Source organism: Papaver somniferum, chromosome 4 (assembly GCF_003573695.1).
Source record: "Papaver somniferum cultivar HN1 chromosome 4, ASM357369v1, whole genome shotgun sequence".
Classification (NCBI taxonomy): Eukaryota; Viridiplantae; Streptophyta; class Magnoliopsida; order Ranunculales; family Papaveraceae; genus Papaver; species Papaver somniferum.
The window spans coordinates 19,783,505-19,855,593 of NC_039361.1; the positions used below are offsets into that span (position 1 = coordinate 19,783,505).

The 72,089-nt window shown below is 37.7% G+C and overlaps 4 protein-coding genes, 1 long non-coding RNA gene and 2 other non-coding genes across 13 annotated transcripts in view; 3 read left to right on the forward strand and 4 right to left on the reverse strand.

Annotated features, from left to right (window-relative positions):
* The first annotated feature begins 14,947 nt into the window (after positions 1 to 14,947).
* Positions 14,948 to 18,882, forward strand: LOC113274871 (cell division protein FtsY homolog, chloroplastic-like). Of its 2 annotated transcripts, XR_003323287.1 has the most exons (13): positions 14,948 to 15,360; positions 15,453 to 15,557; positions 15,672 to 15,748; positions 15,837 to 15,895; positions 16,078 to 16,115; positions 16,496 to 16,616; positions 16,727 to 16,795; positions 16,881 to 16,963; positions 17,215 to 17,283; positions 17,397 to 17,459; positions 17,578 to 17,708; positions 18,077 to 18,146; positions 18,585 to 18,882. XR_003323287.1 is itself a non-coding variant. In XM_026524285.1 (12 exons), exons 1-11 carry the CDS (start codon positions 15,013 to 15,015, stop codon positions 17,689 to 17,691), a joined length of 1,146 nt encoding a protein of 381 aa, XP_026380070.1. In that variant the 5' UTR covers positions 14,948 to 15,012; the 3' UTR covers positions 17,692 to 17,708; positions 18,077 to 18,466. The 2 variants fall into 2 exon arrangements, 1 of the variants encoding a protein (XP_026380070.1); XM_026524285.1 differs by lacking the exon at positions 18,585 to 18,882 and having other exon boundaries at positions 18,077 to 18,466.
* TRNAV-AAC lies at positions 18,595 to 18,668 on the reverse strand. Its single transcript has one exon. It is a non-coding gene; the product is annotated as a tRNA-Val (tRNA).
* Positions 18,883 to 20,466: 1,584 nt separating the features above from the next.
* Positions 20,467 to 20,540, reverse strand: TRNAV-AAC. Its single transcript has one exon. It is a non-coding gene; the product is annotated as a tRNA-Val (tRNA).
* Positions 20,541 to 35,451: 14,911 nt separating this feature from the next.
* Positions 35,452 to 37,252, forward strand: LOC113274505. The gene is made up of 4 exons (XR_003323030.1): positions 35,452 to 35,537; positions 36,762 to 36,834; positions 36,932 to 37,001; positions 37,202 to 37,252. It is a non-coding gene; the product is annotated as an uncharacterized LOC113274505 (long non-coding RNA).
* Positions 37,253 to 37,329: 77 nt separating this feature from the next.
* On the reverse strand, positions 37,330 to 45,672 carry LOC113272125 (F-box protein At3g07870-like). Its single transcript, XM_026522028.1, has 2 exons — positions 44,908 to 45,672; positions 37,330 to 37,386 (listed from the first exon to the last, which is right to left on the reverse strand). Exons 1-2 carry the CDS (start codon positions 45,670 to 45,672, stop codon positions 37,330 to 37,332), a joined length of 822 nt encoding a protein of 273 aa, XP_026377813.1.
* A 17,686-nt stretch (positions 45,673 to 63,358) lies between these two features.
* Positions 63,359 to 69,057, reverse strand: LOC113272126 (60S ribosomal protein L23A-like). Its single transcript, XM_026522029.1, has 3 exons — positions 69,015 to 69,057; positions 68,058 to 68,307; positions 63,359 to 63,455 (listed from the first exon to the last, which is right to left on the reverse strand). The coding sequence occupies exons 1-3, from the start codon at positions 69,055 to 69,057 to the stop codon at positions 63,359 to 63,361; spliced, it is 390 nt and encodes a 129-aa protein (XP_026377814.1).
* Positions 69,058 to 70,791: 1,734 nt separating this feature from the next.
* LOC113274872 overlaps positions 70,792 to 72,089 on the forward strand; it is a 4,940-nt gene continuing 3,642 nt past the window's right edge. For 5 of the 6 annotated variants that reach the window (XR_003323288.1, XR_003323293.1, XR_003323292.1 and 2 more), the window contains exons 1-2: positions 70,792 to 70,939; positions 71,380 to 71,521. The gene's annotated coding sequence lies outside the window, so the exon portion shown is untranslated. Of the gene's footprint in view, positions 70,940 to 71,256; positions 71,522 to 72,089 lie in introns of all 6 variants that reach the window. The other variant, XR_003323289.1, reaches the window with a different exon arrangement.

Consider the following 72,089-nt stretch of genomic DNA (forward strand, 5'->3'; position numbering starts at 1 on the left):
AGTTTGGGGGTGTTGATAGATGCATTTATGTGTCTAATATGTCTCCATTGTATGTATTGTTAGTGCTAAATTTTGTATTTATTGTGTTCTTTTATGTCTTTGTAGGAATTCTTAGAGAAATAAGCTCTTGCGGCGATATTGGCTCAAAAAGTGGTGTTTGACACCCGAGGATAGAGTACTAAAGGCACCCTCGAAATGCACCGGAAGCGTCCCAGAAATGTGCCGGAGGAATCCAGAAAAATTACTATTTCTACCCCAAAATTACTATTTCCACCCCCAGTTTGGATAGGGGGACACCATCTTCTTCATTTCAAAAACTGAATTTTGGCGGGAAAACGTGCATGAGAACTGGCAGAAGTTTGATCGAATTTTTTAACGTGTTATAGGGAGATTAAATGGCTGAGACTTGGCAGGAAGATGTGATTAATCCTAAGAAAGATATTTTGGGTGTCGGGTCCGATCGAATTTGGCTAGAATCGTCTAGGAAATTCACGAGTTGGGAACAGGGCAGTTCATGTCTGTCACGGGTTTGAGAGAATTTTTGGAGGAATTCGAACGTGTTCTGATGATGCATGGAGGACTCTAACACACTTTTGGACCGTGTAGAAGACAATTAAGGTGAGTTTCCATGAAATTAACAGCTGCAGATACGTAATCGAAATAAAAAAGTAAAAAAAATATATTATGAACTGTCCGAGTAATGGAAGATTTTTGGGAGTTATTGCAAAGGATTTCGTCTACCTGTTGAGTATAAAAAGACTTCTGGGGTAGAGTAGAAGGCGGTCGAGAGTTGGGAGGAGAGAAGGAACGCTGCAGAATCGAGAACCATGATTTCTCTCTGCTGCTGTTGCCGCCATTGATGAAGATGAAGAACACGAAGAACGGACTCGCAAAAGCAGTCGTTTATAAACAGTGTCTAAGACGCACACCCGTGGTCGTAGTTAGTCGTACAACAGCAGTTATCATTTATCGTTCTTCTTGTAACAGCTGAACAGCGCCTTTGCAACAGTTATTTATGTTGCGATTTTTCTGTTCAATTGTTTTACACCTTTTCATCATTTGTAAACCACTTTTTGAGCAATAAATAATTATTTTGAGAGCATTTTTACTATGATGAGCTAAAACCCAACACTGGGACGACGGAGGAGGCCAAACTGCATACTTGGGGTAATTTCATTAATTCTTTTTAAGACTTTTGCATTAATTTAAAATTGAAATATGATTTGAATTAATTGGTTGTTATTTAATTTGATGATGTATGCTTGGCTTAGGTGTTTTGATACATCATGCTTAGGACTTACAATCAATGTTTTGAAAATCTACTTTGGCAAAATAAGAGTCCATATAATTTATGTTTTGAGCGATTATTGTTGAGAATAAATCATTGAGCCCTATGTTATGAAAATTGGCCGAATCATTAGTCCTAGTACCTCTCGCCCATTGTGACAAATATTGTGTATATATTTTTATTTTTAAATCTTTACAAGTCCGAGCAACGAACTTTTACTACCACTTTCAAAGCTACAACAATATGCCGAAGGGTCCTTCTGGATCTAGGTACGCTGTGAACCACGACCCTTCTCGTCCACGTGAAGATTCAAGGAGTACGCAGTCTCCTCCTCGTGATGACTCTAGGAGTACGCGGGCTCCTCCTCCTCGTACTGAAATAGTGGATGCTCCGCCCCTTCGTTCAATGGCTCCTACTTCAGTGCCTCCGCAGAAATCTTTGCCTCCTCCTCCCGCGGTTTCTTTCAAAGGGAAGTACTCCAAGGGTACTATGTCGAGAGCTGATCCACCTACAAATCTTCATTCTAAAAGGAAAGCTTCGGAATTGGGTCCTACTTCTGATTCCGCGGACGAAGAAGAAACTGTACCCGTGATACGCAACATTTCAGTTGGTAAGAATAAGGTAACTTTCAAGCATATTGATCTTGAGATGTTCAAGGAAAAACATGAACTTCAAGCTTTTGAGGTTCGCTTCAATGCCCCTGACGATGATATCACCTACGAGCTCCTTGCTAATTATCAGTTTGACGAGTTTCATCTATTGACTACGGTTGGAGCCTTCGAGGCGGGTCTTATGTTGCCCTTATATAAGTCGGGTGACTCCTTTTATTATGACGTGTTGGCTAGTCGCGAAGTCTCTTCCACGAACACTCATAATCGTTCCGTGTCACAACTATCTGGGAATTATCTTCGTTCACTGAAGGAATGTTACCTGCGAAGCAAGGGAGAGACTATGATGACCTGCTATGTTCCAAATCCTGTTGAGAGAGAGTGGTACACTCCTCAGAATTTTAACAGTTCTTTTGGGGATTATGTCAACAGCAGAAACCGTAATCCGTGGAGTGTTAGTCTTCGTACTATTGCTGCTCCCCGTGGTGAAATTCGTCTTTTGAGTGAGGTGAGTGATGCCAAGCTGAAGTATGTTCCTGGTACTGAGGGATCTGCTAAACGGAAACTCTTTCCTGCTCGTGAAAGGATTAAGCGTGACCATGATTATGAATGACATGCTACTGTTATTGAGCTAGTTGGTCCTTGGACTTACGGATGGATTCCGGGTCCACGCGGTTGGCGTCCTTCTGAAAATAGCAAGCCTCGTGAAACTCCTCCTGCTCGTTATGGAGATTTCTGTCCTTGGCGTCCGAATTTTGCGGGCATGAATTTTCCTTATGCTCTTGATGCCGTTGATGGAGATGAGGAGGAGGGTTCTGGTGCTATCCATCCATCAAAGAGTGCTGCTGCTGCCAAGGTATAGTTTCTTCTTATATTCTCTATATTTTTGCCCCTTTTTCCTTGCTTGAAATAATTTTCATTTTTGAAGTGAGGGAAAAAATGAGCCTTTGTGGGATGTGTACTGGTTTGTAGGTGTCGAAGAAGAAGAAACTTGGAACCAAGCAATCTTCTACTGCGGTTATTGGTGAGGCTGAGGGTTATGAGGAGGTTACGAGCCCCGTAAACCAAGGGTATGGTGAGGATGAAGAAATGTCCAATGGAGAAGAGCGTACCGATACTTCTCACCCTGATGACGAAGGTGGTAATGGTGAAGAAGAAGTTTCCGCGGGTGGTGATGGTGAGGCTGAAGTTGCCGAGGGTGATGATGGTGAAGAAGAAGTTTTCGCGGGTGGTGATGGTGAAGAAGAAGTTGTCTCGGGTGGTGATGGTGAGGCTGAGGGTAATATTACCGTTGGTGGTACTGGCGGGAGTGGATCTGCCCCTGTTGGCGATGACATTGTTGGGGTGGATACTCTGCCCGTAATTTCCCCAGAATTTTCTTTCGGCAAAATATATTCTGCGGGGGAATCCTTTGATGTGACTGCTGCCATGGGTCTTGCCGTAGACTTCTCATTTCTTTCCCCAAATGATGATTGGGATGTGATTGGGGATCTTGGAAAAGAAGGTACCACTGATCAGCAAGCTGAGAACGCAGGTGGTCATGCTGAGGGTGGTAATGTCGAGACTTGCGCGGATGAGGAGATAACCGCCAAGGGGAAGTCTGCGGTTGAGTCTCCTTCCGAGGATTTCCATTACTCGCTAATGCCTGAAGGTGAAGATGCCATTTTGTCTTGGCTGAAGAAGAAGAACCTGATGTTCGTCCCTAACCCTGCCCCTGTGGTCTCTGGTGAGAAGAATTCCGACGCTTATACTCGTCGAATGATGCAATTGTCTTCTGAAGCCCGTGTTGCTGAGATGTGGGAGAAGAATCTTATAGCTTCAGAAGCTAACCTAGTGGTTGACCCTCCCTCCTCTGTTGCTGATATGATGGCCATAGTTGATGGGTACCAGTACGGTTTTCCCCAGCAGCGTGTTTTAGAGGTAAATCCTTGTATTCTTTTTATGATATCCGCGCATTGTGTTCTTCGTGATATCTGATCCCTTTGGTATAATAATGTTTGCTGTTTTTGACGTAGATGATGAGGAGCGAACATTGTAACCATGTTCTATACCAATTCTTCAAAGAAAATTCTTTAAAGTTTGAGGCCAAACTTCGTCATAGAGAAGAGGAACTGTCTGCGGCTGAAGTGGAAATAAATGAACTGAGGGGCCGTCTGAAGGAAAAAGAACAGCTGGGTAACGCTGAGGAGAGTCTTCGTTCAGAACTTGCTATAATCCGCAACGAATTGGAGCAGACTCGTAGAAGTGTCACGTCCTTCACAGGTTCGTATTTTACGGATTTTTCACTCCTTGTGATTCCCTATCTGTATTTTGGTGTTCTATCTGAGTCTCCCCACCCTATCTTCAGTGGGTGGAGTCCCCGATTTGATATGGCTTCGGAAAGAAAGGGAACGACAGAAATCCCGTATTGCAGAGTTGGTGGGTAAGTTGAAGAGCGAAGCCATAAAGTGGAATGCTCGTGCTGATGAGCACAACGCCTTAACAGCTGAGTGGCGTGAAAAACGAACACTGATGGTTGATATGCAAAATAAGTACAATCATGACCGTTGTTTGTTTAATGGTACGCTTATATGGACGCGTGACAACCTGCGTGATGCTCGAGAACATGCTTCAGACTTAGAGGCTAGAGTGCGCTTTTTGGAAGGAGAGTTACAACAGGCTCGTTCTTTCTTAGGCCCCGGGGTTAGGGATAGTATGATGCGTCTTTCCGAGGAAAGAAATAATGCTAGGGACGAGGTTGGTGCTCTTAGTAAAGCCCTAGAAGCGTCTCGAGAGGATATTGCTCGCCAAGTGGAGTCTGAAAGAGATCTTGAAGTGAATGTGTATCGACTCCATAAAAGGATGGGGGAGTGAATGACGAAGTCAACCATCTTCGTCACTTGGATTCAATGAAGCAGGTAGATTAGACGCGAGTCAATTTGCTCTTACGAACCTTCAAACGGATTATAAGAAACTATCCACGAATATGACTTTCTTGATGAGGCTCGGGACGCAGTTGTCAATGAGTATGAAGAGGCTTCGGCTAATGTCGAAGGTATAACCTCGTTTTATCGAGTGTGATTCTGTTATTTCTTCGTTTTAACCCCTTGGTATTTCTTGTTTTCAGCACTCGAGGGACAGCTTCACGCAGCAAATGATGAGCTTAAAAAACTCAATCTGCCTTAGTGCAGCAGGAAGGACAAGCCAACTATTTCAAAGGGTTGGCCGCGTCTCGTGAGGAAGCAGCGGAGATTGCCTCCAAAGAGGCGGAACGCCTATCTGCATTGCTGTCTCAGGCCAACCAGCGGACCGCTGTTATCACTTATAAGCTCGATGTCAGTTGGCTGAAGAGACCAACAAAGTCCTGATAAGATTGAACTTGGTCTTAAAGTCGAACATGGTCTTGTCAAGAATTATCCGCGCGTCCCCTTCCCGCGCCTTGCCTGGTTCTTCTGGGCCCTCTTCAGGTGGTAGCGTACCTTCATCTCGCAGAGACAACCCTGTTGATGGAGCTGTATCGTCCAAGTAGATTTCTTTTATTAGTCATAGAAAGTTGATCCTTGTTGATTATATAATTTCGGATCATTTTTTGATGTGTTTCCTGCTTTATCTTATTTGCTGAATCTTGTAATCAACTCTTTATGAAATGGATCATCCTTTTGGCATACCTGCGTTATCAATTCATCTTTTTATTTTAAGTATTGTGAAGTGTTAAACTAGAAATAACTTGTTTGTAAAAAGTTGAGAGTGTTTGTGCGACACCGAAGGTAAATACCTTCGTGATCGTCTTGAGACCTGTCACCCCGCTGGCGAATCCTGGGCCAGAGGATTCCCAAACGGTGGGGGCCGAGGCAGCGTTCTAGGATATGGAATGCTTATTTGAAAATATTTACATGCACCCATTCCGTCGACCCGCTGCCTTAAAATGGTTGGGTATCTCTTTCTGTTGGGTGCCTTCCCCCTGGTCTTACACTCATAGACACTGATAGGGGAGCCCTGAGAGATTGTAGATTAACTACTTTCCCCAATATTGTTAATTTATATGTAATGTACATGCGTTCATCCAGCGGGCCTTTTGACCATTTCGTTTCTTGAAGATTTCCCAAAAAGTTTGTTTGATTGATAGGTTGAGGCCTGCTACTCCTCGTCCAGAGATAGAAACATGTAAAGCGGTTACGCTGCCTTCTTCTTCTGGTATTCTTCACGCAGATGCAAAGCTGCGCTGCTCCTATGGGTAGTACGGTTTGAGCCATTTAGCATTCCAAGGGTGCCGGAGGACCTCGCCTTTCAGATTGCGAAGATAGTAGGAACCGTTTCCCGCAATGTCGTGTATTATAAAAGGTCCTCCCCATGTAGGTGCTAACTTTCCCCATTTCTTCTCTCGTTGATACTGCGGGATTGTTCTTAGCACATACTGCCCTTCTACAAAATTTCGAAGCTTAACCTTTTTGTTGTACTCTCTCGCTAGTCTCCGTTGATAATTTTCCATCTTTGCAATGCTGCTTCCCTCCTTCCTTCCAGGTCGTCCAGTCTCTCTAACATCATGTCTGTTGTGAGATTTTTCTCCCATGCTTCGGTCTTTGTGGTTGGCATGAGGATCTCTGTTGGGATGACTGCTTCAGCTCCATAAGTGAGGAGAAATGGGGACTCCCCAGTGGCAGATCTTCGTGTTGTCCTGTATGCCCATAATACATTGTGTAGCTGTTCACACCATCGCCCCTTGTGTTCGTCTAATTTCTTTTTGAGGATAAGGGCGAGGGTCTTGTTGGTAGCTTCGCTTGTCCGTTGCTTTGAGGGTATATGGGGGTGGACTTGTTTTTCCTTATTTTGAAAGTGTCGAAGAGCATGTCTATGTTTTTCCCCTGTAATTGTTTACCATTATCGGACACGATTTCCGCTGGTATGCCGAACCTGCAAATAATGTTTTGGAATATGAAAGTAAACACGTCCACGTCTCTGATCCTGGCTAAGGCTTTGGCTTCCACCCATTTACTGAAGTAGTCCGTGGCTACTATCAAAAATCGTCTTTTCCCTGATCCTTCGATGAAAGGCCCAACGATATCTATGCCCCATTTTGCAAATGGCCACGGACTATCCACAGAATTCAACGTTGTTGCTGGTGCATGTATCTTTTTGGCGAAACGCTGACATTCTTCACATCGTCGGGACATTCTTGCAGCATCTTGTATCATTGTGGGCCAGTAATATCCTTGCATTTTTGCTTTGTCGGCTAGTGATCTCATGCCGCTATGATTCCTGCGTCACCATAATGGATGTCGTTTAGAATTCGATGCCCCTCTTTCCTGGATAAGCAACGTAGTAACGGTCCGAGGAAAGATTTCTTGTACAGGATCCCATCCCGAAGATCATATCTTCCTACTTTGGAGAGTATTTTCCTGGTTTGTTTGTGATCCGCGGGTAAGGTTCCATCCTTGAGAAACGCATGGATCATCATTCTCCAATCATCTTCGTTGTTGAAATCTTCGTCTTGATTTGCTCTTGACAGGATATCTTCTTCGTCAAAATCGTCACGGATGTCTTCTCCCACCTGATCTTCGATATTTTCTTCCACTGTATCTTGATTTGTAGCAAAGGAAAATTGTGATGCAATCGAAGGCTCGTATACCCTTGTTATTTTGATAGCTTCGATACTCTTGTCCTTCAGCATGGATGATATATCTATGGGCATCCGCGTGCCTGAGATCCCTTCTGCATAAGTGCCGGAACTTGATGTTCGGAATTTGTGATGCCAATGTTTGGACCAAGGCCATGTAAGCTGAGAGGGTGTCGTCGTACACATTGTATTCGAGCCCTATTTTCCGTATGACAAGCTGCGAATCACTTGTCAGTCTTACATCAGTTACCCCCATCTCTATTATTAAGCGGAGGGCATGTACGACTGCCTCGTATTCGACGATGTTTTAGTATGCTCTTTGAATTCTAACCTGAGTGCCTGTACGATCCTTTCTCCAGTTGGGGTGGTGATGACAATGCCTATTCCTGCCCCTTCCTTATTTTTGGAACCATCAACGAAGACTTCCCATTGTCTTTGACTCGCGGGTTCGAGGACATCAACTGGATCCTTGCTTTCCTCGTCGGCTTCTGGTATTCCCCTAATCTCTTCATCGTTGTCCAGGGGGAGGTCTGCTAAGAAATCCGCCAAAACTTGGGATTTTTGGGAATGTTGAATTTCATGAATGATGTTGAATTGGTCCAGGTGGGTGTTCCACTTGGCTATTCTACCTACTTTTCCCGCGCTTTTGAGGACTGCTTCCAGTGGTGCTTTGCATGGGACGCGGATGAAGTGAGTTAGGAAATAGGTTCTCAGCTTTTGAGTAGCCCATACCAATGCCAGGATGAGTTGTTCGATCTTCGTGTAATTCCTTTCCGCAGAATTGAGGGTCTTACTGACATAATAGATAGGTGTTCTATCTTCGTATTGGTTTTGACCAACACTGCGCTAACTGCGTCTTCTGTCGCTGCTATGTACAATGCCAAAACCTCATCAGGATCAGGCTTCTGCAGGATTGGAATTGAAGCCAGGTGTTCCTTGATTCTTTGGAAGGCTTCTTCGCATTCTGCGGTCCATTCAAACTTACTCCCTTTTTTGAGAATATTGAAAAAATGTTTGCATTTGTCCGAGGATCGGGCAATAAATCTGCCCAAGGCTGCTAAGGACCCATTGAGCTTTTCTTTCTTCTTTTAAATTCTTCGGAGATGGCATTTCCACTATGGCCTGAATCTTCGCGGGGTCTACCTCAATACCCCTTTTTGTTACCAGATATCCGAGGAATTTCCCTGAGGTGACACCGAAAGTGCATTTTTGGATTTACTTTCATGTGATGTTTCCTCATTGCTTCGAAAATATCTCTCAGGTCCTGGTGGTGATCTTTGCGCAGCCTACTTTTGACGAGCATGTCATCAACGTAGACTTCTAGGGTACTACCAATCCATGGCCTGAAGATAGCATCGACCATTCTTTGGTACGTTGCCCCTGCGTTTCGAAGTCCAAAGGGCATTCTAGTGTAGCAATAAAGGCCATGCGGGGTGTAGAATGTTGTGTAGTTGATCTTCTTCTGCCAGGGCTACTTGGTTGTAACCAGAATATCCGTCCATGAATGACAGCTCTTCGTATCCTTCCACTGCTTCAACCAGTTGATCTATGCTCGGCAGGGGATAGCTGTCCTTTGGACATGCCTTGTTGAGGTTAGTAAAGTCGATGCATATCCTAACCCCTCCATTTTTCTTAGGAACGACGACCATGTTGGAGATCCATGTAGGGTATTTGACTTCCTTGATGAAGCCTGCTTCTAGTAGTTTCCGAAGTTCTTTTTCTACTGCCTTATGATACTCTGGTGCAACTTTTCTTATTTTTGCCTGAAAGGTGGCGTGCCTGGTTTGATGCGCAGCTCGTGTTGGATTATTTTCGGATCAATCCCCGGCATGTCTCCTAACTTCCAGGCGAATACATCCGCGTATTCTTTAAGTAATTTGGTTAAGGAATCTTCTCTTTTTTCGTCCATTATGGTCCCTACTTTGATCATCTTCGGGTTTTCTTCCGTTCCTATGTTGATTTCTTTTACGGGCTCCACTGGTGTGAACACCGGCTTCGGGTCCCCAAGGACTGGGACGTTCTTTAATTGCTATTTGGTATGTTTTGTCCTTCGTTGGCTGCTGAAGTACTTGCCTCTGTGTTAAGGACATTATCATCTTTTCAAGCCCTTCCTGTGGTTTCCTTGAGGAACAGGTCTATGGCCTTTTCTTTCGCAGCTTCTTTATTTTTGATCCTTTGGGTTTTTCGCTGCTCTTCCTGTTCGTTGTTGATACGATCCTGAGTGGTCTGGCACTCTTTTGCAGAGACCCGATCTCCCTTGATTTCCATCACTCCCTCGGGTGTAGGGAACCTGAGATATTGGTAGTAAGTTGCTGCCACTCCCTTGAGTTTATGTACCCACTTTCGTCCAATAATGGCGTTATAGGGGGATGGGGCGTCAACCACGCTGAATCGTGTTTCTACTTTCATGGGCCCGGCGTTCACCTGCAACACGATGTCTCCCAATGGCTTTGTGGGCGCTCCGTTGAACCCGTAGATGGTGTAATAAGAGGTCATTAGTGTTCATCATGGAGCTTCATCCGTTTGAAGGCGTCGTAGAATAGAACGTTCACTGAGCTTCCCCCGTCGATGAGGATCTTTTTGAGGTTACATCCGGCCACTGGTAGTGTGAGGACCAAGGGATCGTTATGGTCTTCCATATCTTCTTCGATATCTTCAGTATCGAAGATGATAGGTGCGTCCATCCACTCTTCGTGCTCGTCCACCTCTACGCCATCAATCTTATATAATTCGCAGTGGTCTTCGAATTGCTTCCGTAGCCTCTTTCCTATCTGCGCTGTAAGTGAGGGCCCTGCGGCTTCGGAACACGAGATGGTGTTGATTGTGCGGTTTCCCTCTGGAAGTTGGACTTGCTTGGTTCGTTTGGATCTGTCCTCGGTGACCTCCTTTCGTATGTATTGCTTGAGTTCGCCAGCATCAATCAATTTTTGGATCATTATTTTGAGGTTTTTGCATTTCTCGGTCTGGTGTCCATTGAAGCAATGATACTCACAGTAATCTTTAGACTTCTCGGTTCTTGGGGGCTGTTTTCCCTTAGACCACGGCCACTCCAAATTTTCCCTTCCTTTGATCTCTCGCAAGATCCGAGCGTAGCTAGCATTGAGCTTCGTGTAAACCTGATCTTCGAATTTTCGATCGTCTTTTCGTCGTTCATCTCTTCGTTCCTTCCTATCTTCGTGAGGCCGTTCCACTGAGCTATTTCTTTTGGCCCCGCTGGTTTGTTCTGCGGAATTGGTACGGTGAGACCTCTGCGTTTGTGCCCTCGGGTTCTCACGCTGGATTTCTTCAAGACGAGCGTACTTCTCAATAATTATTCGAAGATCTCCTTCTGTCTTAGGTACGCTTCCGTGGATCTCAACAAATAGTGGACTCATTCGGTCTAATCCCCACTTGTAGCAGTTGATACTTACTACGGGATCCACACTCCCTATGGCTTGGCAGATCTTGTGCCATCTGTTGGTGTATTCCCTCGTGTTCTCCTTGTAACCAATTGCCAGAGAAAAAAGTTTATCCATTCCGGTGTTGACAGCTTTGTTGTACATGTAGTCTCAAGAATTTCTCTGCGAGTTGATCGTAGGAGTTGATGGAATCAGGTGGCAGGTTGTCAAACCAAGACAAAGCCGATCCCTTCAGACTTGATGGGAAATATCTACAGAGGACGGCGTCGTTTTGACTCCATCGGGCTAAAATACGGTTATAATACCGGATATGTGCCGCGGGATCACTGGATCTGTCGTAGCATTCAAAAGTTGGGACAGGGCACTTTAACGGAATGGGGGTATTTGCTAGGCGATGAGTTAGGGGCGTGGAGTTAGCTTCTTTCATCACCTCTTCAAGCATTCCTCCGCCTTGTCTGGCTTTTAACTGCCTGATCTCATCCATCATCTCATCATGCAGCTCCTCCATTGCGCGGTAATATCCCACGTTCTCATGCTCAGTTGAGCGTTTCTTTCTTCGTCCTTCGCTGTCATAATAGTCTAACTCTTCGGTGGCATATTCCGGATCGGATGCACTGCTTCCCCTGGCGGCATTTGCTAGGATGATTCTTCGGTCTCGATTAGGGTCTGGTGCTTTAGAATTTGCTTCGTCCATTTGTTGGCTAGTCTTCTTGCTTTGGGCAATCCTATCTTTCAAGTCTTGGTTCTCCTGTCCAGAAGAGCTACGGCATCTGCGTAGACCTGCTGGCTCTTCTTCAATTCTTCGAGCTCTACCATCAGTCGGTGGGACTGGTTTGATTCCTTATTGGGAGTTCCGGCTTGTACCCCTATGACCATAGTTCCCCCTTCGTCTACTGTGTGTACTAAGGGTGGCTGAGGATCAGCTTCAATCGTTGGTATCTCCAAGTTTGGTCCCCTTGGTTGAGCTTCCACCCGTGGTACTAAAGCCACTGGTATGGTTTGATTCTGACCGTTGGTTGACGACATTCCTAAGATTGGTGGATGTGCGGGCTGATGTGTCATAGATTCTGCCACCCCCTCTTTTTGTTGATGGATTTGGCTTGAAACCAAAGTCTTGTTAGCTTCTGTATCCTGGAGGGACGCAACAGTCTTCGTGGCTGCTGCTTTGAGAGCCGCGGCTGCAATGGAGTTAGTGTTTATAGGTGAGGTGATCTCCGCAGCATCCTGCCTCTGAGTAGTTGTTTTAGCTTTCTCTCCTTTCTGCTTGCTTCGGGTCATGACCGAGGTAATCCTCGGTGTCTCCTTTGATGAGGCTTTGGTTTTTCCTGCCTCTAGTATCTTTTCCATTTTTAGTCTTTTTCTGCATAGGGGAATAAATAAAGAGAACCAAAAATATCCACGAGGATCGGGTTAGCGCCATTCGTACCCGCAAGAATATTGGAATAGAAGAAAATGAGCTGCCCGAGGGCCTTAATAAAAGAGAAATGTAAAGACTTCACCGGTCTAGTTTTTGCAATACAAATCCTCTAATAAACGATCATGAATCTTGTTTTCAGACTACTTTTGAAAAAGAACTCTTGAAAAGGCAGATCCGTCGCGAGGACTCATGAATCTGGATTATTAAGTCTTAGTTAAGGAAAACACCTCACGTGCAAATCTGTGTTAGATAGCCGCGGGTTTGTCTGCTTTGAAATGGTGTTTGAGAAAATGAAGACCATGAACCCAAAATAAAAAAGGTTTTGAAAGCACGCTGAACCCAGAATAAAAAAGGTTTTGAAAGCACGCTGAACCCAGAATAAAAAAAGTTTTGAAAGCACGCTGAACCCAGAATAGGGCACAACCATAATGCGCGTTTTAAGGTGAAATCACAGGATAAGATAAATCTTTCACCGGGACAAAGTCCCTGTTTCTAGCGCCAAATTGTGAACACATAAATCACGAAGCTATCCACGTGTTCACAAACAATATTCGAATACATCCTAATTCTAGAATTGTACGTCGTATGCGTAATGGGATGATTATATCGATTCATCGACTGAAGACTTCGGGCTTGTCATTGTCTAGTCGAATATTATCATAAATAATGTTCGTATAAAGAAATAAATCAAGAATCAAGTATAAATATAAAGCATATGAAGTTTAACGCTGAATGTAAGGTGCCGAAATGTAAATGAGACAGATTTACGTGGTTTGGCACTAAGGCCTACATCCACGGGGTTTGGTGTTTCACTATGTACTGAATGGGTACAAAGATAGTCGAATGACTTTAGAATATACATAGGTCTGCGGAAGTAGGGGATTACTTACTATTCCTATTTCTCTCTCCTATGTTCTCCTCTAATTGCTCTCCAAAATGGTCTGCCCCTCCTCTCTTAGTGGAGAGGGGTATTTATAGGGATGGAATGTGGGTCCCATATCTGAGTTGCCGTTGTAACCTTATCTTCTTGTGCTTTGTGCCTACTACGCAGAGGTCTTCGGCGTATGCCGCGGCCTGAGCTTGAATACGAAGGGTTATCCTCGCTTCTTCCACGAGCTGATTGACACGTGTATATCTCTTTGGTATTTAATGCGGGTAGATGGATGTCTGCTCGTGTCAGACAAGTGTCTCTTTGTCTGGTCACATCTGTGTCAGCCAAACTTCCTCTCGGTCGTTGATCTGGGATCCTCCTCGGGATTGGGTGCGTTAACACGCAAGGGGTATTATCTGGTGCTCCTCTGAGCCATCATACCTTTGTGGTCCTCTGTCCCTGACCGTCAGATCTGCTGACCGATGGCATCTTCTGATGAGATGCTTGCTATCATGTTTTGATGTCTCGCTTCGCATGCCTTCCACATGTCTCTTTCTGTACACGTGGTGGATGATGAAAGGTATACATACTATAACTATGGATCACTATCAAGCAAGTTTATATTTTTTTGGGTAAACACTTGTGCACAATTTTCATACAAGTGTTGTATTCTTGGAGATAATTTATGTCTCCAGCATGATTTCCAATAGATAGCTAGATTATTCATTGTAACCTTAAAGACTAATTTTTTAGTTAAAATGGCATTATAAGCATTTTTGATAATAAAGTTGGCACTGTTTGATGGCTCCTACATGATTTTGTCCTTACCTGTAAAAGAAATTCTAATATTTGTTATTTCTTTGACAGTATTATCATCAAATAATCAAGTTTTTATGATATCAACATTTCAAGGAATTCTAATATTCATTACTCATATCATATCGATCATTTAAGATTTCTTGTTTATCGATTAAAAAAAAGAATGGAAACTAACGAGCTTCAAGTTCAGGTCACCGACATCACCATTTTGGACTTTTAAGTGATAGCTTGTTAACATGTGTCATATTCATGGTTGATATCCTATGATGTTACGTCACAAAGTTCGAATTGTTATGTGAACGAATAAAGTATACACACAATTGAATCATAATGATATTTTTTGGATCACGGTTTAGATTTTGGATGATGAGACAATATCATGGTCAAGGTGAAAAATGTTATGCTATAAAAGTGAATTTGGATTCTAAATGCAGATCAGAACATGAAAAAAAGCTGAGCGACAATGTATATTCGGGCATGAAGTCCATTTTTGGTCAAGCAAATGACAGGTCACAAGAAGATTTTGAATGACATGGCATAGTCCAATTGAACCGATTTTAGCCTCATCCACATCTAATTAAGTATATGACGGATTTTTAATTTAGTATCAACATTCCATCCAGGCATTCCAATAAAACAAGTAAAAATAAAATAAAACTAAAATACAACATCAAGAAAAAGGAAAATGCCAATATTCATCAAGGTAGCTAAAGGCTGGTATCGGCACTAGTAGGGCTGATATCATCTTATAGAAGGTATCCCTGGCCGTTGGATCACTGAAATGATTACCAGCGTTTAGCAATCACGCCTAGATTCATACATTCCTCAATTTTCCAGACCAGACTATAGCAAGGCAGACCCTTGTCCAAGAACCCAGTGGCAGTTGTGGCACCTTCGCAATTTATATAAGATATTCAGGTAAAATTGGACGAATTTCAGAAGGATGAGAGAATTTTAACTGTCAATAGAAAAAACCAGTGGAAGAAATAGTGAGCAAAAGAAAGAAAAAAACACAGTCATGGCTTCTCACTCAAATCTATCCTCCTTTCTCTCCCCTCCTCCTTCATCATCTTCTTCTTCACCAAAGTCATACCTACACCCACTAAACCTCTCACAAACCCGGTTCCTACCAAATGGATACACAAGGACTAACTCCAATTCTCCTCCTCCCCGTTTCATTTGCTCAGCAGGTCAAACAGGGTTCTTTTCCAAACTAGGAAGGTTAATTAAAGAGAAAGCTAAAAGTGATGTTGAGAAAATCTTCTCTGGGTTTTCAAAAACTAGAGAAAATCTATCTGTAATTGATGAGCTTCTTATGATGTGGAATTTATCTGATACTGATAAAGTTTTAGATGAGCTTGAAGAGGTTTGTTTAGTTTTCTAAATTTGTTTGTTTAAGTTCTTGAATTGAAATTCTGGGTAATTAACTGAAATGGGTATTTTGAAATTGTAATGCAGGCTTTACTTGTTTCTGATTTTGGTCCTAAAATCACATTTAAGATTGTTGATAGTTTAAGGGAGGATATTTTAAGTGGGAAGCTCAAATCTGGTTCTGAGATTAAGGTAAGGTACAGATGTTGTTGTTTTTTGATTGTTTATTAGGAATTAGGATGATGGCGAGTTTGGAACTCGGGGCAAGGTGCTATTGGTTTTTTTGATTGAGTTGTTTGTTTATAGGAAGCTTTGAAGAAATTTGTGCTTGATTTGCTAACAAGCAAACAAGGGAATAAGTCAGAACTTCAACTTGGGTTCAGGTTGGTTACCTGCGCATTGTGGTTAATTTTTTTTAGATTTTGTGTTGGGTGCAATTCAATTTATAGTGCATATTTGGTTTTGAATTAGGAAACCTGCGGTAATTATGATCGTTGGTGTAAATGGAGGAGGGAAGACTACTTCATTAGGTGATACATTCAACGAAGTCGTCGTTTCATTTGTATTCTATTAATTACATTGACATCATTGGAAATATGAAATTGGATTTTGCTGTTTCGAGATAAATGTAGTGGTATTGTTATAATGTGTATGAAGCGCGAAGAATGAATATGTCTATCTTTTCTCAAGCTGTTTAACTGTACATTTGCAGGAAAGCTTGCATTTAGGTTAAAGAAAGAAGGGGTAAAGGTGAGACACTCGAATTTGGAAATCTTTCATATTTTCTTGTACTGTTCTATTATTGTAACATGGCTCTTTTCTAAGGGTTGTTCTCTAGTCTTTAGTGTGTCTTGGGGACCTATTTTATCGCTTAGTAAGCCCTTCACGTTTCTTTCTTAGCAAAAACCAAAAGCCAAATGAGAAGTTTATAAAACAATGTGTGGATAAGACAAGCCAAGTACTAAGGATGCGTCTCAAACCTTGCAGTTGTAGTGTACATCTTACGGGGTCTCTGCTGAATGCATTAAAATATATCACATATTTTTAATTTGACGTTGAATGCTGTATTTACAGCTTTTTCTCTCATAAGATTTAAACCTTTCTCAGTTTATGGTTTGAGGTTGTGCCAGATATTAATGGCAGCTGGTGATACATTTAGAGCAGCTGCTGGTGATCAATTGGAAATTTGGGCCGAGAGGACAGGCTCAGAAATAGTTATGCCTGAAAATGATAAAGCTAAAGCTTCAGCAGGTATACACCTAATCAGAGAGTAGATTATTCTCTCTTTTGATGAAGAAACAATTTAATACTTTTAATAACACATTTGTGAAGTAGGATACTGATGTAATCTCTTTGTGTAGTTCTTTCACAGGCTGTCAAAAGAGGAAAACAAGAGGGCTTTGATCTAGTTTTGTGCGACACATCTGGACGTACGTACAGAGATTTTGTTATTTTTTTACCTGATAATTTTCAGATCCATTTGGTTCCATTCTGATCCATAGTGTTGTTTGCCAGGACTGCACACTAACTTCGATCTGATGGAAGAGTTGATAACATGCAAGAAATCTCTCGGTAAAGTGGTTGCAGGTGCCCCAAATGTAATACTCTAGTATGCTGTTATGGTTCTTTTAAATTCCAGCTTTGAGCCTATTTGAACCTTTTAGTAGGCTTTTCACGGTCAAGAGTTTTAATAAGAATACTCTTAAACATAGAGAAATCTAACCAAATATAATAATGATTGCAGGGTTTACTGTAATAACATGTCAACATGAAGTTTGACATTCTTATATCTGACATATAAAGAAGATTGAATATTTACTGATCTATGACTATTATGCAAACTTTGCAGGAAATCTTGCTTGTTCTTGACGGAACAACTGGTCTAAATATGCTCCCACAAGCACGAGAGTTTAACGGAGTATCATTCATCTCTGAAAAACTATCAGCTGCTCTAGTCTTCGATATTTATACACTAGCTTCTTGATTGTGCAACTATAGTTGATTATTGTATACTTTATAAAAATACCACAGGTGGTTGGTATTACAGGTTTAATATTGACGAAACTTGACGGTTCTGCTAGAGGTGGCTGTGTGGTAAGCTTAAACTTTACATGGTTCTTTTCTGTGCTAGTTTTTCTTCTAGATTTCTGTATGGTTTCAAGTGTTCCAGCATGCAAAAGCTTGGTGTTGTAATTGGAGATACTGCTTGCAGGTCAGCGTCGTGGATGAACTTGGCATCCCAATAAAGTTTGTGGGTGTTGGTGAGGGAGTTGAAGACTTGCAACCGTTCGACGCCCAGGCCTTTGTTGATGCCATTTTCTCTTAAGATTTAACCGAATAATGGTCAGTATGCCAATAACCATTTGCCTATGTATTTGATGTGTATCAACATGCTCTTGTGGCCTAGTTACTAATTGTTTCAAATTGTTGGAATTTTCATATTATCTGGTTAACCATATTCAGTAACTTCATATGTGGTCATTTCAAACTCGCGAATTCATTTTTCAGTGTCACCCATTATATCAATTAGCATAAGCAGATATTATTGATTAAACTGATTTGATAAGTAGGATCACCAGTAAATCAAATTTCCTATAGGATGTTTTCCAACCAAAGATTCCTGGAATAAGCATCACCTCATATTTGTTTGGCCTTCTTTCAGAAACTGTCATTATGATTATGACTAAATCCTTGACTGCTTTGGTAAACAGGGGTCCAAAGAGGTCCCGGGGAAAGGAATTGGTCGAGCTGATGATACCCATTCGGTTCAGCGGAGAAACCAAAGAATGCCTGAACCCTAAATATGAAGGCAGTCTCCCAAAATTTTGTGGTACAATATGTGAACTGGACATGAGTTACAAGCAGTGGATGCAAAATCAAGTCACATGTTATCTAAAACTCAATCCGCCAAACATCTAATTTCGAAGATGGATGGTTTACGCAAGATAGGAACACGCACCCTGGGATCAATGAGTTTTAGTTTGTTTACTGAAAACATTCGTTCATGTATGAATACGGTACTTGAGAACACAAAATCCATACTCATCTATTTTGAATGCAAAATCAGTTAATTTTGTACAAGAAAGTGATACTGGATTGGATTGAGAAAGCAAAATCCATAATCATCTATTTCGATTGCAAAATGAGTGTTCTGTACAAGAAAGTGATGCTGGATTAGTCGGTGGTTTGTATCCGGAAAAAAAAAAGAGGTAGAAACAAAAAGATCTTTTGGCTTCGCCCAGGTTTGAACTGGAGACCTTCAGTGTGTTAGACTGACGTGATAACCAACTACACCACGAAACCGTTTGTGCCAGTAAATTGAAAGTATTGAATAACTTTACATTTAACTTAAACAAAATACTCATTTGCGGCAGTATATCGCTGCTACGAGACATCAAGTGAGCACATCATAGATTTATGCAATTGAAAAAAACCTAAACCTATTGATGATTGATTTATACAAGCTAGGTGGAATAACACAAATTAGCATCAATCAAGCTAGTGAATTGAAAATTAATATATAGCTTAAAATGCAGAACCTTAGTCTATCTCTTGGTTCTTCTTTTCAGAGCTACGCTTTAAAAGATTGAACAAGACAAAATATGATTTGAGGCATTAATATGCACTTAATTCCCAGTATGCTATAACTAGATGGGATTCCATGTCTGAGAAGCACAACATTTGTAGTTTTCTTCCAATATATGAAGGTCATGATTTGATTTTTCAAGTTTGGGTTTCCGATTTGAGTTACTGTGGAGTTGAGTATTCAACAAAATCATTGGCCTAAGCAAGAAGGAACAAACATTTTCACATGTCTTGGTAAACTATTTAGCAATCAGTTTAATTATGATGATCAGTGCAACCATTTGTGATAGAACTTCGGTATCTAGCTATTTATTAAGCCTTTTGGGTGCAGAAGTGGTAGGAGACAAGTTTGCACGGTCAAATGGAGTCGTTAGTCGAGTCTTTTACATAGTTTCATTGTAGGTCGGAGAATGATGATTTTGGTTTACCAGGGGGCAAGGGACCAATTTCTAGCCAATCTTGATTCACCACAAGGCAAATGTGAACATCCAACAAATCTCAGTGCCAGCAAAACATAACTCGTAGTTTCTCACGCATATGACTCAGAAGCCTAACTCCGGTACCACCTTCCCAGAAGAATCACAAACTGCACTCCACTCCATCACAATTCTCATATCACCATCAATCCTCTAACACATTAATTATTTCTTCACAACACACAAAGGAAAAATATGACAAGGGTACAAATGCAACTTTAATCTACATAGTGGTAGATAGTCGTCATCAATGTTACCAAGGAATGAGTCGCGGTTTTGAAAAAAAAAGCTTTGCCATGTGCTCAGTGTGCTATCACCTTCCTTATTTAGCTTAGTATGGGCTTGGTAGCATGCAACTAAATTGGTATAGATGCAAGTTGACAGGCATTGCAGCAGCACCTTCTTGGTATTTTCCTCAAACTAGCTATATTCTTCCACAAACTACATTGAACTTGCTTCTAAGTTCTGAATCTCCCTTGTTTTTCTTTCATCAGAACACAATGAAGTTTCTACAGGTGATGATTCTCTCCATGTCCTTACTTCTTCTACTTCCATTACTTGTTGCTGAATCCTCGTCTAGTTCTCCATCTGAAGTTGATCATCATTGCAGTTCATCTATTTCTCCATCTGGAGTAGATCATCATGGCAGTTCGTCTATTTCTCCATCTGGAATTGATCATCATGGCAGTTCGTCTATTTCTCCATCTGGAGTTGATCATCATGGCAGCCCGTCTATTTCTCCATCTGAAGATGATGATCCGATGAGTCTTCTTGAAAATTTACTAGCCTCACTAATTGCAGTTGTTGGTTGTTGTTGGGCCTTGGATACTGCTGAGGCTCTGCTTTGCTAATGTCTGGGTCTGTTGCGCTTTGCTGTTTGGCTTATTTCTGATTTTCTGGCACAGATATGAGTATCCTTGAGAAATGTCCAGTCGCAGTATCCTTTAGAACATTTACATATTGAAGATTTAGAGGATTTCAATTCATCAATTTATGTATTCTGAGATTGAGAGGTCGTTTTTAGTGGAAAAAAATATATATGGCTTCGACCAGGTTTGAACTGGAGACCTTCAGTGTGTTAGACTGACGTGATAGCCAACTACACCACGAAACCATTGGTGGCAACAGTTCTTCAGGCACATATATAAACATGGCCTCCAGGTTTTTACTCTGCCGCCAACGGAGAACCAGGAAAAATACACTGGAAATGCTGAAATGTCTAAAAAAAAAAATCTCATTAGGTATCATTCATATTTTTCTATCCCAACTTCAAAATCTAAATGACTATGACTGAGGAAGTTGTCAATGTGTGTATTTACCATGCAACAGCAAAGAAGAGAGTTGGCTCTATCATGTGCATTTCATTCGGGAGGATGTCTCCTTATACGGTCATTACTCTAGTCCATGGCTGAGCATTTGATTATAACTTAAGAAATCAACTTTCCAATATCAAAGGTATCACGATTGTTATGTAAAAAAAACACTGCCAAATTGGTAAAAGTACTGCTTCTAGGATGGTCATTGTTTACTGGTCTGCAGTCTTTGGGTTAAAATGATACTAGCATTTTAATCAGATTGGAAAAGCCAAATAAAAAACCAAAAGATACTTTGCTCATATATAGTCCAAAGACTCCAAACATTAGAAAACATTACATGACCAGGAAGATAAGGTCTTCGATATCGTCGAAGAATCTATCCATACAAAACCTAATCCAATAACAATTTCTCATTGAGAAAATCATTCAAGCAAAGAAATTTGAAGAAACAACAGTATAGAGAAAAAAAAATGGGTGTTCATTTTCGCAGTCGAACAATTCTGGTCATCTTTTCCATTGTTGTTTCAGTATTATGCAGTATTAACAAGGTGAGCAGCATTCCAAACACAAACACAACATCCATCCTGTGCAATTCCGGCGTATATACAAAAGGCGATCCTTTTGCTACAAGTCTAGCTTATGTTCTGTCTGATTTAGAAGCTATTACACCGGTAACTAAAGGTTACAACTACACAAACATTTCTCCTTTTCCTAACTCATTCGCCTATGGTCATGCTACCTGTAATTCTACACTTCCGAGTATCGACTGCACCACATGTCTTGGTATAGCTATACAATCAATGATTAATACTTGCAGTAATCGAATCGGTGCTCGTTCTGTACTTTATGATTGTTCAATTAGATATGAACAATATCCATTTGATGATTAATCAATCAATCAATCTAAGTTTTCCATTTCGTTATGTAATTGTAAGTGTCTTTGATTCCAACAATCACGGCAAAATTATCAAACAGAAATCAAATATTACTAATAATTATCATGTTGAGAAACATAATAGATACTGATTTTTCACAACTGAAAAACCCTAAAAAGGAAAATTGAAGCATGAAAAACCCTAGAATAAACCGAAACAACAAATTAAAACTGATAAAAGCAAGAAAATGGAACTAACTATTTGAGGTGACTAAGGTCAGATGCAACATCTTCTTTTTCTTCATCGGATGGTGATTTGTTATTGTCTTCTTCTTCATCATCAGGATCATGAGATGGATCAGATTTATCCATGGCTGCACGAGCTTTGTCAAGATACGGTTTGAAAGCAATCTCCATAGTAAGCCAACCAAAAGCTAGAGCACCAAATACTACTAGTGCTGATTTCAGTGAATTCACCGTTGATGATGATGATGATTTTCCCATTTTTCTTTCTTTGCTCCTGTTTTTCCCCTTTTCTGTTTTTCAAAAAAGTTCTGCTTCTCTGCGAGTCAGACAAAGAGTCACAAGACTGGCATGGCAAGTATAGAGAAGGAAAAAGGTCTAAAGTCTGGCACAAAATAGAATCAAGGCCCAGCAAATGGGACTTCAGAACCAAAAGCGTCAAAGCGGCCCTATTCACATCCTTATGTTTCATGCTTTTTTGCACTGTATGTGCTGATATTGCAGCGGCAAAACCTGAGCTCTGGACCTCTGATCATCATCGGCGGCTCAACGATAACCTTTTTATGCATTTTCAAATGGGATTTGTGGGGTTTTTTTTGCTTAATGATAACTGCAATACTGTAATGGTAGTCTACAAAACAGTGAGTTACTACAAATGGATATCTACATAAATCAGCTTATAGCAGTTTAACAACAAAAATGCAAATCACCACACAAAAAAAAGCCAAAAACATATCCAGATACTATGACATTTTCATCGGTCATATCAGATGTGACGACCAATTCTCTTTTCACTCCTCCTAGCCAGATTTTGCCTCCTTGCGTCGTCAGTAAGCATGACAAATATTGAGTGGAATTACCTCCATTTAAGCAGTGTCTGTTTCAGTTAATGGAGCTGCAATGCCAAATAAATCAACTTTATTAGGCATAAAAAGAAAAGATGCCCAAAAGAAGAATGAAAAGAATAAACTGGGACACTCTATGATCAGGTCCCAGAAGTAAAAAACAGAAGGAAAGGAACAATGACACTCCAACAATCAGTGCAGGTGTACAAACCTAACAATTGTAGAGAAAAATTTCATTGCTGATATATGTCCCTATTAAACTTGAAACCTCTTCGTGCACTTAGAAAACAACAAGTGTGTCTACTGTAAGTGGATCGCTAGACCCAAAATGAAGTTCCTAGGTACATATCATTGGGGTTTATTGCTAACACCTAAATAAAAATGTCAAGTACGATACCACAGAAAATCTAGAACTATTTAGGGTTGAAGACATCTTCTAATAATGACGTATCAACCAAGGATGTGAAAAGACATGGTTCAAATTAAAATGACGGATAACTTAATAAACCTCGACTAAGTATTCTCCTTTCTTAAAAACACCCAGCATAAACGACTGCCAACCACCAATTATTAGGGTTGCACAAAACCGAACAAGAACCATGGAATCGAACCGAAACCGAAGAATATAAACCGAACCGAGCCGAAACCATATCCCAATGGTTCATTGATGGTTGTCAGTTCCAGATAACCGACACTGTCGGTTTCAGTTTAGGTTTCGTCCAAAAACCGAACTGAAAACCTACTGGTTAACCGATTACTGCTGGCCGTAGGATTGAAGTAATATTAGCCGTGGATGTTAGTAGAAATTTTACCCTAATAGTAATAACTTACTTCACTCGTGTCTTTCCTAAGTTTCTCAAAACTGCATCTTCTCTTCTGCGGTTCTTCCGTGAAAGCAGAACTACCAGTCTACTACCACTACTCAAGCTTAGAACTACCACCACCATCATCTTCTCTTCTGCGGTTTTACTTATTCTAGTTTGATCAAGTAACAAACCTGACCACCCGAACCTAGAAGCTGGAGTAGAAGAGACCGAATAGGAGTTTGATTATAAAGGTAAAGGTATTGCGATTTGCGATTGTGTGTACCATTTTACCTCATTTTCTTCTTGAGTTGGATTTGAACTGATTTTGATATTATGACTTTATGAATTAAATTTGATATTAGGGTTTGTAAAATTGAAAAAATTTGAGGATTTCAAATTAGGGTCATTTAAGTTGATTTACACAGTGGATTTTGCTTAATTTTAAAAACTTTCACGAGTTAATTCAGACTGATTGGTATTCTATGTTTATTTTGTTGATCTTGTTTATTTTGTTGGGAATGTTGTTAACTTGTTATTTTAATTACTAAATAATCATTATGAGTTTTTTGTGCTGGGAATCTTGTTAATGTACAACACTTGTACATTTTTGTTGTTAGAATCTTGTTATTCCTTAAGGGCACCTGAGATAAATAGACTTTGAATTTTATATAGTGAAGATTTTTATAGACAGACTTGTACATTTTTATTCAATAATTTTGAATTTTCTTGTTATTCCTTAATGTACAACACTTGTACATTGTTGTTGTTAGAATCTTGTTATTCCTTAAGGGCACTTGAGATAGACAGACTTTGAATCGAGAAACTGACCAAAATAAAAGATTGTTTATAAATCATTTGGTTAACCAAAAACCATCTGGTTTTTAACCAAACCGAGTAGAAACCGAACCGAGAGAAGCCGAATAGGTTATATGGTCTCATTGGTTTTTAATATTGAAAAACAGAGTACTATGGTTTCGGTTTTGGTTCTTCCAAAAACTGATAAAAACCGAACCATGTGCAGCCCTACCAATTATAATATAACCCTAACGTCAATGTTTCGGTAACAAAAAAAAGGAAGAAATTTCAGGGTAACCCAATAAATTCGGTCCCAAAATGATGTCAGAACAATATAGATCGACGGCTTAGCAACACTAAGATTAGCCACCAGCTCCTTCTTTTCCTGCATGAAGTACAATCTTTTCCTACTTGCAAACAGAATCAAATAACTATTCAACAGATCTAATGTTAGGACTTGGGAGGGTGTGACGTATCTTGCTAGGATCGCGGGAAGACTAACATAAGACTTAGCAGCTGAACACCTTGTCACATCTCACACTATCCAAATATAATGTCTAGCTTTGGGATATCTATTAGACGGAAAGTTCATTCTTTTTTTCTTTTTTGGCAATTCCATGTTGTAGCTACTTTTCCTTTTTGGCAATTTCATTCTTGCGAAATAATCACATCAGTCTAATCTGCTCAAATCAGAATTGTATGAACATGGCCAACAAGAGAGGAACACAAGATCTTATATCATATAGAAAAGAATTAAGAGTCTTGAAAACAATTCTCCAGGCGCAAAAATCTCTCTCTGTCTCTAAACAGCATCACCCACTTTGTATAGCGTGACAAGGTTGTGCCTACTAGTGATAGCAATTTTCAAATTTTGTTACATTTATTGATTAGTTAAGAGAACTTTACAATTGTTTCCTATCCAAATCACTATTTACTTCGACTGATCAGATTTAGCAACTCTAAATCACACACTAAATCTTGAAACAACATCACTTATAATATATACGGAGAACGAAGAGCTAGATGCATTTCCTAGTAGGCTAGGAGCCAAGGACTACTGGGAAAGCTCCATGTTTCCCTCTATATTTCATGCATATACTTCTCAGACTAACAAAAGTAAATCATAAAATGAGCAGTAAAAATAAAAGTAAAAATCTGTAAGAGTAACTCATAGACTATACAATATCAGCACATATTGCAAATTGATTAGATTCAGAAAAGATTCCTTGTTACCTAATCGCAAAATGTTTAAAATTTAAATGAAGGTGATTATGATTACACTTACCTAGAGATCTCTTACTCCATTCTGCAGCTTCTTCAGTTTATCATTGTTTTCTCCTCCTCACTTGAGCTTGCTCTTTCACTGTGTTAGAGCATTGCTCGGTCGAACTCGCATGCGTTGCTATCTCAAGCATGTTTGATAATGTTAGTGATCAAAACTATAAGTCTTGATTTCTAGCCTATATAGCTCAAGGTCTCGGACTAGTATAGAAAGTGTAGTTGAGCTCAAGACTCCATGGCAATCATCATACAAGATGAATGACTACTCAAGGAACTGGTGGATCTTCATTGACTAAAAGGTATGTGGAGACTTGAACTTATCTGTCACTCAAAATTCTATCTAGTCTATCTCTTATTCTTGAGACAAAAGTTGTTTTGATATATAGACTTTCATTATACACATTTTCTATTTGCTATTAGTACAAACACCAATTCAGGCACGTCAACAAACTTCAACGAAGAGCAAATCATTTAGCAAGGAATCTTAAACTTGCTCAGAAGACCGCTGAGGTATGTAGGATGTTATCTTCGTCTAAGAAGTTAATTTCCAAGGATAAACCAACACCATTAGAGAAGATAGTATTGTCGGATCGTTTTGATAGACAGAGGTCTGTGGATTCCTCTCAAGAGGAAAATGGTGGACAAATTGTTTTTCACCGCAATGCAACTTGATTGTGTTGATTTGGAAATCTTGTCTCATGTGCCTGATCAAAAGAGACAATGATTTTGTACCTCTCAGGCTTTAGAAAAAGTTTTCTTCCTTATTTTCTTAGTTTTTGTTCTTCCTGTCTATCAACAAATGAGGGTTTTTATCGAAAATTCCGCTCTTTATAGGGTTGTGAGTTGTACGTGTGCGAACCTGTTTAAAGGTTTCAAAACCCTACATTCCTTTTTCCTTCCTCAAAACCTCTTTTTATCTCAAGACTACTTGTTGAGTTCAATTTGTGATTTCCTCTCACAAACCCATACGTTATGGATACTCCAAGCATGATGTCTTCCGATAGAAAAGATGTTAATATGATTGTTAAGACATCAATCATGAAGGAAAAAAGAAAAATCGCCGTTATCTCCTACCTTGAAAAGAAAAAGAAAAAATGTCTCTTTCGGAAGCCAAGAGACGTTCCTTCAAACTCTCAGAAGTTTTCGGTGTTCTTGAAGAGTTGAAGGAGATGCGAAAAGAGATTCAACAAATAAAGGCTTTTGTGTTTAAGACTGATGAGATTCAGAAGGCCCTGGTTCGACAACATCGGCCGAGAAGGTTTATTGATATAAACTCCTACCTTAATGAACCTTATATCCCAATGGATGTTGACGACAAGGAGTTCGGGGATGATAAAGAATTCTTCAAAGGTGTTATTTGCCTAGCAAATCTTCTATTTTCTTGTTTTTATTAGAAGAATAACTAGAGTTTGGAATAACCATTATTGTGATTACACATAGCTATGTCCAACGTTTTCATCTTCATGTTTTAGATTTATTGGTTTAAATTCTAAATTTGTTTGGAAGATGATTTTTGTAGTATTAATCATTATGGTTTTATATATTGCAATATTGTTATGGGATATGTGTATTTGCGTCCGTGAGCTATGACTATCACATACCTTGTCAAAAGTAAAGTCTTTCGTATGTCGATATGCATGTATTGATAAAAGAATGAATAGACTTTTGACAAATACAAAAGTTAAGCCTATTATGTCAATTATTGATGGAAGATAGGTTAAAATCTTTTGTTTTCAAGGATTATGTCTATTGAATATCGTTATGCGAATAATGATGGAAAATAGAATGAATCCTTGTGTTTTCCGCAGTAATTGATCTTCCCTGATCCATATTTTATGTATTACTGTGAGGCTCCGTAAAGTGTCTTATATTGAGCGTTGAACGACCAAGTTGATTAACTTTATGATTAGCTGTGTTGTTGTTCCGTAAGATACTTTATGTCGAGCATGTTCAACTAAATTAATCATCTTGTTTGGTTATTTAGTTGTTGCACCGTAAGTTTTCTTATGTCGAGCACGACCAATTAAAGTGATTACTTTTGTGATTAGTTTGATTGTGTATTTCGATTAGATTAATTGGACTCTGACGTTGTGCAATGATACTATGACACTCTATAACAATGATTGAGAACTATTGTTTTCTTGTTGTCATAGCTACGGATTTTCAACAACGATGATACTAAACTTACAACCTTTGGGATCATTGGATTACTTGGAAGTAACGCAGATTTCGAGTAATGTTGAAGATTAGGCATGTGGAATAGGAGCTACAAAAGTTAATTTATTTATTTTTTGTATTCCATATGTATTAATAGTTTTGTCACTAAAATTGACAAAGGGAGAGATTGTTAGAGCATTTCTCGGTCGAACTCGCATGCGTTGCTATCTAAAGCATGTTTCTCAATGTTAGTGATCAAAACTATAAGTCATGATTTCTAGCCTATATAGCTAAAGGTCTCGGACTAGGATAGAAAGTTTAGTTGAGCTCAAGACTCCATGGAAATCATCATACAAGACGAATGATTACTCAAGGAACTGGTGGATCTTCATCGACTAAAAGGTATGTGCAGACTTGAACTTATCTGTCACTCAAAAGTCTATCTACTCTATCTCCTATTCTTGAGACAAAAGTCGTTTTGATATATACACTTTCATTATACACATTCGCTATTTCGAGCCGAGTGTAACTCGCCTATCTATTTCTCGAAATATGTGTTGGTAAGCTTTCGCTTTAGCCAAATTCATCTTTACCTAGTGACGAATGTCATGTTATGTTTCAATCACTTTGGAAATTGATCTGACGAAAAATGGTCTGTGAATAACGAATATATAACGTCCTCTGAGAATGTTTCAATGATTGAAATGAGAGTTTAGATTACATAACCATTGGTAGGATATAAGCATTGTTGTGGAAACACATATATGTATAAGTCCTTATTCCTTGAACCAAAGTTTGCGAACTTTGTTAATCAAGAGAAACGGAATGTGGCGTGAGCCAAGTCCGCGAACTCAGCCCACGAACTGGCGGAAGTTCTCGACCCGAGAATTTCTGCTGGAGTTTGTGAACTCCTTCCGTGAGCTTAAGTCCGCGAACTTGAGCAGGTTATATCTAAAATCGGTTGTTCTTGAACTCATGTTTATATAAACTAAGGAATGCTTATATACAAACCGTGGATATAAAGTTCATGAACCGATTCGAGTGAATCAAACCGTTTTTTCTTCGATTGTGTCTTGTGTAGTTACATAAGATCTAAGCAATTGAACAACTCTATAACTAGTTCATTTGAGTCATTTGAACTAGTTATGGTGAAGAAGAATATGGTGGATATGAAATTGATCATATGGCTAATCATTTGGTTAACTATTGTTGAACCAACAAATGTTAATGTTTGGGAACGACTACATAAACCCAAAATTGGACATTTCATTTGTGTGTAACAAGCTAAGTTTTTGATCCAACGGTTGAGAAATATTAGCTTGAATCTAATCAGGTTTTCATCTAACAGTGAATATTGAATGCTTTGTTACCAAGCTAACATTGATTGCAAACCCTGATTTGAAAGACTATATAAAGGAGAACTCTAGCAACTGGGAAACCTAATCCCCACACCTTACGTGTGATACTAGTTGCATAGCTAGAGTCGATTCTCCTTTAACCTTTGGTTTCTTATTCTAAAACCAGGTTAACGACTTAAAGACTTCATTGGGATTGTGAAGCCAGACCGATACTACTTTTCTTGAAGTTGTGTGATCTGATCTTGCGTCTTCTATCGTTACAAGTACAATTGTAATAATTGGCTTGAGATTTATATCTCTGATAGGAAAGATAGAAAAGTAATCACAAAAACTTCGTCTCATCGTTTGTGATTCCACAATATCTTTTTTCATTGCGTTGATTAGGATTATTGTGAGGTGATTGATGGTGGGCCCGGGAAAGCGTATAAAATTGAGGCGAAATGAAACGGGCCTACAGTAATACCGCAAGTGCACGGTCGTCAGTTGTAGCTCGTGCAAGTACGGGTCGATCCACAGAGACTGGGTGTGTTTTGTAGTGTTTAGCTATTTTGGGCTTCTAAGTTGTTGTTGGTTAACTATGAAGCCTTTTGGGCTTTGGGCTTAGGGTACCTTTGGATTATAGGCTTGTTTGATAATGAAGTGAACTGAGCTTGGGCTCAGTTGGTCTTGAAGTGCACTAGGCTTGGCCTTTGAAGTGCACTGGGCTTTGAATGTCAATGGGCTTTGAGTACCCTTGACAGTGAACTGGGCCTTTGGTGGACTGAATTAGGCTTTTGCCTTAAACCTGAATTGGACTGGGCCTTTAATTGAGTTCAGGCTTTGATTGAATCAGGCTTTTACTTTAAAAGTGACCTGGGCCTTTGTAATGACTGAGAACTGGGCTTGGTAACCTAATGATGAGCTGGGCCTTGAGCCGTGAGCCAAGCTCAGTTGCAGCAGCAGCAGTGGCTGTAGCACAGGGCAAGAGAAGCAAGATGGAGCAGCAGCAGGAGAAGTTGAAGTAGCAGGAGAAAATAGCAAACAAAATGAAGGACAAGTGAAAGTAAAACAGTGGCAGTGAAGGAATGAGGAAAAGTGACAGTGCAATGAAACTAAACAAGAACAATGGAACCAAGGCCTAAGCCAAGGGCAGGGGTGTGAAGAAGACAGTGAAGTAAAAAAAAAGGAAGGAAAAAAAAAAGCAAAGCCAAGGCAATGGCTTTAGGCATTCATCTAGAGTGGGAAGAGAACCAGCTTGCTCACAGTCACTAGTGAGCACTAGTTTCCCCCACTGCTCAATCAACTCAATGCTCTAAGGCTCTAACCTAGCATTGACACAATAGTAAACTAATCCTAACATTTGAGAAGCTAACAGTTGAAAAACAAGAGAGCCTAGGCATACAACTAGAGTGGGAAGAGAACCAGTTTGCTCACAGTCACTAGTGAGCACTAGTTTCTCCCCACTGCTCAATCAATCCAATGCTTCAAGGCTTCTAGCCTAACATTCCATCACTTCACAATGAACAAACTTAACATTTGAGCATTTAAACTAACATTAACATTAAACAGAATTAACACTAACAGGATTATCATTAACAGGGGACAAACAGGAACAATGAACAATATTAACCTAAACATGAACCCTAAACAGAACACTAAACTGGACACTTAAACAGAACAAGAACAGGAATTACAGTGAGCAAAACATAAGAAGAATAGGAACAGTAAGCATTAAACATCAAGTAACAGGACATGGTATTCAGAAATTAAACAGGTCATGGAATTATAAAAACAGCAAATATTAAACAGAAATATAACAACAAGAATTAAACAGCACAAAATAACAGAATTGAGAACAAATTAAACATAACCCTAAAGATTTAAATTGATTTGAAGTTGAAATTGAAAATTAAAATTAAACATACACTAACCCAAATTTGGGGGAATCTTGGCTAGCCCAAGAACACCCTCTCTCTGCTCTACATCACCCCCTATTTATATCACCAAATACCCAATTTTTCCGAAACCCTAGAATTGAAATTAGGGTTTTCAATTTCCGAAATTTACTCACCAAAACTTTGAATTGACGTCGCCCCATGTCTTCTCTGCCTCTCTCGGTTCTTCTCCTTCTCCCAATCGCTACAATTGCTCCCTAATTTGAGGTGTTTTATCAACCCTCACCTAGGTCAGTTGGTGAGAGAGGTTAAAGCACTTCGAATTAGGGGGATGGGTCGTGTCGGGTAATGATGGAGATGGTGGAGTTGGTGGTATAAATGGTGGTGACAGGAGCGATGGATGATGGAAGTAGCAGGTGGAGGTGATGGTGGTGGAATGGGTGTTTCTGCAGAGGAATGGGGGAGAAGAAGTCGATGGGAATGATGGAGGGTATGTTTGGTTAAGGTATAGGCATTAGGTACTAGAGTGTTGGTCGGGTGTAGCGGATTTAGATGTTGGCGAATCTGAGTCACTGGATGCTAAGCTGTAGGTGAATCGGATGGCTACCCCTGAAGAGTCTGGTAGCGACCGTCGGATGTCTTGATACAACGAAGTTAACGGCGAAGATCGAGGTTAGGTGCTGTAGTGTTTAGCGGAAGTATCGCTATTTGATGCGCAGGAACACTAGTACAAACCTTCACATAGGCCACGTTTTTTGGCTTACAACCCAGCCACATTTCGGGTTATTTGTGTGGCTACTGGTCATCAGTATAACTATAGCCACGTTTTGTGTTACCATGTAGCCATAGTTCACCATTTGGTCATGGGTTTAATCCTAAACCCATCAACTGTAGCCATAGGGTATCATTTGGTCATAGTTTTCAGTCTAATCCCGTCACATGTAGCCATAGATGCCTATATGGCCACATTAAATAATTATGTATGTGTAGAAAGTGTAGGATGGCAATAGACACACCTATTAATCCGTGGCGGAAAGAGGATTTATTTAGCCACATTGGTTTGTTTATGTGTCCATAATATATGGTTTATTAGACACGCATATACTAACGAATTGACACATTTTATCAAACATGATAAAAGATTGACATATGGTTACACCTTTTTTTTTTGGAGGATTATGATATGGCTATACGAAAAACAAATTGTGACCATAGCGTTGGATCCATTAGACATATGAGATTGAGTTTTAACTTTTAAAGTACTAGCTAGCCATGGTTGTTACTGAGTCTTTTCTTGGGATAATGTTTATGCTTGTTCCTGCAATACATAAATCTCAAGCTCTGGTATATAGAAGGACATATTACAAGTGATTGTGGCATCCAAGGGAATTACAATAACGGGTGCAGCCGGGTGTTTTGGGAATTACAAGTGACTGAGCTTCATATTTATTTATTTCGATGATGTATCATGCTAGGTTTGAAGTCAGAACCCTCCCAGAGCTTCTTGGTTCATAGTTTGTATGCTGGTATACCATATTTGAAGTTCGAATCGACACTGAGCTTCATATTTATCGATTTCAATAATGTATCATGCCAAGTTTGAAGTCAGAACCCTCTCAGAGCTTCTTGGTTCATAGTGTGTATGTCGTTATACCATATATGAAGTTCGAATCAACATTGAGCTTCATATTTATTTATTTCGATGATGTATCATGTTAAGTTTGAAGTCAGAACCCTCCCGGAGCTTCTTGGTTCATAGTTTGTATATCGTTATACCATATTTGAAGTTCAAATCGACACTGAGCTTCATATTTACCGATTTCGATGATGTATCCTGCTAAGTTTGAAGTCAGAACCCTCCTGGAGCTTCTTGGTTCATAGTTTGTGTGTCGTTATATCGTATTTGAAGTTCGAATCGACACTGAGCTTCATATTTATTGATTTTGATGATGTATCATGCTAAGTTTGAAGTCAGAACCCTCCTGGAGCTTCTTGGTTCATAGTTTGTACGTCGTTATACCATATTTGAAGTTCAAATCGGCACTGAGCTTCATATTTACCGATTTCGATGATTTATCCTGCTAAGTTTGAAGTCAAAACCCTCCCGGAGCTTCTTAGTTCATAGTTTGTTATGCCGTTATACCATATTTGAAGTTCAAATCGGCACTGAGCTTCATATTTACCGATTTCGATGATGTATCCTGCTAAGTTTGAAGTCAAAACCCTCCCGGAGCTTCTTAGTTCATAGTTTGTTATGCCGTTATACCATATTTGGAGTTCGAATCGACACTGAGCTTCATATTTATCGATTTCGATGGTGTATCATGCGATGTTTGAAGTCAGAACCCTCTCGGAGGTTCTTGGTTCATAGTTTGTATGCCGTTAAACCATATTTAAAGTTCGAATCGACACTGAGCTTCATATATATCGATTTGGATGACGTATCCTTCTAAGTTTGAAGTCAGAACCCACCCAAAACTTCTTGGTTTATATTTTATACATCATTATACCACATTTGAAGTTCATGACCTGTATGACTAGTCAAAATTTCCTCAAGACCTATGTGGCTAGTCGAAATTCAAATCAGAAGCATAAAGAAAAAGCACAAAAGCACAAAGAGAAAGCACAAAGAAAACACACTTTCTTAGTTTTTTTGCTTCCTTCCCATATATGTTTGGAATTTTTTTTTATAATTGAAGGTCGATAATAATATCTTAAATTTATTGATATATTTTTTGGATTTTTTTCATATGGAAAATTGATAATAAAATGGAATGCACAAGTTTGAACTAGCACAAAGAGAAACACAAAAGCTTCTCAATCCGTATGAGCATCCTAAAATGAATCTATACCGTCCCTTAATTTCTGCAATCCGTATGAACATCCTAAAGAAAATCTACACCATCCAAATTCTTTCACATAATTTTTTTTGTTTTTTGTTTCTCATTTCCCTTCGCTCATTTTCCATCTCTTATCTTCCTCTCTAACACAGAAAACCCTATGATCAAACCTTGACCCAAACTTATCACCGTCCAAAACCTTTTAGACAAAATTAAAGCTTCATGTCTCTCTCCCCCCCTCTTAACACACAAAAGAAACCCTAACTCTCAAATGTTCCTCCGGCTTCATTCGTTCACTGATTCATTCTCTGACTACCACCTCTGAATCCCCTTCTTTCTCACTCTCTCTGTAAAAAAATTTGCTGAAGTAGTAAATGGATCTTTCACAAGACCTAAAAATTTGGATTCCACATAAGACCTAAAATTCAGAGAGATTTATTTTTCTCATCATTATTTATGTTTAATTTTCTTCATCTGAAACTAATGGCGGCTTCATTACCGATTTGGGAAACCGGTGAGGAGATGCAGAAATTCAGAGATGAAATTGGTGGCTATGAAACAGGCTGTTGCTGCTGATGGAAGAATCAAGAAACGGGGTTTGTTTGAATTCTTATTACATGAGATTTTGTGTCACTGATTTGAATTTGGTCGCTGTTGAAGACATTGATGTTTGGGGATTCCTTTTGATTCCTAGGGTTTTTTTGTTCCTCTCTCTGTTGTAATCACTCAATATCTTTTGCATATATCCCTAATTGACATCAGCCTTGTCTGGTAACATTGAGTCAGTCCCTGATGTCACATTCATTATATCTACATGTTGTGTTTCTGGTCACTCTTGTTTTTTCCTTTTTTATATTATTGTAAATTCACATAAGATATTTCTTAAGAATAATCATTAGTAAAGCTCGGAGGGTTGATTACTTGAATATAACAGTCGTTTCTTGGATTCAAAATTCGGATAGAGTTTTGAGGCCAGATTTTGTTAGTTGTCTTAATAGATTATTGTATGTTATATTATGGTTGTGCCAACCTAGAGGATTCCCTGTCAACTGCTGAAATCTATGCCTGAATAGCTTAGAACCTAAACTACTGCCTTTCTGCCCATTGTTCCATGAAGTTTATTTTGACAATGAAAATAGTTAAATATATGCAGAAACATGGAAATTAGATGCCTCTATGCAGATCACTAGCCGAACCCCTTTTTACCATGTTGCTGCATTATTTTCTCTAGTTACATTTGGTATAAGCCGCTTCTAAATGAAGACTAGACTGGGCATTTCGTGAGTCAATTTTACAACTTGCTTTTTGCTGGACTTCTTCACACCTCCCATACAGTGGAAGGTTGATTCGGCTGTACTTTGAATATGTGTCTACCCTATTTTAGTATGTGTAAGCAGTTTCTTAAGAAGCTTATAATTTGTCCTTTTTTTTATCACTCACCAATTTTTCTCTTTTGGCATCTACGGCAGTGAGTTAGCCTTCCATTCTCTGGTCAAGTAATTCAAGCCAAAGCCTTCAATGGAGACAAAGAGGGTCTCGAGGAAGGTGGGGATGAGCACAATGGTATTATCTGCGTAACCTGCGGTCAGAACTTTCCCATGGGATGAGTTTTTCTATTGCCGAGAAATCTGTTGATTAGACGGAGAAGTGGGAATATAGGGATGAACTTGTAATTCTACAGCTTGTACCAACAAGAGAGTGTACCATTGGGACAGCCTGCAGGTTTGTTTTTCTCTTAATAGGGCTCAACTTATATCTCCTTCAGTATTTTATAATTCTTAGTAAGGATGAAATCTTGCTTGTGTCTCCCTCGCTACATAATGTCCAGATTCTTTTTATGTGTATGTCCTGTTTCAATGTTTGACAGCTTGACTAGTATATACCAGATAATTTGGAGCCTCGCACTGCCTTATTTCCAGGGTTACCATGACTAATAGATTTGTGATGTTCATCTATATATTTCTAGTACATGCTAAAGGATTTGGAGCCTAGCACTGCCTTATCTCCAGGGTTGACCTGACTAGCAGATTTATAGTGTCCAATTATTCGATATGATGTCACAAAATTAGACCAGTCTTATGGTGAACATTAAGTCAATGTTTGATATTTATTGTATTTTCTGATCATGCTTTTTTTTGTGAGGTCGACCGTATTCTGTAAACGCTAGAGAGATGATGTTGACATGGCTTATAGGGTTGTGGATCACCATGTAAGGTTGTTCATCGAAGCTTCACTTCCTTAAAAAAAAATCAAAGCTTCACAGATGATTTCAAGTAAAACTCATCAAGGTCTGTCGTTTCTGCTCACACTAACACTGCTAGAAATCCCGTAGGAAGAAAGATGACTATTCTAGGTCTGTAAGGAGGTGGTGTACTATCAGAACATTGTTTCTGACTTGTTACTCCTAGTGGAGTTGATTTTGTTCAATCGCTTGCAACATATATTTTCTTGGAAATATGTTCTGAATAGTGTCACCATATTAAACTCACATATATGATGTTGCTGGTGCTCAAGAATGTGATCATGGAAGTTCATTTCACTAAGTAAAAAAGGTATAACTTAATCCAACTTGCTTGTGTGTATCTGAAAAATGAGATGAATTGCTGTTAGAGCTCTTGCCTGTTTGTGATCCCAATGAGAATGTCTTTCTGTTGATGCTGCTTTTTTTTATTTTATATTTAGTATCGCATTTTCTGGGCTTACGAAACTGGGTGTTAGGGTAACGTCTTCAACTATTATTCGGTGTTCACCATGTATAAATGTCCTACATATTGTGTATGTTACTGTATTTTGTGTTCAGTTGAACACATACTTCGGCCATTACATCTTTGTCTAAATCTCTGAGCCACTTGTCATATTTTGACTTGTATGCGCGATTCACAAAAGTTATCATTATGCTTATGACCTCGGGTGCTGATTTTTATTTTCTTTTTCATTTCATATTAGGAATCTGACTATGTTCCTGAACCTGTTGAATTGTTACCAAGAGAATTTATTGAGGTTGCCACACCTGGGAAAGGTCTGCGTGCTGTTCATGTTTTTGAATAGTCTTGCTTCTTGGGTTAGATGTGTTGTTATCTGGAACTGGTGTCTGAAAATTTATTCTTTAATGGCAGTGCAAGAGGCCGAGATGGATAGAGCAAAGGAGGCAACCTGATCTGAGTCCTGACGAATCTGGAATCAAGAGTAAGAATTCTTTTCCTCGTTCTTAATTGGTATAAGAAATGCAAACTCACAATACTTATGTAATATTTGACCTTGAGGATTAACTAAAACAATAGTTTGACCTTGAGAATTAACTAAAACACGTCCTCCTCTATATAAAAAAATAAGCCTGCTATTCTATATTCACATACATCATCTTGTAAATTGTAATTTCTCTCCAGACGATTGCATCAGAGGATTCAGGGTGTCGAATATCCAGGGAAGGTGAGAGGTACTTGATACTTTTAGGGAATTATTACTTTTTGTAAATTTTTTACTTAGGTGGTTTACCAGAATCTAAAATCTACTTTTATGTAATGGCAACAGGAAAAACATAACACATGCCCAGTTTGTAGACATGAACTTCCTACAGATAATAAAGCGTATGAGAGCTGGAAAGAGTGAGAAAGAGGCTGAAAAAGCGTAAAGGTATGCCGCAAATTATGTATGTTGAGACTTAATTAACTTAAGATAATAAACAAACTTGGGTCTTTGTATAGCAGTTTACCGAATTTTTAAAAGCAATTGTAATAGATGTAGCAGAACCAATAATGGTGTTACTATCAGAGTTTACTCTTGTTTATATAAAATCTTAAGATTCGATAACTGGTTCAATTCTAATTATAGTCTTGATTAATTTTTTATGGATGGTTATTTAGGTGAATTTGCTACAAATGATAAAAGAGGGGGCCAATAGGTCCCTGAAGATAAATTAAGCGATAAAAATTGCAATTTTTTCGAGTGACTAAAAGCTAATATTTGCCACGTTAAATACGTTTTATGTCATTTTATAAAGGTTATCGCCATGGTTTGTGGTATCCTATGTGTCCAAAAGGTGAAAAATAGCCACATTGAAAACACTTGATGTGTCCAAAAGGTGAACAATAGCTACATTGAAAACACTTGATGTGTCCAAAAGGTAAACAATGGCTACATTCAAAACACTTGATGTGTCTTTCGAAAAAATTTAGCCACGGTGGTACAAATGTTTAGTAGCCATAACTTATTAATCGGTCGTGTAAAATGTTTATCATGTGTCCAAAAATATAGATGGCCATGGTACCATAGATTAAGCGTGACTACAAATCATGTATTAGCCATGTTAAATTATTTTCCGTGTGTCCAAATGATAGAGATGGCCATGGATGAGAAAAATTAGTGTGACTGCAACTCATGAATTGGCCATGATAAAATGAATTTTGCGTGTCCAATTGATGACAAAGGCCACGGCTATAATAAAATTCACGTGACTTTAAGGTAAACTTTAGCCACATATAATTAAACTGTGTGTCTATAAGGATCCTATGGCCATGGTGATAGTGAAAATGCTTAACTACAAAAAAAATATTGAGTACCATATAGACACGGTTTTAGAGTTATGGCCATGGTAAATTATATTTTATAGCCACTCAAAGTTTATGTAGCCATAGGGATACCTTTTTGTCTCGGCACCTGATGCCACATTTTTGGAGTGAAAAAAATCCATGACCAAAAGCCTATGGACACGGTGATTAAGTGTGGCCAATGTGAAGATTTGTACTAGTGGAAAAGAAGCGACCGTAGGATCTAAATGTGATCTAATCTGAAGGCTTGGAATTTAGGTACTATGGTGTTTTGCAGAGACTTCAGATTTTGATGCTCTACGAAGGATCGACCATTGGATGATGAGATGGATCCGATCTAACGGTTTAGAATGGAGGCGGGTATGGATATAGAAAATGGGTTTGGGTAAGGGTTTTGGGCCTTGGGTATGCCAAGCCCATATCTTCTTCAAGAACAATTCTTCCTTCTTGAGCCCATTCCTAGCTTTTTGGACGTGCGCTCCATTCTTTGCGGCTTCCTTGCGTAATTTCTTCCGGCTTTTCACCACTCTTCAGCTCTTTTCCGCTCCGCAAGTTATCCAGACTTTATTTATTACCTAAAACTGCAAAATTAAGTAAGAAAAATATTTATTCTTGAAAACAATGAAAATACAGAATATGGGATAAAATGTAGAATTACTGCACAAAAGATGAGTTAAATGCCAACAAAAAGGAATAAATATATACAATATTTGGCACTCATCAAATACCCCCAAACCTGAATTTTACTTGTCCTCAAGTAAAACAAAACTAAGGAAATCCTAACTATACCACTGTCGCTGGTCTCTCGAATGCATTTAGCGTATGCACTAAGCCTTTTAAACCACTAAGTGTCCCTAGTGGACGAGTTGAAGTCTCGTGAAGGTTTGCTTAGAACGTACCTACAAAGTTCTAGGTCAAAATATAAGCTCAGATTCCATCAAATGTGACATGTGCAAGTCAGTTAAGCTCACAGCAAAATGGAGATGTCAATCTAGCTATCGAAGGCACAATCCTAGCACTGATAACAAAAAAAGACATGTGATAAGAGTGTAAAGTGTATCTACACATGTGTAAAGAAAGATCGGATGTTATGACTACTAATCACCAAGAGATAGTTTCTCAGGCTAAGAACCAAGGTCGAAATCTAGCTAGCTGTCCGGACTTTACGAGAATTGTGAATGAGTTGGAGGTATTTCACAATTACTCGCGTTGTACATCAATGGCATACACCCTCCTTGCTTATTACAATGAAAAAAACAAAATGACTATTTACATGACTCTTATTTACATTGACTACTCTCTTTTATTTTTGGAACAAGAGAGGATGGAATTGATAAATACTTGATTTTTTTTTTTTTTTTTTATGATAAATTTTTTTTTCTGAATATATACATCGTTTTTTTTTTTTTTTTGAACAAAGAAACACTTTTGATACATATACAAAAGGAAACAAAAGATTACATGACACTTTGCAAGAGGTAGCCCTTTTTGATGCACCCAGTTAAATTCGATGGTTGTCTTTCTTAATGTAACCTCCACCTTCTATCCCAACCAACCAAAGAACAAGCTAGTCAAGTTTCGTTCAGTATTCTAAAGTGATTGGCAATCGTAACTTCCTATCAAACACCTTGAAGATCGAGGCCATACATGTATTGGTAGATCGTGCGCGTGCAAATTTCTTATCACTATGTGAATTGTGCTAGAATCAGGGTGCCTAAATATCTAGACTAAGACTCCTAAAAATTACATATTTGCACAAGAGTCAACATTTTAAGGTAAATGAGCTCCTTTTTTATGATTTTTTTAATTTTTTTAATTTTTTTATTTTGATTTTTTAATTTTTTTCAAAAAGAAGGAGTTCTTTTTCAATTATAGCATATTATCATGGTATCTACTCTATACCCCCAAACTAAACTAAACATTGTCCTCAATGTTTGAAAATATGGAAAGAATTAAAATGCAACATATGGAAAGGGACATGCTGAGTAGAGTAAAAGGAGAGAGAATACCCGATTTCGGCGAAAGCAGAATTAAAACTCCGTTATCCAAGGCAAAACTCCAACATATTCGGAGTCACAATGGATGAGCACAAAATATATACAAAAGGAAATTTAACTAACACATTATCTACAAGCAAATTTTGGTTTTTAATGGGATTGGACTTTTTGGGAAAAATTTGGTTTTGTCGGGAGACATTTTTTTTGGTTTTTTTAAAATTTTGGGAGCAAGTTTGGTTTTAATGGGATAAAGAGGAAAAAATTTGGTTGTAAAAATGGGAGCAAGTAAAATTTTGGTTTTTAGGGAAAGATTTGGAAAACTTTTTGATTTTTATGGGAGAATTTTGGTTTTGAAATAAGGAGAATTTTTTTTTTTTTTTTTTTTTTTTTAAAAGAAAATAAAATTTGGTTTTTGAATGGGAGCAAGCCCACTGTTGGTTTTGTGTTTGCTTTGGCTCAGCTGGTTTGAAAACGTTTGGTGAAACTGAGTCCAAAATCTCGGCCTAGAATTTGGGTACTCGGCCCACTAACGAGTTAACCTAGCGTGATCGGTTACAAGCTCAGCTGGGTTTAAAAACCCAGAATACAAAATACAAGTCCAAATTAAACAAGCTCACAAAAATTAAATACAAGCCCACAAATTAAACAAACAAGCCCACAAAAATTAATTACAACCCAACAGAAAATAAGAAGCCCAAAAATTGGCTTTAATATTACAAGCCCACAATTAAAAAATTGGAAGCCCACAATTCGGGTTCTCTTAAATGGGTTACCTTTTAAGCACAGCCCAGCTGATCTGATATTGTTGCAAAAACCCAGTTGGGCTTTGGTTCTTTTCCTTGGTGGCGTCCCAGCAGAGGAAAAACAGGTTCAGAACAGCAGGTCCAACAGAAAATGAAGTGAAGCAGATGCAGATGCAAATGCTATGCAGTGGAATGCAAAAATAGCTAATAAAACTACAAGAAAAACACAGCACCAATCCCCGGCAGCGGCGCCAAAAACTTGGTGGGCCCGGGAAAGCGTATAAAATTGAGGCGAAATGAAACGGGCCTACAGTAATACCGCAAGTGCACGGTCGTCAGTTGTAGCTCGTGCAAGTACGGGTCGATCCACAGAGACTGGGTGTGTTTTGTAGTGTTTAGCTATTTTGGGCTTCTAAGTTGTTGTTGGTTAACTATGAAGCCTTTTGGGCTTTGGGCTTAGGGTACCTTTGGATTATAGGCTTGTTTGATAATGAAGTGAACTGAGCTTGGGCTCAGTTGGTCTTGAAGTGCACTAGGCTTGGCCTTTGAAGTGCACTGGGATTTGAATGTCAATGGGCTTTGAGTACCCTTGACAGTGAACTGGGCCTTTGGTGGACTGAATTAGGCTTTTGCCTTAAACCTGAATTGGACTGGGCCTTTAATTGAGTTCAGGCTTTGATTGAATCAGGCTTTTACTTTAAAAGTGACCTGGGCCTTTGTAATGACTGAGAACTGGGCTTGGTAACCTAATGATGAGCTGGGCCTTGAGCCGTGAGCCAAGCTCAGTTGCAGCAGCAGCAGTGGCTGTAGCACAGGGCAAGAGAAGCAAGATGGAGCAGCAGCAGGAGAAGTTGAAGTAGCAGGAGAAAATAGCAAACAAAATGAAGGACAAGTGAAAGTAAAACAGTGGCAGTAAATGAATGAGGAAAAGTGACAGTGCAATGAAACTAAACAAGAACAATGGAACCAAGGCCTAAGCCAAGGGCAGGGGTGTGAAGAAGACAGTGAAGTAAAAAAAAAGGAAGGAAAAAAAAAAAGCAAAGCCAAGGCAATGGCTTTAGGCATTCATCTAGAGTGGGAAGAGAACCAGCTTGCTCACAGTCACTAGTGAGCACTAGTTTCTCCCCACTGCTCAATCAACTCAATGCTCTAAGGCTCTAACCTAGCATTGACACACAACAATAAACTAATCCTAACATTTGAGAAGCTAACAGTTGACAAAACAAGAGAGCCTAGGCATACAACTAGAGTGGGAAGAGAACCAGTTTGCTCACAGTCACTAGTGAGCACTAGTTTCTCCCCACTGCTCAATCAATCCAATGCTTCAAGGCTTCTAGCCTAACATTCCATCACTTCACAATGAACAAACTTAACATTTGAGCATTTAAACTAACATTAACATTAAACAGAATTAACACTAACAGGATTATCATTAACAGGGGACAAACAGGAACAATGAACAATATTAAGCTAAACATGAACCCTAAACAGAGCACTAAACTGGACACTTAAACAGAACAAGAACAGGAATTACAGTGAGCAAAACATAAGAAGAATAGGAACAGTAAGCATTAAACATCAAGTAACAGGACATGGTATTCAGAAATTAAACAGGTCATGGAATTATAAAAACAGCAAATATTAAACAGAAATATAACAACAAGAATTAAACAGCACAAAATAACAGAATTGAGAACAAATTAAACATAACCCTAAAGATTTAAATTGATTTGAAGTTGAAATTGAAAATTAAAATTAAACATACACTAACCCAAATTTGGGGGAATCTTGGCTAGCCCAAGAACACCCTCTCTCCGCTCTACATCACCCCCTATTTATATCACCAAATACCCAATTTTTCCGAAACCCTAGAATTGAAATTAGGGTTTTCAATTTCCGAAATTTACTCACCAAAACTTTGAATTGACGTCGCCCCATGTCTTCTCTGCCTCTCTCGGTTCTTCTCCTTCCCCAATCGCTACAATTGCTCCCTAATTTGAGGTGTTTTATCAACCCTCACCTAGGTCAGTTGGTGAGAGAGGTTAAAGCACTTCGAATTAGGGGGATGGGTCGTGTCGGGTAATGATGGAGATGGTGGAGTTGGTGGTAGAAATGGTGGTGACAGGAGCGATGGATGATGGAAGTAGCAGGTGGAGGTGATGGTGGTGGAATGGGTGTTTCTGCAGAGGAATGGGGGAGAAGAAGTCGATGGGAATGATGGAGGGTATGTTTGGTTAAGGTATAGGCATTAGGTACTAGAGTGTTGGTCGGGTGTAGCGGATTTATATGTTGGCGAATCTGAGTCACTGGATGCTAAGCTGTAGGTGAATCGGATGGCTACCCCTGAAGAGTCTGGTAGCGACCGTCGGATGTCTTGATACAACGAAGTTAACGGCGAAGATCGAGGTTAGGTGCTGTAGTGTTTAGCAGAAGTATCGCTATTTGATGCGCAGGCAAAGAATCGACCGTAGGATCTAAATGTGATCTAATCTGAAGGCTTGGAATTTAGGTATTATGGTGTTTTGCAGAGACTTCAGATTTTGATGCTCTACGAAGGATCGACCATTGGATGATGAGATGGATCCGATCTAACGGTTTAGAATGGAGGCGGGTATGGATATAGAAAATGGGTTTGGGTAAGGGTTTTGGGCCTTGGGTATGCCAAGCCCATATCTTCTTCAAGAACAATTCTTCCTTCTTGAGCCCATTCCTAGCTTTTTGTACGTGCGCTCCATTCTTTGCGGCTTCCTTGCGTAATTTCTTCCGGCTTTTCACCACTCTTCAGCTCTTTTCCTCTCCGCAAGTTATCCAGACTTTATTTATTACCTAAAAATGCAAAATTAAGTAAGAAAAATATTTATTCTTGAAAACAATGAAAATACATAATATGGGATAAAATGTAGAATTACTGCACAAAAGATGAGTTAAATGCCAACAAAAAGGGATAAATATATACAATATTTGGCACTCATCAATTGACAATACTAGGCTGTTCTTCGGGAATATAAGTCTGGTTTATCAATTGGTTCCTGTTCACCTTGATTTATCAAAAGACGGAAAAAAAACTCGTAGGTCGTGGGAGACGGATTCATCTATTACCGTAGACTTTTCCGTGTGATATAGATTTGTTTATTAAAGTCTTCGACTTTGGGTCGTAGCAACTCTTAGTTGTGGGTGAGATCAGCTAAGGGAATCAAGTACGTAGCATCATGGTGGGATCAGAGACGTAGGAGCATAACTGTACCTTGGATCAGTATGAGATTGATTGGGGTTCAACTACAGTCTAGACCGAAGTTAGTTTGGAGTAGGCTAGTGTCTGTAGCGGATTAATACAGTGTGTGTTCAATCTGGACTAGGTCCCGGGGTTTTTCTGCATTTGCGGTTTCCTTTTTAACAAAATTCTGGTGTCTGTGTTATTTCTTTTCCGCATTATATATTGTTATATAATTGAAATATCACAGGTTGTGCGTTGTTCAATCAATTAGAATATCCGACCTTTTGGTTGTTGATTTAAATTGATTGACACTTGGATATTGGTCTTTGGTACCATCCAAGTTATCTCTCTAGTATTTGATAAAGACTCGCAGATTTCTATTTGCTTGAGTATATATCAAATCGAGAGATTGAGATATAAACTCTTTGATATACTTTTTATCTAGATTGAGTCTGACTGTCTAGTTGATTGTCTAGAAAATATATTGGAGTTTGTCCATACAAATTTCTAAGCGAAATATTGGGTGTGGTTGTTGTACCCCCACTTTTTCACAATGGATTCCATTGTTTTTGCATCAGTTTCTTCTAATACCTTTAATGAAAATAAAGTATTCTTGTGAGGGATTGCTTCACTAATAAACTTTCCAAAACTCACATCCATTTTGACAGATGATGTTTCCAGATCGTAACAATAAATTTTGTGCTGCTCATAGCATAGAAGCCTACCACTCTTGATAATCCCAAATGGCTGCGGTATGTAACTGTCAAAACTAAACTCTTTACTCCAGCTCAGGTCAGCATTATCTTCATTCTTCTTCAATAACCATATATCAACACCACGTGGATAACGATAATAAGTAACACTTAGAAAACCACCTAAAACCCCTACATATCGACAATGAGTTCCTATCAAGCGGGGTGGCGAATGAAGTTCACTACACTTTTCATCAGCTAAATGGAAAACAATAATGGTTCCATCGAAGGCCACCCAATGAAGAGCTCCATTTGCAAAAGCACCAGTACACCGTGGAACACATTTTATGTCTATCGTTCCTGCATTTCTCCATCCAATACCGCTACCTAGAGTGTATACCTGAATAATTCCTACATTTGGGTCTCTTTCGGTGTTATGGATTCTAACAACCTTGTACTGATTCGTTGACGGAATGTAACCAAAGCCAGTTAACAAGTCTAACATGTCTTTCCCTTCAAATTTTGGAAGGACAATATATTCTCTGGTAGCAGGATTACATATATAAACATCATCTTCTTCAAAGGATTCATTGAAGCACATTAATCCATTACATGATCCATCAAATGAATAAATACTACGCTTAAGTAAAGGTTTTAAATCCATCCTTGTATTTCTATTAAAGGGTGTCTCATTACAATTCTCATCATACTCAGTACAATAAAATTCATTAAGCCCTTCTTCATAACAATAGAAAATGAAACTCAACTTATCATAATCATCAGTAGAATCAAGACGATTCAAGTGGATCTGACCGAATAATGGATGATGAACAACTTCACTTCATAGCTTACAGACTGATTTGCAGCGTAGAATACATTTTTTTGGTAAGAGAATTAAAATTTCTAACACAATATCTTTTGGTAGAATATTAAACCTCCCCATCATGAAAAACCCTTTGCTCAGAGAGAAGGAAAGTAATAGAAATAGCAGAAGAGAGAGCGTAAATTGAATCACAGTTTCTTTGTTCTACAGTTTAAATGAGAAATGGGGTTTGATTTTGAAGATCAGAGAGTGGTTTCGCAGTGAAAAATTGAAATAGGCTTCTTCATTTGGTTTGATTTTGGTCCTTGGAAGCTAAAGAAAATAGGATTTACAATGATAAGATGAAGTTTTTATTTGGTTAGTGAGGGTTTAGCCGTTTAGGTAAATAGACGATTATGAACAATGAAAATCAAATGGTAAATGAGAGTGAGATCTGGAGGATATTGTTTATAAACGAATGGGATATACAATACTTTAGACTTGAAACCTATAAGAGTCGGAGTGAGTTTAAAAAGAAAAATATGACCAGTTGTAAGGCCGAGTCTAATGAGGTAGGGCTGCACATGGGAGGGTTTGGGCGGGTATTATCTAAAACCAACCTCGCACCCACAGACTGCGGGTTTTTATTTTTATAACCAACCCCGCACCCACAAACAACGGGTGGGTATTGTTACCCGCCCGCTACCGGTTGGGCGAGTTTGGGTTTAAACCCGCATAATCCTGTATTTTCTCTTACAAAAGCAAAAAGATTAGATATTTCTTGTTATCCATATACTTCTACTGCAATCTCCGTTGTACATCTATCTAAAGAAGATAGACTCAAGGAAGAAATTGAAAATGAAGATAAACCAATTGAGGAAACGACAATACCCTTCAATTTTAAAATTTATATGTATCAGAAAGGTAATTCTGTTAAGGAAGCCCTAGAAAAGTCAATTACTGTTAAAGAACCAATTAAGATTCATGAAGCTATGAGATACTATGTTCTCGCTGGCGGGAAACGGGTTCGTCCTGTTCTTTGTATTGATGCATGTGAATTATTTGTAGGGGATGAATTGACCGCGATGCCATCTGCTTGTGCTGTTGAAATGATTCATACTATGTCTTTAATTCATGATGATCTTCCATGTATGGACAATGAGGAAGAAGAAGAAGTGAAGAACTGAGGAAGCACCTAACAGAGAGGAAAAGTCGAAGAGACTAGTACCACTAGGGAAAGAGGGTTATCTATCTTATCTACAATCTACTAGTACCACTAGGGTTTTGATAACGAACGGTTAGGATTAGTTTAATCAATGGTGTATATTTAGCGGGTTTTTTGGACGGGTTTGGACGGGTATTAGCTAAAACCAACCTCGCACCCATAGACAACGGGTTTTTATTTTCATAACCAACCCCGCACCCACAACGGGCGGGTTCGGATTAAAAACCCACATGTTTAGCGGGTACGGGCGGGTTTGGATATGATGCGCGGGTCTTGTGCAGCCCTAAATGAGGGAGTAAAATTCAACTTTCTCCCCTAAAAGTGTCGTTTATGTGTCCCTAAAATATTGAATTAAATGAGTTGTTTTCAGTTTGGTTTAACGTAGGATGGAATCAACATTGGAATGCCATTAGGGTTGGCGTCCCAAAAAAACATTAGACGCCGTTTGAAATGGCGTCTAGGAAATATTTTAAGAAGACTCAAACATCAGGATCATATACACTGTTTGATTCATAGTATTATTGGCGATCTAACGGTTAATACACCAGGCGCCATTTCAAATGTCGTCTGATGCCATTTCAAATAGCGTATTTGTTTTCAATCTTGAATTCACGCTACGTTTCGACGTTGAATTTTGATGACGTGTGTGACCCAAGAATGTTGAATCTTGGGTCACCATTAGAGCTAGCCTAAGAAGAGTCATTGTGAGTTTTTTAATAAAAGGAGACCAGTTATAAGAAGATAAGAGAGTCCAGAGACGCTAACTGGATCAAATCGAGAGATAGAGCTACCTCTAATATATGGGTGCAAAGTAGTTTTAGGACTGCTGATGGGTACCTGATTACCCAAAACCGAACTGGTCCCTGATGAATCGGGTCTGGCTTCGGTCCTAAAATTAAACCTATTAACAATATAACTATCTGATAGAAACGTTAGGTACTTGTAAGTTTTCGGGTTCTAACGGATATTATCCGCCGTTGTTCTTCATTTTACCTGAAATGTAAAGATTGTGTCTAGTTTTGCTTAGATTTTTTTTTATTTTTCATTTATTTTCTTAGATTTAATTTTAGTTAGAACATTTACATAAATTTAACATCAACTTTATATAAATTAATTTCGAGCTAACATGACGAATATAAAAAAAAAATTGGAACAAAATATAGGTGATTTTAGAAAACCAGGTAAATAACCGGACTCGATGGGTATTTAACGTTTTTAACAGGTACGGTTTCGGGTCCATTTATTTAGGAACCGAATTTGGAACCATTAGGACCCGGATTCGAATAAAATAACCAGGTCCGGGTAGTATGACCCACTGGCACCGTTAGGTGTAAATTGGGTGTAAGTTAGGTGTAAATTGGGCCTGGCTGTATTTCCTAATCCAGGCCAGGAAGGCCTCACCTACTCAAAAAACATGTCAGCCCGAGCAGGCCAGGTAAAAACAATTATTTTGAAGCACAAAATCATTCCATTAACCAGGCCAGGCATGCCAAACAGACTACAGATTTTGTATACACAAAAAGTTCTATAGTAACTTATTCAATTCTTATTTAGAACTTAGATACTGGATGAACCAGGGGCGGAACTACCTTGTGACTAGGGCTAGCTTAAGCCAGCCCTAACAAGAGAAAAAGTCATTTTTTTCAAAGCCTTTTTTAAGTTGGGCCACAATTGGTCTATGAGTTTTATTCTTAAGCAAGCCCTGAAAAAAGCTCCAGCCATCCCTATATCCAATGTCTAGTTCCGCCACTGGGATGAACTATGATTTAAAACAATCCAAGTGATAATTAATCTTCAATATGTATAATAGAAATGAAAATAAGATTTTTTTAATCCAAAATACAAACAAAACACATAATAATTTATTCCAACACGAACCGAAACTGTTTGATTTTTCTTGATTAAATAGAAAGAAATAAAAAATAAAAATCCAGAGATATGGAAAGAAGAATAAGATGCTCCCCTACGTACGTTCCCACTGTGGTTATATTTCAGAGTCTAAACATACTCGATAATCAATTAGCCAATTTATCTTGATAACTTGAGTATCCTGATCTTGATTGTTTGTAGAGCCTTACTCCATCAATCAAGATAGATAGTAATCAACAAAGTCTTTTCGTCTCATACTTTGTTGATTCCGCAAGTTTTATACTTGTGAGAAGAATAATAATCTAGGTTGCACTTCGGGTTGCATAAGTCTGGATTTTGAGGATAGCCATACATTTGTCTAATTTGATATCGATTTCCATCACCTGGATCTATCGTTTGATATGATCATCCATTTAGATCATAAATCAGAAAATCAATCATAGGCTTAATCTGTGGGAAGAAGATTTGGTTTAAAGTCTTCAATTGAGTTGATGCAACTCTTAGTTGGTGTGAGACCATCTAAGGGAGTCAATTACGCGGAGTCCTGCTGGGATTCAAGAGGCGTAAGAAGCACGATTGTACCTGAATCAGTGGGAGACTGAGTTCGGGCTCAACTACATTCCAAACTGAAGTTAATTGGTAGTAGGCTAGTGTATGTAGCGGCTTAATACATTTTGGTGTTCAATTAGGACTAGGTCCCGAGGCTTTTCTCCATTTGCGGTTTCCTCGTTAAAAAAATTCTGGTGTCTGTGTTATTTCTTTTCCGCATTATATTGTTTATCTTTATAATTGAAATATCATAGGTTATGCGTTGATCAATCACAGTAGGTAGGTCCAACCTTGTTATTTGGATAAGACTTTATTGATCATTGGACATTGGTCTTTGGTACCGTCCAAGAACTCTCTTTGTAATTAGGTTCACGGGTTCAATTCTGTAAAGAGAGAGAGAGAGAGATAACTTTAGGCACTTTCCTTGATTGAGTTTTTAATCAAGGAGTTGTGTTGAGTTTGTTCATACAGATTTCTTAAGAAAAAGTTGGTGGTGTATTTTGGTACCCCTAACGTTTTCATACTCATTAAAAAGAATATGATGTATACTCATGAAATCGTACTCATTTTTGAATTGTGTATAAATAATATTGGATGAGTATAATTTCATAGTCATTCTAAAATAGAAGATTATGATATGTACTTGACTTGAGAATGAGTATGAAATCATATTCATTATTAACTCGAGTATGGATTAGGAAATGGAAATTAAAGAGCGGTTGGATTAAGAATCGATGAATATGAAGATACACGATGGCCGATTGTATTTGATTTTTTTTTCAACATCAACACATAATCAGTCAGAATATGGAAGTCCATATCGACCGATTTTGGGTAAGAGAACATTTTCATTTTTGATGTTTGTATTTGAAGCTACAATCGGTCGATAATAATATCGATATTGACCAATTTTAGAGTGTGATTTATTAAAAATCGACTGATATGGGCACCCGTATACGCCGATTCCCCGTGTTGTTCGTGAATGAAGAACGTCAAACTAGAATCAGCATATGTGCCATCGTATCTACCGATTCTAGTTTGATGTTTTTAAGAAGAAAAAGGTTTCTCAAACTTTTTCATACCGTAAATATTCATTAACAACGACTAATTTCCCAACTGAAATCATTAATTCACAACTAACTTAATTTGATATTACTAATTAATTAGGGGCATATTAACTATTAATAAAAACAGTTGGATAAGAAGGTTTTAGTTTTACTTTAAAATGACCCATATTTTGTTTTTAAGTAGAAAAACTCAAATAAATGAGGTAGGCATTAAACTAGCCCGGCTAAAATAATTGGTAATTGTTATCACACTAAAAGTATGACCTTGATCGGTTAAAATATAGTGGTTAATATAGGATTTAACGAATAAAAAAAAGGATCGGTTAAAATATAGCGGTTACATATGGGCTCATTACGAGAGTTAGTTCCACTACGAGGATGGATTTGAGAACTAGCTTAGCATTACGTTTGTTCTCAGATATAGTCTATGAAAAGAAAAAATATATATCCGCTAACAACAGTTGTTTGCTATACCAGTTGCTTACTACACCCAAAGTAAAATTTAACTTTTAGTTTAGCTTTTTACCATTTCCACACATGCAAGAAAGCACATGTTTATACCCGTCATCCGCCATCAACATGAAATTCTCACTAACAGAATCTTGGACGGAAACTTAACGATGGGTGTAGATATGAAATTTTCAGGAATACTAGAAGACGTATGAGTTTCAGACTAATATGTGAGGGCAGATTTTATGTAATTCCCACCAAGAAATAGCAATAGTTGTGTCAAAAAACGAAAAATAAATGGTGATAATATCAAAACAACAAAGAAATAGTGATTGAGGCAAAATAGCACATTCGTAGTACGTTCTCTTTCAAGGAAAAAAGTTAAGGGGCAGAAAGGGTGTGAACTTTAAGTAAGCTCAATATAAAAACACCACCCTCTAAAAACATTACTCATAAAAAAATAAATCAGAACAGGAATTTTCAGTAGACTGGAAACACAACCAAATTGGTATAAGAACAATGGGTATGCCAATTCCTTAATTACTTGTTCAGCGTACTTCAAGAATCGACCACACTACTTGCATCCTTGAAATCCATCCACGCTACCAACGACAAGGTCATTTGGGATGCGGTAGTGCACTCGAGAAATTTGGGGTACCAATGATGATGGAGTTAATGGTCTTAAAGTATCATCATGGAAGTAGTAGTAGTGCAAGTAATGGTAACACCCCATTTGAGAATCATCCATGGCTCATGCCAATCTCAAATATCATCCTACTTATTTTATCCATTTTTTCCCATTGCTCTGAAATTCGTTCGGTTGATATTGTTATCTTTTGTTTGGCTATTTTTGCCTCTATGTGTCTTCCTCACCCATGCTATTGGGTGTCTTGCCTTGTTTGCATTATTCTTGGTTGTTACAACTGTTTTGTACTGCCACCATCATGGTGGCTATCTTTCGGCTGAGTCATGTGTTAGAATTCAATCCAAATCTCTAACTATGTTTGGAGGTCTATGTCGGGTTTTCCCGTGCACAAATGACACTGTCAATAACAACGACGTCAGGTTGCCATTTAGTAACAAACTGGTGAGATCTTGCTAACTGAATCATGGTAAAATCATATCTGGATTCATGTCCAAGATAAGTTTTTCTTCATATTACCCTTATTTATGTATCACCACTTTTAAGATAATGTTTCTAGATTAGAAATAGAATAAGGTAAAACAGGAAAGATGTGAGAACAACTTAAATTCTTAATCTAAAGATACTCGCTACTTAAATCAACTTTATAAGTAGGCCTTGTTTAATAAAATTTATGATGATCTATTTATGATTATAGATAATCATAAATTGATAAATGATTATGACAATCATTTTTATAAAAGCGTAGATGTGGTAAACGCCATAGATTTCATAAATGTCGTAGATTTCAAAAGATGTATCTTGTCTACTGTTTAAAAATTATTACATATCAAAAATTGTTTGGGTTCTTGGTATGTCATTGTTATATCCCAGCATTATCACCCTACGTCGTTATCCAAGGAAACTTAAGGAGCCGCTTGAGGTGCTTGAGCTGCTGCTCAAGCTTCGACCCTCATCTTTGCTACACGAACACGAATGTGACCGACTTCTGTATGATCATTTAACTCATTCAATGTTCTGAAAATTTACGCTTCTTTATCAGAAAGGGACCGTTATTATAAAATTATTTTTTAATAAATTTTTACAAACGTTTTTTTCTTTTAAATAATTGATTATTTTAGAAATATGCTATATCAAAGAGAAGAGGAAAGAGCGATGGTCTGAGATTATTTTTTTTAGTCCACTATTGTTTTCCTGTCTCTCTCTTGATGTTTTGAGAAATATGAAGAAGAAATCTAATTCAATTTTGTTGTTATTATTTTATTATTCAATTTTGTTAAAATAAATTTTAATTAATTATGATAAATTTTTTTTTTCTATTTATGATTATAATGAGTTTTTCTAATTATCATTAAATAATCAGTTATTATAAAATTTAACAAACATCCATATAATGGATTATGGGTTGTGACGGTTACCAAACAACCTAGTTTTAATTATGGTCGCATGTACTCCAAATAGTTTCAAGGATGCTCACTACTCAAATTTGTTCTTGTCTATCCAATTTTGTAGTTCGACAGTTCATATCTAATTTTATTTGAATTTTTAGTTGAATGCATTATTCATGTAACTTGAGTTAATGTGAAATTGGTCAATTAAATAAAAACAAGATCAAATCGTGTTCTTCCCAAATTAAGAAGCCAAACATTTCGAAATTCAACAAAATATAAACCAACACTGCAAAAAGATTCAATCTTTAATAATATCAAGATCCAATTATATCTAATGTTAGAAAAACATACACATTTGAACAAGCTATCAGGACACCAAAAGAAATTTTTTAAATTAGTAGATCCTATAATTTTCTTCATCAACAACAATGATGGAAGTTGTTAATTCTTCGTTAGTAATTAAAGGTAAAGAAAGTGAACAAATGAAGATCAAAAATAAAACGAAACTACCTATTACTCTTAAGGATCAATAAATTACTAAGTTGGCTTCGGAAAAAATGATTGTTTTTTTACCGATAAAGAATTTGGTGCTGGCGAGTTTCGAACTCAGTTTTCAGGTATCATGACCCAGTGACTTTACCACTATACTACAATGACACCGGCCAAAAGAAAAAAAAAAACTGAAACATATCCACGGTAACATTTAGAAGAAATCGAAAAACCCATTAATAAACTTGAAGCATTTGAAGTTTTGAACTAGTTGAGTCGAATTGGAACATACTAGTACTATTAAAGAAGATGTTAATCAGGAACCCTTCATTTACTCAATGCCCCTATTCGAATTCAGAAAATTGAATGTTTTTGAATCTTTTACTGAAACACTTAATTTTCACATATCTCCGTCAACATTTACAATAACAACACCATCTTTGAATTAGGGAATCCCTAGATTTGAAGTGTATGGTTTTAAAATGATTCTAATTTAAACCTTAAAATTCCAATATGCAAATCCTAAATGAAACCGTACATCCATGCCGAACAATCGTGAGAGTTAAAAGCAAATGAGTAAGAAGAATAATTTATTTATTTTATTTTTTGATCGGGAGGTGCTCGACTCTGCAAAAAAAGGCATAGTGGGGAGGCGCTTTTGTTTCTAATTTTGTCAACAAGTGTGATACTGTGATTAATACCTAAAGGAAAGTAGGTTATTTAAAGTAATTGACTAGGTAAACTAGACAATTGATCAACATATGTGGGCCAAAAAAAGGTTGGAAAAGAGTTGGACTGTTGGATCAACACACCAACCCCGCTAATGATGGTATCCACCTTTAGTAATCATGCCCAATTTCTCTTTTATGGTTGTATCGAAAAATATTAGGCGTGATGGAACCCTTTTGTTGATGTCATCCATTACAAGATTATCATTTATCATTTGATTTGCATATGTAAACTAGACAATGGTGATTGTGAGTATAAAATACAATATAACATGTGGTGCATCTGCGCAGGCGGATGTAAAAAGTAGATGAGAAACACCGAAAGAGGTCCCAAAACCTAATAATATCATACTAATATATTTATCTTTTCGACTCTGAGGTAACAGTCAAACCATCTGTTAGAGCATTGCTCTATTGAACCCGCCAAATGTTGGTATGTCAAGTTTGGTTGTCATATTTTAGTTCCAAAACTCAAGGTCGCTTGATTAGATTACTAGAGTAAATTTTGTTAGGTTAGACTAGGAAGTATAGAAATGTTGAAACAAACTTGTGTTACATTGAAGAACCTGAACACGTATCGACATTAACGAACACATCATCCTTCTGTTCGAGGTTAGTAATATAAGACTTGACTTGTTTTCTAGTTGATTTCAATTCGTTTTTATTGGAAATATAACAAAGTCGTTTCTATTGAAAATATAACATGCGAAGTTATATATGTGAAACTCTGGTATTAGAGACTTGATCATTTTATTATGATCAAAGTGTCAAGGATGAATATACAAGTTGTATCACAACTTTGGTATATTGAGGTATATTGAATTGCGAAATATAGGTTCATCTTTTGATCTTCGTAATTACGACATAGACACTATCTTTCTAACTTGTTACTAGATTGTGTAGTCTGATTCCTTGACTAGAAAAATATGTTTAACTACATGAGTTTAAGGAAGTAAACTTGCGAAACTTATTTCGTACTTGAAAGGAATCAATGGGATTGGTGGTTCGTTTCCTATCGGGGCTCTATAGAATGACGAGTCCCTACTTGGGGATCTTTAGCAAGATCGATCCCTTCCTTGGGGATCTATAGCAGGACCGATACCTATTGGGGATCTCTTGATGGACCGGTCCTAATAGCAATCTTGTATTTCCGGTTTTTATATATACTTTAGGGCTTGTACGAATATCAGAATATGAGTTTTTATTTAGGAAAATTCAAGATGTCGACATAGTGAGTAATTTGAACACATGCTAAAATATCATATTTCATTGTTCAAAGACATTCCTTGATATTCAAGATGAGATCCCAAACCGAAATCTTTGACAATCTTTTAATCTGGATTTTCGAATTCATATGATTTATTTTCCCAATAAGTAAAACATACTTCTGGAAGATATATTAGTAAAGTATACTTGTCTGCTATATAATATTTAGTTGTCATCCATGAGGTATTTCAGTTTTTATTAATTGGATATTAGATGGAATTAAACAATACCGAAAATTGGTATTTATTGCATATATTTTGAAGTTTGTCCATCTACCTTGGTCTATAAATAGTGAAGTTTGTCCATCTTACAAACTTATCCTGACACAGGCACTTCATTTTGTAGTCACTGTGGTAGCCGACTAATAAATACTTGTAATACTATCTTGAAGAGGAGAGTAACCTAATTAGGTGAAATCTCTTACGTCAGCTAGTTTATAGACTACTGTAGGATCAAGAAGCGTCTAGATAGTACTGTTGGAGGGAAACACGAATCATATTGTTATTTTAGTTCTGAATTATTGATTTGATTAACTTAGGAAGGTTGAACCTTGATTGCACCTACTTTGATTATTCTTGAAATCCTTCTCTTCTAAAATAAGGTCACTCGAACTATATCAAGTATCGATATAGTTCAGATTTGTCTTTAGATCTGACGATAAGCTTGTGATCATCCTTTGTTAATAGAGTCCGCTTTTTGCGTGATCGATAACAAGGGAATCAAGTTTGTTTGCGCAGGTATATTGAAGACATTAAAGATTTGAAGATAAGAAGATTTTTTATTGGTTTCCGATCTTTGTGATTCACTTCGTGCATACACTTGACTGGACGGGATACAACATAGCTTTGTTTATCTTTTTATAGACATCTTATTGGTAGTCGTATAGATCGACGATCTATCATTAGGTGTTCCTGTATATGGATCTGAATCTGATAGGTTGTGAACCTGGATCTGATTATCCTGATAATCTAGATCTTGGTTGATCTAAACGGAAAGCAGGAGCTTATATTATTTAAACAAAATATCCTTTTTTTAATTCAACTATATCTATGATTTACTTCTTGAGATTGATAGAGCAGTTACAGAATAAAGATAAGTTCTTTACTGTTTCGGAAGACGAACCAAAGGAGTTGAGTGCAATAAGGCTTCATAACATGTGAAACAACTTAAGATAGTGGACTTTATCTTAGGATTCATGTGTGTTGGCCAGATTGGTTATAGGCGCATGGATACTGAAGTAGCTAGGTAACTAGCAGTTAATTTACTTGGTCTCAACTATACAAAGTTGGTCGTAGTTGAAAACGAGGGGGTACCAAGTACACCACCAACTTTTTCGTTTGGAAACCTATATGGACAATACCTTAAATACAATTCCAAGTAGACCAACTTAATGATCATTGAACAAAATTGTACAATTAGTTTATATCTTTTTATCTTATAATCATCAAGTTTTAGATAAGGTGTCCGCGAACCTGATATACTCGTAAGAGTACTTGGAAGATTCCAAAGATTAATATCCAAGTTCAATCTAGTTGAACCTCATAAACGGATCGGAAATCTTCCAAGCACGAAACTTGTTATCTATATTCTACAAGAACTTCTTATAATCGATCACAATCTATACGAATTATATAAATGCGATTGACAATGTATTACTTGTGATAATCATATTATAAAGATAAACAATATAATGCGGAAAAGGAAAAAACATAAGACACCAAAAGTTTTGTTAACGAGGAAACCACAGTTACAGTCGTGCTCCTTACGTTTCTTGAACCTCGTAAGGTTCTACTCAATTGATTCCCTTAGATGACATCCTTTACAGACTAAGAGTTGCTTCAACCTAAGTGAAGACTTTTGATACCAATCTTCCTCTAACAAATAAGCCTATATTATTCCGGTTTAGATCGTGAGATCAAGGTGAGACAATCTGTTTACATTAGACAAAGCTAGCAAACCTCAAAATACGGAACTTATTACTCCTGGAGAGCAGTCTAGATTATTATTCACCTTACAAGAATAATCTTAGATGAGTTCAATTAAGAATCGTTATCAGATATCTATCTTGTAGAATCACAAAATCTGAGAAGATGAAACTTTGTGATTATTATTCATCTTTCCTGAAAGAAATTATGAAAACCTCAATAACAGAAAAGCAAGATCAGGATACACGAACTTGAAAAGACGAAGGGTATCCAAATACACTACAATATTTTATTTATCAACCTATAAGTCTTCTTATGAATGTGATCGTCTATGGACAGAGTCGAGACGATACGACAATTTGGTTCACATTTCGTGTGATCGTCTATGAATACGAGATCGAAACAATACAGCAACAAGATCACTTTTGTGATTGACTATGGATACAATATCGAAATGATACGACAACAAAGTGTATACTTGATTATAGGTTCAGAAATAACCGAGACTCTACAGGATCAATATCAAGTATTATGGAGTTAACGTACTTGTGTATTTTACTTAATTATAATAACAATTATAATGTAGAAAACAAAGTAAAAGACACAACAAGATTTTGTTAACGAGGAAACTACAAATTCATAAAAACCCCGGGACCTAGTCCAGTTTTGAATACTCTCAGAATTAAGCCGCTATAAAAATCAAATATCAACTTCGTATAGTTGAGACCAATATGACTACCCCTAGCTACTTAGTTCCCTTAGTATCCCTACGCCTTCGACTTCTAGAGTCACGCACGTGAATAACAAGTCCTTTGGATCGTATTACAAACATCAAAGGAAGAATCTGTTTGGTAACCACTCTAATCAATCTTGCTAAAAGATAAGACGAGTCGTTGACAAAGGCTCTTATATTTAATCTAATAAACTCCGTTGTTTGGTTAGATCAATCTATCCAACAACTATCAAAATAGTCAAGTTTAAATTCACACTCAATCGATATAGATCTGAAATAGAAACTATATAGAATGACTATCTCACACAACTAATCAATCATATCTAACAAAGATAAACTGATTCTATATGGATCCCAACCGATCAAGGTTCGTGCACTAAATCCACAAGATACGAAAATTAATAAGAAATCTTCTTCGTCTTCAAATATTCTATTGCCTTCAAATACTCGCACAACAACACTTGAATCCTCTTGTGATAAATCACACACAGAACAGAGTTTGTTAATTATCACAAGATGTCTTTAGATCTAACAACAGTTCTAAAGATCTCGTCGATACTTTGATGTAGTTTGAGTGAGCCTTATATCAGAAGAGAAGGTTCTCAAGAATAAATAAATTAGGTGCAATCAAAGTTTCAATAATTGAAAACTACAATAATAATGCAATTATCTAGTTTCTCACCAGATGTAGGCATAGAGATTCTTGATCCCACAGAAGTCTTTAAACGAGCGGTCGTAAGAGATTTCACCTAATTAGGGTACTTTCCTCTCTGGATAGACAGCTCCACCAGAAACAACAAGAAATGAAGTTTGCATGGCTCTTACGATAGTCTGCTAGATGCAAACTTAGGTATTTATAGACATGTTGATGGTGGTTTTTAATTCAGGGCTACAACTGTAAAACCCTCTATTTATGTGCCTTTGTTCCGCAAAGAGATAGGGCCATTTAAAGCTGGTGAGCGCCTACGCCTCTCTGCTTACACATGCATTGAACAATTCAGTATATTCTTATATATACAAAATTTAATTAGAATAATATTGGTTGAAAAAATCCCAGGTATTTTGTAAATTTTATTGAGCTCCCACTCGCATTATTCACTAATGCATGCTTGCTGAGTATTTATCCTATGCTATGTTCTCAGCTGAACTCTTAACATTGACATGATATGACAATTAATATTCACTCTCAGCTGAGTAGCATGAATTTCCCGAAATGTCAGGATTAAGATGTGCGTGAAAGTACTCAATCAGAAGCGCGCAAGTTGCGCCAGTGAGACCAAAGTTGTACTGCTCTCCGAGATAAAAACAAAATAGAGATTTGTATCAACGTGTAAAATTCACCAAAAATGATTAATTTTGTGTCAAATCACAAAATTTAATTTTTTGACCTAATTTTATTAATTTCTAGGTTTTTGCCCTAAAACGGAGCCCTGCACGATATCTCGATCCCTGTTGGTCGAGACTAAACCTAGGCAAGCTAGGAAACCGGCCATTATGGAGTTAGTAGGAGTAAAATCCTACCAAAAGTTGGAAAATAAGGAAAGAATGAAAGCTGCGATAATTAAAGGCAGCAGCAAAATGGGCGCGGCCGCGCCACTTGGACAGTCAGTTTGCCCTAGCTGGCGCCTTCCATCACCGACCATCCCTGCCTCATGTTTTTTTCAGTCAGCCCCTCTTTCCAATCGACCAATCAAATCGCTCTAAAGTTGTAAGCTACACTTTTAATTAAAGATAGAAGTAGGTTGGTCGACGCGTTCTATTTCTTAAAAAAGTAGATCTTGGCCGTCCAAGTCGGTCGCTAGGTAATCACGACTACACAACTTGGCAAACCCCATTAGCTAACCCTTGATATTCCAAACTCGGTAAACAAGGTACTGGTATGACAACCGACCGTCCACCTATTACCTTGACCAATCGTATCGCTTCTAGGATACCTGCTTCTACTCCAAATTGCTAGCCAAAGTAGGCTAGTAGAGCTGCTTCTTATATAAGAAAATTAATCTAAACTTCCCAAGTCAGTCGCGGAACGATCACGACCACGTGAGTTTTCCAGTCAATTTAACGAGCTTGGTCGTCTCCTAATATGACCGAGCAAGCTCTATATTATCTACTGACGGGCCCTATATTATTCCAGCTAATTAGATCTCTCCTAGTTTGCATGTTGCGTTCACAATGGCTAGCCAAAGTAGGCTAGTCGAGTGGATTTAAAAGGATATTAATTAGGTTAACGGAAGTCCGTGGCAGTCTTAAAATTATCACGGCCATCCAACTTAGCCGTTCAAATCGGCCGGCTTAATTGGATCCAATTCTTGGCGACCAATGGGGTGCCATAATTGTTGTCAGCCGTTCTTCTTCCCCACGGACCAATCACGTCGTCTTTAGTTGACTTGCATGGCTACCAAACGATCGATCAAACAAGGCCGGTCACGCTCCTTTTAAGATCGTGAAATCCGCGACCAACTCAAACAGGCTCTATACAACGATGCTTTATATACATCGAATATTTTGAGCTGCTTGCTTAAAAATCAATACTTTACATGTATCGATTACAAACGATATTTTGTGAATATCGATTTTATAAATAATCTAATTACTCGACCTAATAGCACCATATGCTATTTTCTGAGTGCCGACTCACAGCAAGTTGCATTCATACGACTTGAATTGCCATTCAAAACCACCTGCCACTTAGCTTGCGCGTGATTGGTCAAAATAATTAGGTCTTGCAAGCAAGACCCACTCAACAATTAACGTGTAAAACTTGTTACATTCTTCGTGTAACTTGCTCCATGTTTTCTACAAAAATACTCGAAACATTAAACATGTCACAAACTGGGGGATGTTCATCGGGGTATTTGTCTGGCGGTTTACAACTTGCGGTGTGCAACATCCCCATTCTGAGAAAGTGCCGGGAAAGGAGGATAATTGATGGCAGTAGAGAAGTAATGGTTGAAAAACCGACCAGTCTTACCTTCACAATAGGGACATGATTCTCACTATTTTTACACGATCTCCACTTCTCCATCACTCAACTACTTCCACGTCCTCATCCTATATCTAGTCATCCATCACCTTCATTTTTTCTAGCGCGTTTTATAAAAGTTCGTGGCATACAGTAGGCTCAACCTTGTGTGACATAGTGCAACAATTTTTCAATACGGGTGCATTTGATCACCAGATAAATCATATAAACATCACGTTACTTCCAAAAGTGATTGTCCGTCCTCTCCTTCACAATACATGCCCATAAACCCGTGTAATGTATCCTACAAGGTGATAGCAAAGATATTGGTCAACAGACTCCATCCATTGCTCGATGATCTGGTTAGTCCAATGCAAAGTGCTTTCATTCCACATAGGTCGATCCAAGACAATATTGATATTTCCAAAGAACTATTTCACCATATTCGATCGACGAAACCTGGGAAAACACCAAAAGTTGCAATTATATTGGGTGTACTTAAAGCTTATGACAAACTCAGCTGAAAATTCATTCACCTAGCTCTTTTGGCTTTGGGGCTACCTGCCTGGATGGTGGACAAAATGATATTTTGTGTAACTTCAGTTACGTATGATGTGAAGAAAATTGGAGCTCTACATGGGTTTATCAAACCAAAGTGTGGGATTCGTCAAGGGTACCCATTGTCACCCTACATTTTCATTTTGTGCTCAGAAATACTTTCTGCTAACCTTCTTCATCTTGGGTCTACAGGAGCCTTCAAAGGAGTGAAGATTTCTAAGAATGCACCTCCAATTTCACACTTAATAAATGTGGATGATCTCCTTCTCACCAGCCAAGCACCCATTGAGCAATGCTACAATTTGTTTCATGTCCTAAACAAGTATAGTGCGTCGGCGAACCATCATTTCAATCTCACCAAGTCATTACTAATTCATCATCCTCAGTTATCTCCATCAACAATTCAGCAACTCAAAGCATTGTTCCAAATTCCGTTCACATCCACGCCTTCTACATATCTGGGGGTTCCCTTAACAATGAGCAGAAATTCTGTCACGCATTAATAAAGTGACACTCAAACTACTGGGATGGAAGGCACATACTCTGTCACAAATGGGCAGATTAACGATGATAAAGTCATCACTGACGAGCACTACGAACCATATCATGAAAAATGCAATGCTCCCTAGACATGTACACAAGAAACTAGATCAGTTCTACAGAAATTTTTTATGGGGGTCGTACACATTCAGAAAGGCACAAAATTATCAGATCAACGAAGGAGGGAGGTTTAGGTATTAGAGCAACAACTACAATGAACCAAGCGATGTTCCTAAAAAGAGCATGGTCCATACAACAACATCCAGCTTCGTTATGGGCTCGACTCTACAATTCCACATATCTCAAGGTAACGATCTTCTCCATATGCACCATGTACGAGTCTTTAAACCTAGCCCATCATGAAGAGCAATAAGCTCTCTACAACCAATTCTTAGATAAGGTATGAAACATATTATAGGCAATGGACTGTCTACTCCACAGTGGGATCATGGATGGAATCCAAATCAAACTCCTTTAGCACAAAACCATCTGTCCAATCTCTCTAAAGTGGCAGACCTTATTGACCCCTCATGAATCAGTGGGATAGGCAAAAAATAGAGTTCATATCACCATCAACTACTGTACTAACAGCTTGTTGAGCATTCATCTACCAATCCGTTCCTGCCCAGATAAAATGATTTTGGGCCTCACTTCAGATGGCAAGTTCACTGTTAAATCAGCTTATTCGGCCTTAATAAAACCATCTAGCGACCAACAGTCAACTTTAACTGATCCTGAAAGGTTCAAAGACATATGGAGATTACACTGCCCTCCAAAAATTAAATTATTTATCCGGAAAGCAGTTCTTGGAGGTATTTCAACTCAACTGCTTCTGTTCAATAGGATTATCGTTACATCTCCGCTACGTCCTGAATGCCATCAACAACTGGAATCCGTGGAACATCTGTGCAGGGTATTTTTGCAATGGACAAAGCATCCCACTGGAATCACTCCACCCTCCTCTGCTTCACACTGTGGGAAATTTGGCTATCAAGAAATCAACATATTTTTGGATCCTCGGCTGACAACAACCGATATATGCTATACTCCATATGGTTTGGCAATTCAGCTTTGCATCATCTTAGTCACCCTCTTTAATCATCGGGAAGTCACCGGTAGTCCCCACCAGCAATCATAAGTTTTACCACACCATCTAGATCTCCGTCACCTGCAATCCACCTGATGATCCATGGATGAAACTGAACACTGATGGTGTAGCAAGAGGCATTTTAGGCAAACCGGGTTTGCAGCTGCATGATACATTTTAAGGAATCAGTTGGGAAATCACATTATTTCATCGTCATTCCACTATGATCACTGTAGCAATAGTGGCAGAAACAAAGGCATGTTATTTTGGTCTACAAAAAGTGATAAAAATGCAGCCAACTCATTTGCATCTCGAAATGGACTCCTCAACACTCAGCAATTGGCTCACATCATCACATTCAGCTGAATCAACATACCCATGGCAATTACATCATCTAATTGCAGATATACACAAACTTCTGCAACAAATTCCTAATGTTTGCATCACTCATATCTATCAATAAGGCAACCAAGTAGCTGACGCCTTAGCAAACAAAGGAGCGGACAAATCAAGAGATCCAACTCGGGCTTCATCAACGAAAATATGGATTGGTACAACACCACTTGTATCAGACAAAATCCAAACACCTTTTGGGCGTATAATACGTCTTTGTTAGTTTAATAAATTAGTTTTCCTTCAAAAATATGTTCTTACCCTACCAATAATCTCATGTTTGCAAAACCATAAATATTTGACGACACTTGGGCCGTATAGACTATTAATCTCTAATGGCATGGTAAGATTTACACTCCTTGACTTAAGCTCTCTCTTTCATTTTGAAAGGGATCAACTCTAAAACAACCAATCCCATAGTCCTTGCTCTTATTATTAAGTTCAAAATCTAAATGAATCAGAATATGTTCCCTTCAAGCAAGCAGATCAGTGGTACGTTACGAATTTTTTATTACTTATACATATTCGTTGCCATATTTCCTTTGGTTTACCAACTTCACGTTAGCATAGTTTGCTAAATTCAACTTACAAATTATTGAACAAAAAACTCATCAATTTATTTGGTGATGCGACCTAACCCCATGATACACAGGCATACAGATCGATTACACTGAGGGAGTTTTACCTTTCCCCAATCTGCAAAAAAAAAAAATCATCATCTTAATATCGTGGCAGGTTAAACTACTGGGTGGAATACATGTTTATTTGTGGGTGCGAGATAGCTCAAAAATCATGAATGAGCTCACGTTGAAGAATAAACACGACCCTTAGGGTCAATATGTTTTTGCCTATTCACTGTAGGTTTCATCCAATGCAAGCAAAGCAAATTGAAATCCATAAACATCCATTTTGAGAAGGTTTCTTTACCTAAGAAAGTCAGTTTTTCTTTCTTCAAAATGCAGAATTGTACCAAAAATGCAAAAATATATTGGCTTCGCTAAGGTTTGAATCTCTGAAATGCTTATTTGTAATTGGTTAGTGTCCTTTAAGATCCAAATACCCAAATATCTAGACAACCTATTTATCCTTCTTGTTTATCTTGTTCTTATTGTTCACATGAATAAGATACATAAAAATCACAAAGTACTCTTCTTCTCGTACTTTGTAATTTAGATAGATATCTAAACCACTTCTGATTTGATTTGTTTAGATTGCTCTTATGAGGTAGAATTGATTAGGCATCTCTATAAGGGATTAAGTTTTCTTAGTTATGTAGTTTGCTTGATATCTTTGTTTCCTTGAAGATCCCTCATAAGCATATAGATTTCCTTATCTTGATTGAATATCTTTCTGAAGTGAAATCAAATAGGCTTTCTGTTAAAGGCACAATAGTCAAAAAAAAAAAAAAAAAAAAGTCAAAAAGTCTTCTTTTGAAACTACAAGAACACAAACTAGAGAACATAAATTAGAGAAAAGATGAAGAGAAATATATATTATTTATGTATGTGTAGAATACATACTTTAATCAAGGAGTGCATGACGTCTATACCAATCACTTTATGTGTTTTATATTGAATTCAAAACAAAGAAAGACCAATCAATGAAGTGAATAACCAAGGAATGCATGGCGTCTACAAATGAGTTTCCATTTTGTGTTGACTGTTACCGAGTTTCCTTAAACACGGAGTTCCATTGTTAATTTTCAAAACTCCTAAATCTTATATACACGTAAAATAATCTAGTGTTACATAAAAATATCATAATTCTAAGATTAAGCATGATAAAGAAGGAGATTCAACTGCGAAAACCTCAACTCTTTGAGCAAACCAAGAAAATAACTAAATCACCTCGAACCAACTAATAGATTGTGAAATCTTTTATGTATATACTTAAACCACACATAGTTACAACTTTCAGTACAAACCCTAAAATAATAATAGAAAAAACACAAGAATTAATGATGTCGAACACCTCTACGAAGAAGTAAGATAGTAAAATAAGTGAAGGGGTAACGATATGGAGTAGATCGAGAGATAAGTGTGGTTGATCTTAAACATTTTTCACTTAACGAAGTTCCTACTCTTAAAAAGGGAGAATTACAAAAAAGAAACTTTGAGAAAGAGATAGTTAAACGTGGAAGAACCTCTTTTCTTATGGTCACAAGTAGAAGGGCCAAATAAGGGCTTCAAATTACTAAAACGTAAAGAACGTAATTTTTTATTTCAATAAATTTGTTAATGGGTTTATAAAATAATGGATATTTTAAAGATTGAAGATATAAAATGAAACCAAAACTCACTATTGTTAACCTGTAATCTTATGATATATATATCATCTCAACGATGGGCCAGTTATTAAGTTATACGGATAAATCCACAAAAATTATCCATTATTTATAGGTCATTTTAATTCGGGGAAATTAGGCTCAGGCCCAATCCATGGATAACCCATAATATGAGGCCCTTAATTAAAAAAAGTTTAAATCTAGGCCCCGAGTTTTTAAAAGACCTTGATACCCTTATGCATATTGTCAAGCCCATAATTAAATAAAATTTAAATCTAGGCCCAAAATTATTAAATCTAGGCCCGAAATTATTAAAATACAGTGCGAAGGTGTAAACAGAAGTTACACATGCATATGGCATGTGTAACCAGAAGTTACACATCCTTATGATATGTGTAATGCAAAGTTACACTTGTATATATATGCAAATAAATAGACATCAAAAAAAAAAAACAAAAAGTTATTACTTTAATATTCATTTACAATAATTTCTTAGCATGTGTAACTAGAAGTTACACACGCATCTGTTTAGTGTAATTGAGAGTTACATATGTGTCTATCTAGTGTAACTGAGAGTTACACATGCATCTGACTTGTGTATTCAGCGTCAACTCCAGTTCCAGCGAGACCATTACCACGTTTAAGCAATTAGCTTTTATGAAGTTATCTAAAACCTGAAATATAACAACAAGCAATCAGTATTTATACGATTAAAATGAACAGTACATAAAACAATGTATATTTCAGTTTCACAAGCATCTGACTAGTGTAGCTAGCGGTTACACATGCATCTGAATTGTGTAACTGAGAGTTACACATGCATATAACATGTGTAACTAGGAGATACACATTCATCTGGCTAGTGTAGCTAGCAGTTACACATGCATATGACTAGTGTAACTAGGAGTTACACATACATATTGATATGTGTACCCAAAATCAGTATGTGTAAGTAAAAGTTACACATCTAATTAACATGTGTAACTTGCAGATACACATGCATCTGAATTATGTAACTAGGAGTTACACATGCATCTGACTTAGATATGTCAACATAAAATCAGCAAATCCATCTCTAAATGAATAACACTAGCAAAAACGAGAGGTGACTATCAAGCAATTACCAGTCATAAAATAATACAGTTAACCTTGCAAGTGAATGAGAAGCTCTTAATTAAGATATCACTGCTTCAGCAGAAAGACGTTGTTAGCACTGTATTAACAGAAAGACGTTTTACAGCGCTAGTCTAGATGTACCTAAGCCATTTTCATATTATCGATGACGAAGGACATTTTAAGCAACAGAAAGTAAAGCTTCAGACAGTAATTATACTGGCAGAATAATACAAACACCTGGGAACCTTGTGCTAGCACATTAATATCGCAAAAAATGATCACACAACTGATTCAGCAGGGTATAGATATGAACCCAGGAAAACAAAATGCATGTGTAATCAGTAGTTACACATGTAAACAATAGTTACACATGCATATTAGCATAAGTTACACATACAATCATCATGTGTAACTAGAAATTACACATCTAATTATTATGTGTAACTATAAGTATAACCTGCATCTAATTAGTCTAATCTGCATCCACTACTACTCCCTACTACTAGGACTTGATTCTTTTCTCAATTTCATAAATATAACCACTATAACATATCCCATCAAATTAGCATGTGTAACTATAAGTTACATATGCATATCCCATCAAATTAGCATGTGTAACTATAAGTTACACATCTAATTTGCATGTGTAACTAGTAGATACACATTTATTTGGCTTGTGTACCTAGAAGTTACATATTTAATTAGCATGTGTAACTACTAGTTACACATCCATAGTCTGCCAATGCTAGTTAAACGTGCAAATTGTCATGCATATGGCTTGTGTGATGTGCAGTTAAACAGATGTATGAGTTAAGTGAAACCATTCCAGACCTATATCCATATACTACCTTTCAAGAAAAAGAAGTAGCTAGTCGTAAGTAATCAAGAAGGCTTACTTGATAACGGTGTTCACTTTATCTGTCTGGATGTTGTACATCTTCTTGAAAGCATCCTTGTTTCTTCTTCTTGTTGTCTTCAATCTTCTTCATTGCGGACTCGGTGGTGAGTGGGTATTTCAGGATCTGGTAATGGTCCAGCTTGTTCCTTGGTAGTGCACTAATATATTGGTACTTGGGATTCCTTGCCTTCTGCAATGTCTTTGGCCTGTGAAATATGACTGATGTGCAGATATTCTTAGCCTTCTTCTTAATGGTTGATGCTCCAGCTTTGACAGCCTTGGAAGCTTTGTTAGCCAGCACCTTGGGGTCAGCCTTCTTAGTAACTACATGACAAGCAAATGATATCAGTACCATAGCAGCTAGAACACTTCTCATACAAATGAACAAAACAGGACATCCAAAAATCAAAAACCAATGGACACAGAATAGTCAAATCTATCTCATAACTGAATAAACTAGAGCAAGTATACAAAACTTAATAGTTCACCCTTACAGAGTTACAGACTCTACAAAAAGAAGGTAAAATTAAAAATGTTACAGTTAGATAGAAGTTTCATATTAGGTTACATATGCATATACCATCAAATTAACATGTGTAACTATAAGTCACACATCTAATTTGCATGTGTAACTAGTAGATACACATTCATTTAGCTTGTGTACCTAGAAGTTACACATTTGATTAGATGTGTAACTACTAGTTACACATATATAGTCTGCCAATGCTAGTTAAATGTGCAAACTGTCATGCATATGGCTTGTCTAATGTGCAGTTAAACAGATGTAATGTGCAGACCTATATCCATATACTACCTTTTGATATACATTCATTCAACGGAAAGCATTGACCCCTTTGATATACATTACAAAATCCATATACTACCTTTACAAGGATGCATAAGTCAACAGTAAAAACCAATCATTGACAGGGATGCTACCGTAGTAAATTTATCAGAACAAGTTAACCTTGATCACAAAAAAAACATAAACATTTAAAAAAGAAGAGAACCTTGTGAAATCAGCTAATTACCTGTCACCACTAGCACCAGTAGTAGAAACTTAAAATAGTTCATCCTTTATCTTCTCATCATCTCCTCAATTCATCAATTCTGAAAAACACCACCACTGACTTCAAAATCCTCCTTCAAACCTGCTCCAATACCACCACCTCTACCACCACATCCTCCTCATACTCCTCCAGATTCTGCATCTCCACCATCAACACCACCATAGATTCGTTAACCAAACTCAACATATATAGTCAAGATAAGCAACATAAAAACACCAACAAGAGTCCACAACTAGCTCCATTAGAATTATGAGAGATCAGCGTTTTTATTAAATGGAGAATTTAACTAGTATTATCAACAAATCGGCAGAAACAAACAACAAACCTAAACATACCTAGATTCAAAACCTGTTGATTCAATAAAAATAATGTTCTTCTCCGATCTGAATAAAGTCAACGAAACAAAAATCAGAACCTTATCAAACTAAGAAAGTAGAACTACTAAATCAGGAAAAACTATTGAATTAAATAGAAAACCTTACCTGAAGTAGCTTCGAAACAACAAATTAGAGTCAATTTTATTTTCAGATCACATAACTAGGAATTTTAATTGAATTAAACAGGATTAGAAGGGAGAAACTTATCTTTCTCACTTTTTGTTGTTGAATCTTCAGATCTAATAGTTGATGACGAATTCCATTGTCTTTGCATCTCGATTTCGACTTATTCACAAACAAATGATGATCTACAAACATCATCAGTAGATACAGATACAGAAGTAGAGATTGATGTCATTTTTTCCTCTTCGTCGTACATCGGCATCCATAGATGACATAGATCGAAAACCACTAAATTCTTTTAGCAGAAGATAGAGTAGAACAAAAATCTCTATACATAATTGATTCTTTCTAAATCACAGATCGATTTGCTTGCAAATTGTTGATGTGAAATCAAATCAGAAGATTAGATCTTGTACAACCGAATAGATAAAACCCTAGAAAATGAATCTATGAGAGCAACTCTGGTTTTAGACGGAGAAAGAAAATGAAAGTATCTTATGTTATTCCTCTTGTATAAATATTAAAGGGTAGCCTTGGTATTATTAAAATTCGTAATAATTAATTATGGGCCAGATCTGAAGAAAATTTGATTTTTTGGGCCTAGTAATATCATTTTCTTAAAGTATGTAGTTGACAGTGGATGATCCATTTAGTGGGGCTTCTATATGTTTGAACCCATATAGTTGGGGGTTCTAGTATTTTTCACTTTTAATTTTCATCCAATCTCCCTCAATTCTATAATAGTGTATCCTTGATAAGTTGGGTGCTTATCAGAAAATTACGTGCATAAATAGAGGTTATTTGACTTGGATCAGATAAATATACAAAACAGTTAGGTTAGTGAGTCAGCTGCGATTTTACACTGTTTTGAATCTCATTTACTCTCTTGGTAACAAAAAATTGACATATTTCACAGAAATATTACGCATGACGATGTTGAAATAAAATGAATAGAAGTGAGTGATTGGCCTCCGAAGAAACTTTCGTACTTCTAAAAACAACTAAGTCGGAAATTACCTTGTGAATAAAATTTGCGTATAATTTTTTGAAGTAAGAAAAACTTAACATTTTGGGAAGTAATTTGTTTTACTTATGACTGTCCCATTAACTTATGCTTCAGGTATCCTAACACCGTCTTAATATATAAGTTTGACCCGAGTCATCGCGTTTTGACTGTCGCTTTATTGACTCCATAGATGTCATCGAATGTGAGAGAAATTCAAACCCTCAAAATTCTGTCGTTTCCGTCTTTCTTCTTGTTCCAGTGGTGAAATTGAATGTTTCGACTTTCGATCCATGTGGTGTAAAGCAGGATCAAATCTCTAAAGTAAGACCACCATTAATGGGCAGCCTTCTCCTTCATCATCATCTGTATCTTCTCCAAAGGTATTTCATCTTCACATTACAGAATCCAAATGTTGTTCTTATAACAATTTGTGCGTTCGTTTGATATCCTTGAGAGCATTATTCATACAGTTAAATGTTATTACAAATCTCAAGGGTTCTTATCGGATTATTGTAGCTATAAAGGTATTGAAACAAATGAGTGAATCTACTTGGAAAACTGAAGTTTATGCATACAAGAAAAATTCAATTAGCATTTAGGAAAAATTCCCATTGGATGATGCTTTCTTAGAAGAAAATAACAGCAGCTATGTATTTCCTTGTGAATGAAATGGGTTATAATTCATTGAATATTGCAGGAAACTCAGGGATTTTTAGTTATAGCTTGAAGGAGAGAATTATCCCTTGGTGCTCTATCATCATAATTTTAGTCTCAAAGGGTCTGATTAAGGATTTTTTTTCTTCTCTGGCATCACTTTCAGGAGTGACAAATGAGTCAAGTTCGGAAAAGTTCTTGAAGCTGTATAACCAAGAAGCTCCTGAACTAATGAAGGTATTCCAAGGTTATTTGAATCACGAAGAGCTACTTCTGAAATGAGGATTTGACGAGATGCTAATGTAGTGGTACATAATCTTTTCCCCTTTTTGTTTAACCGCTGCCTCTCTTTATGGTTTAGCTCTTTTCTATGCTTGTTTTGTTACTTTGGAATTGATAATTGTGTCACCTTTAATTTATGGACAACATGAAGAATATATGGCATGGGGGTAGATGTGTATGCTTTATATTCAGTTTGTCACAAAGTTTAGCTACACCGTTTGTTTGTAAGCTTCCCAAGATGGTGAAGCTGGCTTATATATAATTGTATTTATTTCTGGAAACCGTCGACAAAGTAATTTGTTTTGCTAAGTTCCACACGTCAGTAGGCAAGCCATGACTCTTAGAGAGTTCTTATGATTTATGAAGTTTAATTTATAGGTGAAACATAAGTTGCTTGTAAATTAGTTTCGTTGTCCAATTCGTGAGATTATAGCTGCTGAAAAACCTCAAATTGTAAGCATTATGGTTAGATATGCAACCCATTCACTAGACGAGATTAGAAATGAACTCATGTAAAATCGTAGTCCACTACTTTATAGTTTCATTGACAAGATAAGAAATGAGCCACACAGGTAAAATCATAGTCCACCAAAT

Excerpts from the sequence above, each read along its gene's own strand:
- LOC113274871 (XM_026524285.1), top strand. The coding sequence starts at position 15,013 with ATGGCTTCTCACTCAAATCTATCCTCCTTTCTCTCCCCTCCTCCTTCA. Across the intron at positions 16,116-16,495 it reads TAAAGAAAGAAGGGGTAAAG|ATATTAATGGCAGCTGGTGA; the intron begins GTGAGACACTCG and ends AGGTTGTGCCAG. Across the intron at positions 17,460-17,577 it reads CTGCTAGAGGTGGCTGTGTG|GTCAGCGTCGTGGATGAACT; the intron begins GTAAGCTTAAAC and ends TACTGCTTGCAG.
- LOC113272125 (XM_026522028.1), bottom strand. The coding sequence starts at position 45,672 with ATGGATTTAAAACCTTTACTTAAGCGTAGTATTTATTCATTTGATGGA. Across the intron at positions 37,387-44,907 it reads ATACTTTATTTTCATTAAAG|GAAGTTCATGTCTACAAACT; the intron begins GTATTAGAAGAA and ends TATTATCTGTAG.
- LOC113272126 (XM_026522029.1), bottom strand. The coding sequence starts at position 69,057 with ATGAACTATTTTAAGTTTCTACTACTGGTGCTAGTGGTGACAG. Across the intron at positions 68,308-69,014 it reads ACTGGTGCTAGTGGTGACAG|TTACTAAGAAGGCTGACCCC; the intron begins GTAATTAGCTGA and ends CTTGTCATGTAG. Across the intron at positions 63,456-68,057 it reads GCAATGAAGAAGATTGAAGA|CTGCAAACCCGGTTTGCCTA; the intron begins CAACAAGAAGAA and ends TGTATCATGCAG.